Here is a 69763-nt window from a genome sequence, read left to right on the forward strand (position 1 = left end):
CTTTAGGCACGCCAACAGCCAGGATTCGTTTCTCCATACTGGGGCAGCAATCGTTTCGACTGTTTCGTACGCATCTCCCGATAGAGTAAGTTGCATATGCACTCAAACGTTGTGTGGGTGGCTAACGGTACTATTCCCATACAGGAAACAGAATCGCCAAGCCCGAAAAGGACCATCAGCTTTAGAAGCCTTTCCTTCGCCAAGCCAACGAGCCCCGCCACAGGGTAAGAAGATCTAAATATGGACCTTAAGTCGATTGCTAATCCTTAGATCACTACAGGGCTTTGTTGCACATCCCACAATTTGCGGTGGAGCAACCGACAGTCGGGCACGAGAATTGACCCGTGGACGTCGATCGAGCATCGAGTTTCGGCTTACGTGCTGGTGGAACCAACCGGCAAGAGTGAGCACCAGAAGAGCCTCGTGGGGATCCGCAGCACGGCAGGCAGACGGATCAGTTGTCGGCGAGGCTGAGGTCGATTGGCCAACGAGTTTGCGTTCACAAGGCACCATGGGAACGATGGTCTAACGCAACACGAGGGCGAGCAGCCAGGCATGTGGATCCGTGGTCGAAGCTCAATCCCACCACGGTCGGTGAGCGATACTCATTAGATTAAGTAAAAAATTGATCTATAATAAGAGAGATGAGTAGGGACAGTTAGGCTCTGCAATAATGAGCAATAAATGACAATATCACACTAAATTTGGGCTGCGCACATTATCGTATTTAATGCCATTCTCGAACCCTAGTGGGGGGCAGAGCTATTTCGAATAACACTTGTTTGGTTTTGTACTGGAGGGTACAAAAGTTCGTGATGGGACTGACTTGCGATTACTTTTCATTATGGGACAATCTGACTTGGTGTTGTTTTTCAATTTTACTGAACAAACTAGGGTATCTGATCGCGTCTCAAAAATCAAGTCAATCGGTTCAAAATTGACTGAGTTATATCAGCAAGTGCCCAAAATAGGTGCTGCTGCCCAAATGGTCCCAGACCCTTTTTATTTTTATTCACGTAGCTGAAAGATCATCCGAAGAAAGGTCGAAAACAGCCATTAATCCAATTTTGACCAAATTGCAGATGGGACTGACTTGCGATTCACGGCAGTGTATGCCGGTGAACCGGTACGAACCGGTGAGCAATGTGCATACCCGTCGAAGGACCCAAACAGATGCAAATGGGCTTCGGATCCAAAGAAGACGCATAGTCTGGTACAGACTGATTATTGCTTATACTAAATTAATTCTAATAAAATTTCTAAATCGATCCCTAATTACATTAAAATCAAAAACATCGACTTCGTTGAGTGCATTGAAGCACCGTTCAAGCGGATGGTTTTGTCCAAACACGGTGCGATGTCGAGCAGCCCTGAAGAGAGATCGCTGACGCGTTCGTCGTGCCGGTACGAAAAATTGAGCTTGCTGAAGCAGCTCAGGACAGTCAATTCGGTTGCTCAAAAGATCGAACGCAAACATCAGTTGAAGATACACTCGACGCTTGCGCAGTGACTCCAACCTTATCAGTTGGCATCGTTCGTTGTACGGAGGCAGCTGTAGCGGGTTAGACCATGGTAGTCGACGTAAGGCATAACGAACGAAGCACCGTTGAACCCGTTCGATACGTCCAATTTGAGTTTCGTGAAATGGAGCCCAGATCTGAACTGCATACTCGAGTATACTTCGGACAAGCGAGCAATATACAGTTTTAAGAGCGTACACGTCATGGAATTCTGAAGCATTTCGACGAATGAACCCGAGTACCGCAAAAGCCTTAGCGGTTGTGGATGCCACGTGCTCATTAAAACTTAATTTGCAATCCATTATTACTCCTAGGTCCTTGATAGAAGTCACACGGTCTAACGCAATACGGTTTGCTCTGTACGCAAAGTTCAACTGTGAATACGATTTGTTGAAGCTGATGACTTTACATTTGATTGCATTCAGTTCCATTCCGTTTGATACGCACCAAGAAGCTACAACGTCGATGTCCTGTTGCAGAGCGGCACAGTCTACTAGTGAACTTATGATCCGGTAGATCTTTAGGTCGTCAGCGTACATGAGCTGATGAGAACTGATTCGGTGGCTCAGATCATTGACGAATAATATAAATATCAACGGTCCGAGATGGCTACCTTGCGGAACGCCTGAAGGTGTCGAAAAACGAGTTGACTCTACGGATTTCAATTTAACATATGCAGATCTACCATGCAGGTATGAGCGTAGCCAAGAGATAAGCCAATCAGGAAAGCCTAGAACGTTGAGTTTTCTCAGTGCTAGATCATGAGGGACTTTATCAAATGCTTTGAAAAAATCCACGTACACACTGTCCACTTGGCAGCGCTTCCCGGATAAAAACTAACCATAGAGTGTATGGTGAAAACCATTCCTGCACCATACAGTGTACCAGCTACAATAAAGTGTATTGTAATGATATGGTTCGCCATACTATACATTTACATTGGATTTTTATGTAACAATATATTATACTGTTTCTCTTACGTTTGAACCATTCACCTTTCCGAAACATTATTTCTCCGTGAATTTTTAATTATTTCTGGTGTTCGATTTGAATAGGTCGTATGTTTGCTGTGATTCCTATATGCAGATTCGACCTATTCAAATCGAACACCAGATTTATTCAGTTTAAGATTTTTCCGTGCTTTGTTTTGTTGATGTTTGTGACTTTTTTGATGCAAAGGAAAGGAAAGAGAAAAAAGTGAATAAGTTGAAACATCAATTTAAAGTCAATAACATGTTTAAATCAGTGGTAAATCAGATGTCCTAAGAACTGCAGGTCCAAGCTGGGGTCCAAGAGATATGGCAGGCTAGGTGTGTAGAGTGTGACGAGAGAAATACGTATGTAGGCCAACCCGGAAAGATGCAGGTCAGATTACCGTAAATCAGTGGATGAGTTCAACACTATTCTTGCTGTATTTGCATTTAGGGGAGTTTTCTCCTCTTCTCTCATGTGAACTTGCCTTCGACCACAATCGAATCAAATGCGATTGACAAACTTTATCTTTGACGTAGAGCCATCTTTAACATATGGACTGGACTGAACACTGAAATGACTTTTAATATAGGTTCGCTGCGGGTTCGCTTTTTAACCTAACTTATATTTGAATCGAACTTGACAGTTATCTCATGAGTTGTTATGTATTTCAAACTTTAGTCAAACTTGGTCAAACTGGTGCCTCAATATTGCAATAACAGTTAAGCACGCTGTAATGATACTTATGTACCTCGTCACCCACTTCATGCAACTACATTAGTGGTCTAATGACACTTAGCGCGCTCGGCACAGTTCATGCCGCTCAAAGTGTTGCCACAAATAATGCTAAGTTTGCAAAATCCGGTTGTCTGGCTGGTGGGGCATGGGAGCCTAAGCTTCAACTGTTAATGCAATCAGAGACTACTCAGACTTAGACGTGGGCGATCCTATATATGAAGGGTTATCCAAAACGCTCTGGAGAATTCCCGCATTCTAATAAATCTAATAAGCCTAAGATGCCATTAACAGGAGGAAAATGACAAGATAATATAACAATATATGGTTTATGTAATGTAAAACAATACAACATAACAAAAGAAAACCATTCTAAAACCATTTGATTAAATGTATAACCAGTAGTGAAATTACAATTTAAAACAATTTATTTACGGTACATTTTATTGTTTGAAACCATTCATGTACCATACAATGTACGGTATATTTAAACCCACGTATCAGTATTTTGAACAATTCATTAACAATAAAATGTATGGTTTTGCATAAAAATATATATGGAGAAAAATATTTTTTTATATTGTTACGATACTTAACAACCTGTATAATATATTGTAAAAATCTTATTTACAATTCACGGTATGGTGTTTACATTACATCTAATTGTTTTTGTATTTTTTATTTTTACAGTGGTGTCTATTGTAAAAATATGGTTCTTAATAGTACTGTTACAATACAACGTTCGGTTTTTCTACTATATTTTTTATTCGGGTTTTCTAAACTGGAATTCAGCAAGCTAGTGTACGCCATTAGGTTAGTTGTGGTGGACCGGTTTTTCACGAAGCCATGCTGGTATTGCGAAATTATGGGCTTGGCAGCAAGGTACATTCTTTCGTGAACCAATAGCTCGAGTGTCTTCGCTATGCAGGAAAGAATCGAAATGGGTCGATAGTTTTCAACGCTATGAACATTACCTGCTTTATGTATAGGCGTAACTGCAGCTAGCTTCCACATATCCGGAAACTCTGCTTCTGACAGTGAGAGGTTGAACAGGCGGCAAACAGGTAATGCGAGTACATTAGCACAGCGTTTGATAAATAAGGGTGGAAGTTTATCCGATCCAGCACCCTTAGAGGGATCTACGTCATTTAACGCCCTGGTAACTTCAGCTATGGTAAACGTTGGACGTGGAAAATGAATATTGTAAGACGGTAAAGAATTCAGCAATTCCGTTGAGTCCACGGGAGAGTCAGGATTGTACACCGACTTGAAGAAGTGAGCAAAAAGTTCGGCAGAATCTTCGCTACAGTGAGCTGTTTTGTCACCGAGAGACACATCGGACGGTATTGCCTGCGCGTCTTTTCTGGTTTTGAAGAATCTCCAAAATGAGGAGGGATCGTTCTTAACCTCGTCTTCGATTCGGAGGATGTACTCACGGAATGATGAAGAAACACATTCTTCGTATTCAGCTTCAACTCTGCGAAGAATGGCTCTGTTGTCATCAGTTCGGCGACGCAGGTAACGGCGACGGGCTTTTCGAAGAGTGTTTCGACGATGACGCAGCTCAGCATTCCACCACGGTTTGTTGTTCAAATGACGAGGGTTGATTCTGCGGAGAGGAGTATGTCTACTTATGCTTCCGAAGGTTGAAACTGCTTCATTAACACCGACGCCGTGTAGTAGCTCATCCCAGTCCAGAAAACGTAACTCATCGGCAACGGCGGCAAAATTACATCGGTTGAAGTCAAAATCGAAATCTTCGGAAACACTTAGAGGATTCGCAGATTCACTTACGTTGGTTAAACGAAGAACGAGTGCTTTGTGATGTTGGTCAAGAGGTAAAATTGATAATGGAGCTTCGAGCAATTCAGCTTCCCTGCTGTTGCTGACAAAGACCAAGTCAAGCAGTCTGTCATTAGAATTTCGTACATCGGAGATCTGCTGCAAGCCACTGGCAATCATACTCTCGGTGAACTCTTGCTCTTGCTCAGAGGACGCATTTGTCGGAAGGAAAGAATCCAAATCGTTATCATACGACCACTGCAAGCGAGACAAATTGTAGTCACCTAAAACCATCACGGAGTCCCCACAAGCAGCCTTCCGTATTATCTGTTGAACGCAGTCAGAGTGTGCAGCATAACTTGCAGGATCGCTATTTGGTCTCAGATAAATAGCACAGACAAAAATAGACTTAGACGGGAAGCGGAGTTTTACTACGACTTGTTCGAGTGAGTCAGATCTCTGGAGACGGACAACGGCGCTGGGGATGGATCTTTTAACAGCGATCAACACGCCGCCTCCTCTACGGAAACGACTAGATGCGCTGTTACGATCACAACGGTAGATATTGTAGTTTGATGATATTTCTGAATTACTTACATCGGCCTGAAGCCACGTTTCGGAAAGGGCGATAACGTCATAATCACTGGAAGCTGTGGCCAGGAAAAACCGGTTCGTCTTCGTTCGCATACAACCAGCGTTTTGGTAGTAAACCGTTAACGGAGGGTTTGTACTTTCGGGCTGCTGAGAATCCTGGGTCAACGTCGGTGCGATGGGAGGAGAAGTAGTACAGGGAGCGAAAGGCGGGTGGTTGAAAGCTGCATCTCCCGGGACACTACTATTGTTTCGGGGGTACTCTTGCTCCGAAATTAACGATGGTGATTGTTCAGGACGGATGATGCTTTCGGTGTTTCTGTTAGAGCTGTTGGATCGGGCCCCTCCCAAGTAACCAAAAGTTCAGATAAAAGGGTACTTTATAAGCTAAGCAGCTTGTTCGAGGTTGCTCATTAGCCTTCTAAGCAGCTTCATTTTTAAGTAATTTTGGAACTTGAAAGTTCACATAAGCACGCTGGATAGCCTTCTAAGCAGCTTCTGACAGAACTTTGACAAAATTCATGCAGAAACAAAAATGTGTTTTCCAGAATCACAACTCGTTGGTGGGTTTGTAGATTCGTGTCTGGAAATTGCTTCTGATAATTATATTTTCACTCATGTCGCTGCTACTGAACTGGATCCTCCTGCGTGATAGCCTGCCGACTTACCGCTGCGCTGCTGAAGACACTTGACAAAGGCAAGCTAACTTCACTACTGTACAAATGTGCAAAACTAGCTGCCGACAGAAAATCGATTCAAGTCAGACTTTACCTGCTGCTCACTCAATCGCAACTGTAGTACTGCGGTAGAGCGCAGGGTTCTCACGCAGCGACTATCGGTTCGAATCCGATGGGCGGCAATTTTTTTTTTTGCTCAAGCCTAATATTCATTAATTTGATAAACTCATATTTGTCTTTTATTCATATATGCTTTAACAGTTGTTTTCTGTAAAAGAAATAAATTTAATCTTCATTGAAACACAATGCTACTGAACTGAACTTCTATGAACTTGAAAGTTCCGACAAAGTTCCGAGTAGCATCTTAAGCAGCTTTAAAGTTCCGCGAAGTTCAGATAAAGTTCCGAATGGAACTTTCTGGCTGCTTAAGAGGCTAACAATGAGCCTTGCCGGAACTTGTGACCGAAGTTCCAGCAAGGCTCATCGTTAGCCTTTTAAGCAGCCAGAAAGTTCCATTTGGAACTTTATCTGAACTTCGCGGAACTTGAAAGTGCATTTTGTCATGGGAAGCGGAACTTTTGGTTACTTGGGCTGTTCTGTCGGTCTCCAGAAAAACTGCTTCTGACTTCCCATGTTTTCAAACTCACGGAAGCGGATTCCACGAGGCCACGTTTCTGTTGATAGTGCGATTGGCTTCAATTCGGCAGGCATACCAATTTTGTAAGACACGAAAGTCAGTGATCTAGTGTCTCTTCCACGCGCGACAAGTTTGACCACCTTCAGATTGGTAGTTTTTAACTTGGATTCTGCTAGTTCCACTACTTTGCTCTCTGGAACCTCAGGTAAAATCCCAGACAAGTACAGCCAGAACTTGTTGGAATCATCCACAGCAGTTTCCGGGACGACTAGATTCGTGATTTCAGCATCAGTACCAATGCCGCACATGGCTTTGGCTGGACGGCGAACAGAAATGTCATCTACATCATCGTTTTCACGCGGACGCTTATGTTTTGATGAAGCTAGGAGTGGTGTGCGGTAATTAGATGCCGGTGTTCGTGGTACGGAATTTATCAACGTTTTGAAATTGGAGCGAATTTCGTGTTTGATCTCCGTCAACACACTCACGAATTTCAGCTTTCATCGACTCAATCACTGATTCGCTAGCCTTATCAACAGATACAAGTGCATTGGAGAAACGTGCTTTACTCAGCAGATTTTTGCAACAGGTACACAGCCATACTAGATGTAAATTTGCTCTGACGGAAGAGTACTCGCTGTCAGCAATTCCGGAGCATTTTAAGCAAACGATTGACGAACAGAAACCGCCGCACTTAACGCTATCCCCGACGATTTGGTTTGCACATTTTTCACAGACGTTCGCCATTTCCGTAGTATTGGCAACACTGGAGAAGTTCAGCTAGTACCAAATAGATGGCCGGTTTGAAAACAATCGATGAGACGGTGACGAGCGACAATGACGGACAACAGTGAGAATCTCAAAATGTTTCTCACCTCACTTCCTCTTGACAAACGATGCTTATTGCGTGAACGGAGCGATATCAATGATGATGTGTGTAGATGTATGGTCGACTACTCACACAATTGCCGATGGGTGCGACTTACGTTGATGAGTCCAAAGGGCTGAAGCTGACCGATGTTGAGATGCAATTATGAGACTGGTTGATGCGGATGGTTTTCGGATGTTGCGGAATAATAAAACGGGACAGCAAACGGGCGTATATTGCATGGAAATTGATACAAACGATGAGCAATCTGTTTGATCAACGAAACGCCGAAGTTTGATGCTGCGGTGTTGGTATTGGTGCGTGTTTGTTGTTGTTTGGTTGATGGTAGCGAGTGCAGCGAGGACAGGTGGAGAGCGGCGAGGTGGGAATCAATTGCTGGGCGAGGCAATGGCGGCGAGGGCTAAAACATCCACTCTCAAGCCGGCTCGAATTTATTAATTCAAATCACGATCCTACCTGTCCAAGACTGATGATGATATCGGTTGCGAGCGGTTGATTGAAGAGTTCGAAGCGAGAATGACGGTGGTTGGCGATTTGTTGTGGTGATTGCAGGTGATAAATCGAACAAGTAATGGGACGGTACAAAAACAACGCAAATTCCGAGAGCAGTGATGCCAGGATCATGGCAGATTGAAAGGTGGGTGGTAAAGACACTATATGCAAAGACACGAAATGTTCCAATTAGAATTCCAAATTTTCTGTCAATGTCATTCCAATCGAGCAGGAGACCTGTCAAACGTGCTTTAAAGCATTGCTCGTCGGCATCATCGTCATGATTGGATGATCATCATCGACAACAACAATCATCACACTTCGTATCTTTGCTTATAGTATCTTTAGTGGGTGGATTTGTAAAATGTTTGGAGTACCCGTACATAATCTGTGTGTAGTGGATCTGCGGGAAAGCAACATATAACACGAGACAAGAGGAATTTATCCTAAGCCTGCAGGGGGCACATGATTGTTGACTCTCCTTTGGCATTAGGGAATTTTTTAACACAAACCGTACACTACACCAGAGAGCTGTTTCCAACGATGAAAAAGGAATGTTAAATGACCGAATTTGGGAAACTAGCAACGTACTTTACTATCATCCACGCAATGTCATGCCAGAAGTGGACAGGTCGTATTACTTTTCAAATCAGTACCCTACTGAGATTGGTCATCATAGATTTACTTACTGTGTGTTCTGTTTGTTAAAACAGCATTATGATAATTAGCATTGAGTCAAAGGCAAATTAAGTCTTCAATTGAGTCTCAATGTATGAATCAAGTTTGCATGAATAAATATTGATTTGATTCAATGCACTCGCAGACGAATACGTTTAATTGTGCGATGTATATACAACATGCCAACCCATAAATGAAAGAAACTCAAAACAGCCAGAGTAAGGTTTAGTCCGAGAAAGATGATACGAGGGACTTAGATGAAAATGATTCACGTAACTTAAAATGAGCTTTATCGCATCATGAAATAGAAAATTCGAGATGCCAAGTGAGGGAAGCCCACAAAAATTTGTTGAACTAAATATACGGTTTCATAAATATTTGGACTTTTGTGATAATTTGAAAATGCACTGTATTATCATTTCCCAGCTACATTTTACACTAATAAACTTAAGTGTGCTTGTGTACGTTAGCCGATGCGAAGTCGTGTACGCTGGGCCGAGCACCAATTTAGCAGATGTCGTAATGAAATAAATACCCAACTAACAATCCCTTATTGATCCAGCACCATTATGACGAATGAGTTCAGTAGGTTGCTGAATAACATTTGGAATGATTCTCAAATTTGTTTTGTTTTGTTCACACAAATTTTGCGAAATTATAGAGTATGAACCATATTGCTTTATGTTAAGCGTAATATTTTGTAAAGTTTTTATTAAGCTACATTAAAATCAATGAAATGCAAAAGTTTTTACCAACGAATATCAATGCATTGCTGTGAACACCTTTTACGGAATAATAACTACATATTGAAGTAGCTACATCCAGATACAGGCTTGAGAACTGTTGATTGCTAGCCGCTTTGATGAGTTGATGAGTTGTATCACTCAAAACAAAATATAAACTTCCCATGACTTAATGATGATCACATTTTTCCTTGTCTTCTACTGAGAAGTGGTAAATCATAATAACACATGGTTGTTTTCATTAACTGTTCAGTAAACCTTGTTTATTTATTCAATTATTCGAGCAAAGTTTTGATATCGATGGAAAATTGTTAAGACAAGTGACATTATTTAGCTCTAATATTTTCGTCTGCAAACAGTGCTCAGTGAGCTGAAGTATGATAGTTCGATTTGTGAAAGCATATACTGGAACTATATTGGCTCAACATGTTACTTGCCAGCTCAGGGTTAATATGCTCAAGATCGCTTATTGACTATAGACACTATAGATTCCATAGACTCGCGAAGGCGAAGACAACTGTAGCCAAACGAACTGTCAGTTCGTGTAGCCAAACGAGCATGACGTCACGATTTCAATAGCGACAATGGATTACGTGACGTCATATTCGCTCGGTACACTCTGAATTCACGGTAAAACTAGTAATCCTACATTATAGAGATCTGCGGAGGCAGCCATTGTGAGCCAATCGTGCAGAGAGAACTGTCAAAGTGTAAGCCAAATGAACATGCTTATCGTTCGTAGGAAGGCGTCGTTTAAACGGTATTGCAATCGGAACTAAATAAATTAAAATTATTTATTTTTAATATCGAGAAATTGGTGGCATATGTAAGTTTAGTAAAAAGATAAAAAAATATTGATTCTGCTTTCAAAAGCTCATGCTTATGACGACACTTTTGTTGCTGCAGTTGTCGAAAAAACATCCATTGCTACTTCTTGCTTCACTTCTGCCGATATGATTAGGGTAACACTTTTGCAATAAATTTCGGATTTCTTCGATTGCTCCGCTATTTCAACAACATTTTGAAAGAAATTTCTACCATAATTAGAAAATGTAAACAAAACAACTTGAACCACAACGAAGTCACGCACAAAGTTTGAACATCTTGCTTTGTAGCAAGTGTTGGCAGCTGTTGTAAACAAAACAAACAGCGTTGCCGAATCGACATACGTAACTTCCGCTCATCTCTATGTAGAGGATTTCTAGGTAAAACACACTAAAATCGTATTGCTCAACCATGTCTCCGCGAGTCTATGGAATCTAGTGTCTATATTATTGACTTGTTCCCTCAACATCCACACAGAGGAAGGGCACTCACGAAGAACAAGCAACTGCTCGAATTACACTACTACCGTCTTACCCCTCTGGTTCGACACGTTTTAATACGACACTTTTTAATTCGTACCCCGCTTATACGACACATGTCGAATGAAAAAGTGTTCAAATGTCACAGCGATGTACACTGTAAATGCAAAACAGTTTGATATTGCGCTTATACTCGCATCCGCAGAAACTCCTCTTGCAGCCGCAAATTTCGGAAGCTCTGAGTTGGTGCTATTCAACACCCAAACCGCCTGGAGACCAACCGGAATGAACTGAGGATGGCAACAATCGTAGAAAGAATGAGCTTTTCATTCGCGCCACCGCAATATTTGATGAAATTATGTTTCATAACAAATCCGGAAATCAAAACAAAAACAAAAATAGAGTTGCCAAATTTCAATGAGCATGGTGGTGTAGGGTGACCAGTTTGTCGAATTAAAAGTTTACCCCGGTTATACGACAACAGTCGGTGTCGTATTAGCGGGGTAATACGGTACCCACTAGCTTTACCAAAATCGGAATTAACGGCAATTAATGTTGTATACAAGGTTGTACACCGAGAAAAATTCAATTTGAAAACCGGAAATCCAAAACCGGAAGCAAACTGGTTCCTTACTGAACCCGACGACGTGAAAATGCAAAAAGAAGTGGAACTATTAATGACCAGGGCTATGTTCCTTGAATGAATTAGCTACTGAGGCAAATTTGCATTACAATGATTACAATTTATTGACATCATGTCACAGGGGTACTTGCGTGTTTGGGCGGATCGCGATCCTGGCGGGCTTGGTGGTGGTTTCGGTGGCAGGCTGTTCTAGGTGTCGACGGCTTCTACGGTCGACCGGACCAGCTATCGGGATGGGGATACCGACGGCCGTAGTGATCAGCTGGGACTGACCGTTGACTGGTTGATTCGATCCAGCGACTTGAATGGTTGGTTGATGGCGGGTTTCCAAAATGGCGGAAATTACCACCCGTGTTGGATGACGATGGAGTACCGTATCCTAGACACGGAAACGGAAGCTTGGTGTACTGGTGACGTAGCGAGGGCGAGGCGATTGACAACGGTGGCTAGTGGCTTGGGAGGTGGCGGCGGTGGCTAACAAAACTCGGCCGGGTTTGGCGATGGCCGGACGGGTGTCTGGATTTTCTCCAGCAGCAATGGCGTCTTGGCTGTTTGGACCTGGATGCGTTTTCACACCTCTCCCTATCTCACCGTGTCCTGCTCGGTCCTCCGGTACGGTGTCTGCCGAAAAAAGCAAAGAAACAGAAAAAAGCCTGCTTCGTGGACCTGCCCACCAAATTAGTACCCTGTGACGTCATTTACATTTATTTTAGCCTCACAAAATTAACATATGTTCACTTAACATTTAACATTTACCTTTTTCTTTTGTTCTTCTTAATATAATCGTTATAGCTTCTCACTTTCTGCTAACTCTTGCATGAAATCTATAACAAAACGTTTTAATTACATAAATTTCCGATACAATTAACCACTATTTCTTTCTACTAACCGTACTATTTTTTACAAATGCACGCGTACTAACAATGTTAACAATTAACTATTGTTTCCTTACAATTACCACCTAAACACAAAGAGACAAAGCACTAATTATTAAAACTTCCACTTTTCTTTTACTTATAACCACCTTTTGAAAAAAAAACTAGATTAACGAATTTCGCGCACTTATCACTTTCAGGATTTCCAGGCAAAAAAGAGAGTTTCCTCGGTGATTTGCTCCTTTTTATCAAAATCGCAAATCACCGATGGAGCCGAAGTTGTTCATCAATCGTTCCCGTCGTACATTCGGGAACGATTTTTGACAGTTATGCTCTAAACATAGCCATAATTGATTTTGGTTCCACCTATGGGACAGTAGTGCAAATCCGGGCGGGATTTTTATGTTATCCTGTCACGGAGAGTAGCTTACATTGCTCAAAAGCACCCACCCATACCGATAGAGTGTTGTGAGTGGAGCAGCGATCACTACACACATCAAGCCACTGTGTGCAGCCACTGTCCCATTTAGTGTTAGTCGGATGTGTATTTATTAAAAGGGCGTGTTATTTTTAGGGATAGAGGGAATATGAAATTTCGGTGGAGCCAGCAAGTAATAATTGTAACCGCTGGTTACAAACAAGAAGCAGATGAAGGTTTTATCGCATTTTTATAAACACCTAATGGAATTAGAAGCTTACTAAAGTATCGAAAAATTCTTTAATCAATTATTATTACTTCGATGCGGCAGGTTAAACATCAATTAATATTTAAATTGAACAATCTTTTGTGCAGTCTGATTTTAATTCAGTTATCATTATTTCTATCAAACAACAATTCAGCATATATGCTTGTTTGTGGCTTGCAATTGCTAGTTAGATATGATGTTTCATAACATATAATGGACGAATGAATGAATAAAGTGGATTGAAAATCCAAGTCTATTCATGATAGTGGTATAAAAGAATAGAGTTAATAAACTATAGAGGACGAATTTCGCTGGTGTTCCCTTTGTTCTCGCTCGGAAATATACCGGGTATCTACCTGTCAAACTGCATATTTTTTTGCTTTGACATTTATATCCCTGCCTATCTCCGCCAGCAAGAGATGTTGCGGCGGTGACGCCAGCGTCATTCTTCCTCTATAATTTATTAGCTCTATTTATAAAAGACCCAAATAGGGGGATTAGGGGCATATTGGACACCCGGGGCGAAATGGACACCCCTGTTTTTTGCCGAAACCGTTGACTTTTATGTAAAACGTTTAATGCATAAGTGTAAAGGAACAAGTCATTGTTCTACTTTTCAAAAGTACCATTTATATTCCTTCAAAATAACCAAAATATCATTGAAATTGAAGTATGTTTTTCATATGGTGAATTTCTTATAATTTCGAAGCAGCAGCAAATAAGGCATTACGAGTGTTTGAGTGTGTCCACCATACAAACAAGTGAAATGTTAGCTTATCTACATGTATACGCAGATTTAGCAATGGATAAAGTATTATATTTTTGATCAGAAGTTACTAAAAATAGCAATTTCAATGTTGTAGTCGATTCGGGGCGAAATGAACGCTCACACTTAATTTAATTTGCCGAGGCCGGCAAAATAAATCGCCGAGAATCCAACAGCTGAGAGCTCGGTAAAAATCTCGGTGAAAGTTCAAATTGCCGACTAGTCTGCAAACTTTACAAAAATCAACTGTCAAACTTTGACGAGTGGTTCGGCAATACATTGCCGAAAACTTCGGCATACATGGTTACCGAAATTCAGTAAATGTTTGTTTTCTTTAAAGCTTTTTGATAAGAAGAAGTAAAATACAACGAAAATTATGATTAGGTTAACAATTTTATTCACCCTAGTCCTGAGTATGACATTTTGGCTTTTTTAACTGTACATCAAATGTAAAAACATAATTTCACACTTCCCCCGAGGTCACTTCCTCCTGCTCTTCCTCCACGGATGCGCCGGGACAGCTGGATGTCCGTTACATGATGGTGATGCGCTCGGCGTGGATCGCAGATGGTGTTTCCGAACAATCCGATCAGGCTTCCTGCAGGGCAGTAACGGCGGCTCTTTGCAAACACATATCAGTCATGAAAACATGCGCAATTTCACACTCCCACGCTGGAGCGGCAACTTGCGGAGTAAGCAGAAACTCGGTGGACTTTTGGTAACGACGGATTTCTCGCAGAGGTACCGTTCCCGGCCGGTAACGATGCAGCTTCTTCACTCCGCCGCCGCGGACCGCCGGTCGAGGGAGCACTTTTGTGGGCGGTCTTTGTGGCCAGCTGCTTACGGGGATCCTTTCCTCCAGTGCATTTTCGAGCGGTTTGTTTTAAATTTACGGACCATTTTTGCTTCTGCTGGTGAAGTCCGGCAGCAAACACCTTGGAGGCGAGGATCCGGCCGGTTCCGGCACTCCTCCTGCAGCGTTCCATCACCAAAATAACAAACTGAAAAGAAAATGAAAAAAGACATCCATTAATTGATCAAGTTAATGAATTCAATTGGTTTACTTACGAGAAAATCATTCGATCGACGCCAGTGATCCGCTTCAAAAACCAGTCTACCATGAGATGTAGGAAGCTCGGCTTCAGTCCATCTATGGTAAAGGGATATTCAAAAGAAACACATTGTTTCAGTCTGCAATAAAAGACCAAATGTAGGAGTCCGTCCCAGTCCATTTGGCAGTCCAGTCTATCATGAGATGTAGGAAGTGAAACTTCAGTCCATCTATGGTAAAGGGATATACGCAAAGGAAACGGAATGTTTCAGTCTGCAATAAATATACAAATGTAGGAGATCCATCTCAGTCCATTTGGCAGTTAAGTCTACCATGAGATATAGGAAGTAAGACTTTAGTCCATCTATGGTAAAGGGACATGAAAAGGAAACTTCACGTTTCAGTCTGCAATGGAAAAAGCAGCCTGAGATCATTTAGATTTCCGGTCTACCACGTGCTGTAAGAAGATTCTGTATTGTCAGTCCACATTAAGTGATAATAGGATGTTTAAAATTTAAATTACTTTATTTTGAGTCTCATTTCAGAAAAAAATTAACACATTGAGTAATGTACATTGTTACAGCGTGGCTGGATCGGAATCGACCGATAAAATCGCTCACCTGTAGACGGACAGAAGGGCCAAATGTTACAGCGTGGCTGGATCGGAATCGACCGACAAAATCGCTTACCTGTAGACGGACAGAAGGACCAAATGTTACAGCGTGGCTGGATCGGAATCGACCGACAAAATCGCTCACCTGTAGACGGACAGAAGGACCAAATGTTACAGCGTGGCTGGATCGGAATCGACCGACAAAATCGCTCACCTGTAGACGGACAGAAGGACCAAATGTTACAGCGTGGCTGGATCGGAATCGACCGACAAAATCGCTCACCTGTAGACGGACAGAAGGACCAAATGTTACAGCGTGGCTGGATCGGAATCGACCGACAAAATCGCTCACCTGTAGACGGACGTTTGGATTCTGGGCAGCGTGTTGGGGGTAGGGGAAGCACCAGGTTCGGCTTCGGCTCAGGTTCCAACTCACTTGCGCCACAGTCACGTCACCAAAACTACTTCTACTTCACAGGGGTTCGTTTCTCGCCGATTGATCACTTACACACTTTATTTGGAATTTAAAACTAATTTATTCAAACTTATTTCATACAAAAGCAATTTACAATTTAATTTTCAATTCAGAGTGTTCAGTTGCACGCGTGCTCGCAGGTGGAAAATTTTCACTACTCTCCTGCAAATTCAAATTTGAACCTCGCTTGCTGCGATGCGGTTCGTTAAATAGTTGCCAAGCAAAAATGTTTGTGTCGCGTCTAATGTTCGCAACATTCTCCGGGCCAGAAAGCGAGCTGATGGGTTGCAGCAATACTATTTTAGTGACCGGCCTCTTGTACGTGGATTTCGACGTTCGTTTTCGCACCGTCCTTATTTTGTCATCCGGACCACGGTAGACCTTCTCTACTATACCCTTTGGCCAGCTACCTCGATGCAAATTTTCGCCCACAATCATCACCAAGTCGCCTACTCTGTACTCATGGTACTTCCTGTTATCCGGCCATTTGCGACTCCGAATCAGCTCCGGACGATAAGCTGCTACCCACCTGCGCCAGAAACGATCCGCATAGACCTGCGAATGTTTGTAGGTGGCACGACAATCCAGGTCTCGTTCATCGAAATCGTGGTCGAATTGGATCACGTTGTTCCGTCCGAGCAACAGCATGTTGGGTGTTAACGATTCTGGATCCTGGGGATCATCTGCAACGTGCGTCAATGGTCGGTTGTTGACGGTGTTCATCGCCTCACACAACGCTGTCCGTAGCACCAAGTGCCGCTTTAACGGAACGGACCAATCGCTCCCAGCACCCTCCAAAGTGTGGAGCACCAGGTGGTATAAACTTCCACTGCACACCTCTTACGCTCAGCGTCTCCTCGATCTGCGGCTGGTCCAGTGACTTCACGAGTGATTTCAGTTCTTGATCGGCACCGGTAAAGTTCGTCCCATTGTCGGTCATGATGCACTGCGGCAGTCCACGTATAGCCATGAAACAGTGTATTGCCATTATGCAGATGTTTGTATCGAGCGATGGCACTACCTCCAGATGTATCGCTCTTGACGTCATGCAGGTGAACAAAACAACCCACCTTTTCTCAAAACGCCGGCCGACTTTCACAAATGGCGGGCCAAAGTAGTCGATGCCAGTACAGGTGAAAGAATGTACGAACGGGGTAGTTTGCTCCGGCGGCAGATTTCCCATCTGTGGAATGGTTGGCTTGGCTCGCAGTTCTCGGCACTTCACACATGACATCGTGTACTTCTTCACCTGCGAGCGGCTCTTCAAAATACGGTGACGTTCCTTTACGTTGTTGATTACGGTTTCCAGACCTTGATGTGCATTGGCTATGTGGTACATCCGGATCAGCAGTGTACAGAACGGGTGTCCATCTGGCAGAATCACTGGATTGTTCACTTCGAACGGCTTGCTATCGTTTTGGACGCGACCGCGCATCCGGATGATTCCCTCTTGGAGAAACGGCGAAAAAGTTTTTAGCCGACTGCTAATCTTCACGTAACCTGACGTCTTCAGGCTGCGCAGTTCGGATTGGAAGGCCTCTGACTGCACCTTCTTATACCACGTCTTCCTAGCTTCTTCCATGTCTCTTACAGTGATTGTTAATCGTTCAGGCTTCTTGTGTTTCGGCAATACTAACAGCTTCCTCATTTTCAGGTAGTATGCGGTCGACCTCAACAATCGGTTGAAATCAGAGAACCTGGCGATGTCGGGTAGATCAATCCTTTCTTCTCTGAATGCCGTGCAGCACAGCTGTTCGGCGGCTTCCTTGACGACCAGGTCGGAATGGCAATTTGCAATCTCTGCAGATGACATCTCCAACGGGATGCCGGGAGGCGGCGCATTCCAGACGTCGGGGGGCGACGCATTCCTTGCATCGCGATGTGGTAGGAACGGACGATCTATTCAGTGGGACGATTCATGCACGTTGGTTGGTCTGACCTTATCGGATTCGGTAAGCCAATCTGCAACGCGCTTCGAGACGTCGGTGTAGGTACTCGATCTGCTCGATGTACCCGATCGGTGACTTGAGTCAGATTGCAGCTCGATCTTCCTCAAATCGCGATCTCGCTGCCGCTTCAGGAACTCCGCTTTTCGCTGCTCGGTCTTCAGTGCCAGATCGTGTTGAATCTGCAGTTCAGCAAGCTGCTTCTCAGCCACGATCCTGTCCCGCTCGATGGAAGCTCGCAGTTCAGCCTCCTCATTCTGCTCTTCCAGGTCCAAGAGCTTGATTTGACTGCCAGTCCTGCTCCTTCGCGATGTTCGAGTTCTCGTTGACTTCGCAGGTTCTCTCGATGCACCAGAGGCGACAGATTTGTTCTCCGGAATCGCGTCCGGTTGAGTAGCAACGTTTTCCCCCACGTGGGGATTCACATTCGATACGTTGGGTGGAGTACGAAGCATGTTGCTTAGCTTAGGAATATTAACTATGTAATTATCTAGATACTTAGGAACTAAACCTTTATTTATTCTAGCAGACCGTCGTACCTGCTGTGCCATATAAACCGGTCATGGGCAATCGAAGGACCAAATGTTACAGCGTGGCTGGATCGGAATCGACCGATAAAATCGCTCACCTGTAGACGGACAGAAGGACTAAATGTTACAGCGTGGCTGAATCGGAATCGACCGACAAAATCGCTCACCTGTAGACGGACAGAAGGACCAAATGTTACAGCGTGGCTGGATCGGAATCGACCGACAAAATCGCTCACCTGTAGACGGACAGAAGGACCAAATGTTACAGCGTGGCTGGATCGGAATCGACCGACAAAATCGCTCACCTGTAGACGGACAGAAGGACCAAATGTTACAGCGTGGCTGGATCGGAATCGACCGACAAAATCGCTCACCTGTAGACGGACAGAAGGACCAAATGTTACAGCTTGGCTGGATCGGAATCGACCGACAAAATCGCTCACCTGTAGACGGACGTTTGGATTCTGGGCAGCGTGTTGGGGGTAAGGAAAGCACCAGGTTTGGCTTCGGCTCAGGTTCCAACTCACTTGCGCCACAGTCACGTCACCAAAACTACTTCTACTTCACAGGGGTTCGTTTCTCGCCGATTGATCACTTACACACTTTATTTGGAATTTAAAACTAATTTATTCAAACTTATTTCATACAAAAGCAATTTACAATTTAATTTTCAATTCAGAGTGTTCAGTTGCACGCGTGCTCGCAGGTGGAAAATTTTCACTACTCTCCTGCAAATTCAAATTTGAACCTCGCTTGCTGCGATGCGGTTCGTTGAATAGTTGCCAAGGCAACCAGTTCGCGTGGTCACGACGGTTGGGCCGACGACGGGCGTCGACAGTGCCCGAGCAAAAATGTTTGTGTCGCGTCTAATGTTCGCAACATACATCATAGCTGCTTGTAGTGAATACGCTGATGTATAAATTACCAGATAATCATCATAAAAAAATGAAGTTTTATAATGGTAGGTGAAACCTGGTTATACTATCTGATGAGAAGGGGGAGAGGAAGGTATTTGGAGCTAAGTATAGAAATGGCTTCATATTTATAAATAATTAATTGCATATATAATTCCAACCACATTTAGATGGAAGTAGACGACCACCCATATATGGAAGATTGAACGGTTGCAGATTGTGGATGATTGGACGAATCATTTCCTGTAGTCGATGTGAACACGATGGTCGAATTTCAAGAATAGTTTCTTGCTTGGCGGATTCTTCAATCTATTCCAAGATTCAAAGATTACTACCAAAGGGTAACGAACGGGAACGAGAAAATCGTCATAAAACAGTCTGAAATAGTATATTCTATGAATTTAAGTTTTACTTAAAACTAATGTCAACACTAAATGTATTTCACAAACAGAATATTTTACTAGCTATAAGGAACATAAGTTTGAATGATTTATGCTCACAATATTGTAAAATTTTAAATAAAGTTGAGGAGAGATGTAGTAGGTTGTGCGGAGGGTGACATTAGATAAACAGAAAAATAAACATCACTTCTGGTCCAGACCTCAAACTACTAACACTGTTTTCATCAATGTTAACACTGTACGAGCCTAACTCCATACAAAAATTGAAATCAATCCGTTTGAAATTGACTTAGTTATAGCGGCAAGTGCCCAAAATAGGTACACCTGCCCAAATGGTACAAGACCCTACTTAAATCTCCATTTTCTTTAAACTTCAAATCTATAAGACAAAAATCCTTCGAATTTTTTTATTTACCTATGTAGTTATTTGTGTTTACATCGATAGACTATCAGTAGCCCCAATGATATTAACCGTTATGTGGCCGGCAAACTTTTTGCTTTTTTCTACACCGTGTATTTTAAATGGGTGCTGGGTACCCGGGTACCCTGCCGGCCACATAAGGGTTAAAAACTTAAAACTATTGAAAAAATGTCACTATTTTTTTAACACATTTTTTACACATTTAGTAAACAATTATTTCATACATTAAATACAGAGTAGAGATACAAAAAATTGATTTACAGCTACGACATGAACAAAAACTTTAGAGTAACATAAGCACATAGCTTTATATTTATTTGGTTTAAGACATATTTTTGGAAAAATCCAGAAAAAACCAAGTACCGTGAGGTGCCCATATTTCGTGCACTTAAAAATTCTCTAAGTTTGATAAACTACTGAAATTTTACCATAAAGTGTTGAGGACAACCCTATAGCGCCGTACCAACCGGTACTGCGCACGCCGCTGGGCTCGCACTCGGCAACATAGCTGTCACTGTGTGATGCTGGAGATACTAGTAAAGAGATCTGCGGAGGCGGCCATTGTGAGCCAATCGTGCAGAGAGAACTGTCAAAGTGTGAGCCAAATGAACATGCTTATCGTTCGTAGGAAGGCGTCGTTCGAACGGTATTGCAATCGGAACTAAATAAATTAAAAATATTTATTTTTAATATCGAGATATTGGCGGCATATAGCCGAGGCGGTAAACGCACGGGTATTCAGCATGACCATGCTGAGGGTGACGGGTTCGATTCCCGGTCGGTCCAGGATCTTTTCGTAAAGGAAATTTCCTTGACTTCCTTGGGCATAGAGTATCTTCGTGCCTGCCACACGATATACACATGCAAAATGGTCATTGGCAGAGGAAGCTCTCAGTTAATAACTGTGGAAGTGCTCATAGAACACTAAGCTGAGAAGCAGGCTTTGTCACAGTGAGGACGTTACGCCAAGAAGAGGAGAGAGGATATTGGCGGCATATGTATGTTTAGTAAAAAGATAAAAATTTATTAATTCTGCTTTCAAAAGCTCATGCTTATGACACTTTTGTTGCTGCACTTGTCGAAAAAACTTCCATTGCTGCTTCTTGCTTCACTTCTGCCGATATGATTAGCGTAACACTTTTGCATTGAATTTCAGATTTCTTCGATTGCTCCGCTATTTCAACAAAATTTTGAAAAAAAAAAATTCTACCATAATTAGAAAATGTAAACAAAACAACTTGAACCACAACGAAGTCACGCACAAAGTTTGAACATCTAGTTTTGTAGCAAGTGTTGGCAGCTGTTGTAAACAAAACAAACAGCGTTGCCGAATCGATGTATGTAACTTCCGCTCATCTCTATAGCTGCTAGTACACAGGGTCAAATATTTGTCCAAAAAGAAACCAATGCTCAAACATCTTGTTTGACTCGATCGAATTTTCATTAGTGTCAAACTGATGTTGTTTCTTGAGTTCTTTCCTTGTCAAATTTTTGACCCTGTGTACTACTGGCCTATGTAGAGGATTTCTAGGAGATACGCATCAATGAATACTTTTAAGGCCCCTTAGCGTGTCAGCTCAAATTTTGCTCTTCTTATTTGATTCTTATTCCAAACAGTCATCAAGCACGATAGTAGTTGTGTAGCCCTAGGTGTAGCCTTTCTATACCCATTCCATAAACAAACAAACAAAAATAGCACCTCTTTGTCTCGGTACCTCCAATGTAAACATTTCGAGAATATGAATCATTTGAAAGAAACTCAAGCAGTAAACTACTCTGCTTCAATGAATAACAAGGAAACATATCCAAATGTCACGAAAAATGTTAAATGTTTTATGTAACAAGCTAGAAATGATCGAATTATTTTGGTACGCTCTCCCACCGTTTATGTTTGCTGCAACAGCAGTGCTGGCGGACCGCTTGGTGAAGATTTCGTAAATTATAATGCTTTGCTTATTTCGCTAACAATTGGGTTGTTTAGTGAATTAAATATTGCCATTTTCTTTAGCCTAATCGAAAGAGCTCATTTTTCTGAGTATTAGGTGATTTTATTGCGTTCCAATTTCTTCGTTTTGATGGTTAAATGAACAAAACAGTTTCAATTTCCGTGGCTAGAATGACAGTTCAATCGATAAAGTGACAGTTCACCCCGAACAAAAAATTTTCTCCATACAAACTTTAAATGCATTTTAAAAATAGTTCCCGGGCACCAAAAATGATGGAATTCTGGATTTCGTCTAATTTTTGGACGGAGATTCCGATTATGCAATAATCTGGATACCCCTAAAGAACCCAATTGTGGTAAAATGTTAAAAAATAATCACCCCACAAATTATTTTTGATTTTATGACGCATAACCAATGTGTTTGACTGGATTTTTTAATTGATTTCGATCAGTTTCATTGATGCTTTGGCCAGCAGGATCGACATCACTGCGTGCAATGATCGATGATTGTGCGCGCCAAAAGACATCACTGCGCTGCCGTCGTCGTCGTTGGTACTGCGGTGGGTAAACACCGCCAACCACATTTTAGTGCGGTCGAAACAAATCGTTAATCGTGAATACATTTTTATGCCGAATATCTCGCGTGAAATTGATTATTTTATAGAATAAGATAAGTATCGATTTTTTACAAATATGTATTGGTGCAATGTTGTGTAAAGTTGATTTCGGTCAATGATTTTGAAGAAGCCATTTTGCGATGACACGCTAAGGGGCCGTAATGTGGTTGTCGTTGTATTGTTTTTGTATAGAATGTATCAGTTTGTTTACGTCCCGCAATGTGATTCGTTTCGCACCTTTAACGTGTCGTATTAAATAAGTTGTTTTAATCGTTATCGTGCGCGTTTTAATCCCCAATGTAGGGACGATCCGAAAGTAATTATCGGGGGATTTCCGCGGTGCAAAAGTGGCGACAAGTATTCGCGAGTGAGGGTAGTTTTTCCGTCGACAAAAACTCACCCAACAATTCGTCACCCGCGCGGAAGAAGCGAAAGTGGAGTGCGATGGCCGACGGTGGTAGCGATCGTGACGGGCAAAATGGTGTTGACCCCGCGGGAGTGTTTAATCAACGGCAATTAAATCAGCCGATTATCCCCGCGACGTCGACGACGACGACGGTTCACCCTCAGCAGCAGCAGCAGCAGATTTTTGTGCCCGTTGTGACGACACACCAGCATCAGCAGCCGTTCATTCCAGTTTCTTCGGCTCAGCAGCAGTTCCCAACCTTCCCACCCCACCAAACGCAAGCGCCGCAGGTTAGTAATGATGTGCTCATCCAATTTATGCATATCATGCAGCAATCGATAACCCAGAGCCAGATGCAACAGCAACAAATCATGGCTCAGGTGATTAAGCTGCAGCAGCAGTCCGACGACGACAGAAAGCAGCTTTTTCGCAGCATCTCGTCGTCGATTAACGTGCAAGTATCACCTAACCCGGAACAGATCCTTGACTCCTTGGCCAGCAATATCAAGGAATTCCGGTATGAGGCCGAAAGCAACGCTACTTTCGCGGCCTGGTACTCTCGATACGACGACCTTTTCGAGAAGGATGCTGCAAGGTTGGACGACGAAGCGAAAGTTCGCCTGCCTATGCGAAAACTGGGTTTATCGGACCATGAACGGTACGTGAGCTATATTCTCCCGAAACTTCCAAATGAGTTTAGTTTCGCTCAGACAGTTGTCAAGCTCAAGAGCCTGTTTGGAGCGAAAGAGTCGGTTATCAGCCGTCGATACCGATGCCTGCAGATCGCGAAGAACCCCACTGAGGATCATGTGGCGTTCGCGTGCAGGGTGAACAAGGCTTGCGTGAAGTTTGAACTGGGGAAACTCACCGAGGAGCAGTTTAAGTGCTTAGTGTACGTGTGTGGCCTGAAATCGGAGAACGACGTCGAGATTCGCACTGGTATCCTCACGAAAATCGAGTACAACAACGACGTCACTTTGGAGCAGCTCTCCGAAGAGTGCCAGCGCTTATTCAATCTGAAGCACGACAGCGCGATGATTGAATCTCAGGCTCCGTACAGCGAAGTACAAGTGGTGAGGAAGTTTGGTGGGAAGCGGTTCGAAGCATGACCGGGAATCTCCAAGACGTTTTTCCAGTGACGCCGTCCAGAGACCAAGCTACGCGTGTTGGCTCTGCGGTGCATTACACTACGCCCGGGATTGCAGCTACAGGAAGCATAAGTGTTTCGACTGTGGCCAAGTTGACAACCGTGAAGGCTATTGTGAAAGTGCAAAGTACCGGAGACCCGGAAGCAAGAAGAAGAAAGAACCACGACCAAGGTGGTGGTTGTCGACGTGTGCAGCGTGCAGCAACGGCGCAGATTTGTCTCCGTTGGCCTATCCGGAACGGACATCCGGCTGCAACTCGACACCGCCTCGGACATCACCGTAATCAGCAGGGAAAGTTGGAAAAAGCTTGGCAGCCCTGCACTATCGGCCTCAACGGTGAAAGCGAAGACAGCGTCCGGCAACATCTTGTCACTCGATGGGGAATTCGAGTGCGACGTCACCATCGACGAAAACACACAGCGTGCGTTGATCCGTGTCACCGAGAACAAACTCCATCTACTCGATGCGGATCTGGTGGACGTCTTTAACCTCTGGTCCGTGCCCATGGACAGTTTCTGTTGCCACGTGTTGGGTTCTCCTACGACGACCGCTGCACTCAAGTCGTCTTTCCCCAACGTTTTCAGCGAGCAGCTCGGCTTGTACAGCAAAACGAAAGTGAAGTTGGAGCTGAAAGAAAGTGTTCGACCCGTATTCTACCCGAAGCGTCCGGTTGCGTAGGCGATGTACGACGCCGTGGACCAAGAGCTCGACCGGCTGGAGAAGCTGAATATCATCACTCCGGTCGAATATTCGGAGAGGGCAGCTCCGATCGTCGTCGTCCGCAAAGCCAATGGCACCATCCGAATTTGCGGAGACTATTCCACTGGGTTAAATGCTGCTCTCCAACCAAATCAGTACCCACTTCCACTGCCCGACGACATCTTCGCCAAGCTGGCTAACTGTAAGTACTTCAGCCAGATCGATTTGTCCGACGCCTTCTTGCAGGTGGAAGTTGACGAGCAGTGCCGTAAGTTGCTCACCATAAATACGCATCGTGGCCTCTATTCCTACAACCGCCTCCCGCCGGGTGTGGAAGTCCAACCTGGGGCATTCCAGCAGATCACCGATACCATGCTAGCCGGTCTGGAGTGCACTTCCGGATATCTTGACGATGTCATCATCGGCGGTCGGACTGAAGAGGAGCACGATCGCAATTTGCGGGCTGTCCTGAAGCGAATTCAGGATTTCAATTTTTCCAAAGATTCTTTTAGAAATTTCTCCAAGGATTCCTTCAAAAATTACTGCAACGCTTTTTTTTTTTGAAAAAAATCTGCAAGGGCTCTTCAAGGAGTTTCTCTAAAGTTTTATTAATAGATTCATCCTAGAAATCCTCCAATAAATTTCAAAAGAATCCATTGGATAATAGTTTTTAAAAAATCTACCAATGATCAATACAGAAGTTCCTCGAAGAAAATTCTGAGAGGAACTTCTGTTGGAATTCATTCCAAAAATCCTTCTGGATTTCTTCCAAAGAATTCTTTAGAATTCATCTACTCTACGAGTTTCCCCAAGGATTTTTTCAGGAATTTTTGCTAGCATTCCTCTAACAACTCTTCTAAAAATTTCTATTGTGTCTGTTGATCAGACTCCTTAGAAATTCTTTCGAAAAACTCTCATTCTCATTCCGAAAAAAAAAACATTCAAAGTTACCTTCAACATCTCAGTCAAGCATTTCTCCAGGATTTATTTGTGATTCCTGCAGAAGTTCCTCTGAAATTTCGTCAAAAAAAAAATCTTCGAGGATTCCTGGTAGGGTCAACGTGTCTTAGTAATCCTACAATCCCAAATTCATCCTATTCGAAAACAAAGCACCCGAATAGAAAATTATGGTTCATGGTATCGTGCATATTATAGGATGTTCATTTGTGGAATAGTAATGATAGATATAATAATATATTCATGATTGAATGATTCAAGTCTTTGAAATTAGATCAATAAATACTTTTCAATGATCGTACTATTAATGATAACGATTCCTTCTATGATTCATGAATAATTTTTAATAATTAGTTATTCATGAATTTGCTGACCGCAATCAATAGTTAAAGCCTTTTTACTGCACTCAGACCGTACAGTCAAAATCGAAATGCAAATATGATGAATTATAACAAACACACCTTGTAATCCTAGTCAAATCCGTGATCTAACTCGTCAGCAAGCCCGTCAGTGCTTGAAAAAAATATTCCTGGTAACCAATTCCTAATTACCAACACTAACACGCTCTTGATCACGCTACCACGGTTTTGTGAAGAACATGGGAAACTTTACATGCCGCAGGTGGTAGATATATTCCCGTGCACATCCTCCGTCCATCCGTCGTCACTGCACTGTAAGTATCGGCTCCGGCATCGGTTTCCACTGGGGTTCACTGCGATAGATCAAAGAATATTCCTGCCTAACATTTTTTTTGTCCTTCGCGCCTTTACAACATTACTGCATTTCGGTCAACCGCGAGCACAGATTCTGTTTGGTGTCGTGCGTAAACACCACAGGAGAAATTATCAAGACAGATTGATCAGGTTCGATTCCCGATCCTTCAAATAAAAAACGCCGTCGAAGTAAACAATGATTCACATAATCGTCGCCAAACTTGACAGTGTCCGACAAGTGCCCGCAGGGGTGTGCTTTTTTCCTGTCGGTAAAGTAGATTTGGTGAAATATTTCCGTTTTGTTTTTATTATTCGTCGTATCATAAAGTAGATGATAGAGCGATTATAACATGTATGATTCTGCAAAATTTTTGTTCGGGAAATTTGGCATTTTTGAATGGTAACGATACTTAACAACCCATTCGGCCTATCATCAAAACTCCCGGAATGATAAATGCTATCATCAAAACGACTAGTCTTATCATCGATTTATAATCCACTTTATGATAGCACGAATAATTACTAAAACATACGCTGTACAATTAATGTATCATACCGTTTTATTCGGGCAATTACCACGCCGATTGATTACGTACCGTAAAATGGGGTGTTAAGAACTCATGGGGTGTTAAGGGATTCAACTTCACATACTACTTTAAAAAATCGCCAGACCGTATAAAAATTGATTTACTAATTCCAAATTAGCTTCAAATGTGTGTTGGAGATAAAGGCATAATGTAAGGATTACCACTCATGAAAATACGGTTTTAACTGGACACTAGACATCAAAAATAGAACGGCATTGCTTTTTCTCAATTTTGCTACCATTGAAACATTTATTTGTAAGGTCAGAGATATTATGTATTAGGAAAAATATGTGAGTAATCGTAAGATGTCCTACAACTCATTTCAAACGAAACTAGGGTGAAATATTTAATATTATTTACTAAAGTGGTTTCGAACAACGACAATTTTTGTGAAAAACGACTAGTTTCATAAACTGGTGGGGTTTTAAGGGATGCAATTTCTCAAATAACTTTTTTATTTGTATCATGAAGTTTTGAGGTGATTGATTCATTGTATAACAGTAAGAGATCGCAGTAGGCTACGCGCGCGGGCGGTCGAGTTTTTGGTTTGCTGTCAAGTTTTTTCGCTCTCGTTCGGTTTTAGATTCGGCCGAAAAAATGGAGTTTTTCCATTCGAATTACACAGTGTTACGCAATCCGTGGATATAATTTGTTTTTAAAATTTTGCACCGTGAGTAGATTTAAACAGTGAGAATAATTTAAAATCGTGCGATTTAGAGCAACCATCGTGAGTATGACGATTTTGGATTCAAGGAACGCGAGCCGGTCACAATCAGCATGCAAATCGACGACGACGTAAAAAATCATAGAAACAAGCTGTTAAAACTCTATTTCAAGGTAGTGAACCAAATTTTTAGAAGTTGTGCGGCTTTGTGACGAAGAAGGGAAACACAGTGCGGGAAAAATGTGTTGGGCAAAGGAATTGTGATATTGTTATTTGAAGTGTGCATGTACCCTCTGGGAGAAATTCCGGAAGTTATGACTTTGCTGATTGGATCGAGCGCAAACTGCTTCAACTTCAGGACTTTTACCAGTAAAACCGGTGAGATCTTTCCTATTTGATTGCTTTCATCAGTTTGGAGATTCATAATCGTAAAATAAATTTACATTTTTATGGTAAGTTTCCAGTTCCCAAGTAGAGCGCTCAAGTAAAATTCCTCCTTTTTCCGTGAGTAATTTTGACATTTGTTTAACCGACAGCATTTTTACGAAACGATGCTGTAAGAAGGATGTGAAGAATAGGGCACTGCATACGGCGGTTGCTAGATAAATTGTTCGTTGTTCGTGTGGCGTTTCGTGGCCTTGTTGTTTACGATTTGGACTTAAAGAAATTTCGCTCGTTTCCTCAGGAAGTGTGATTGAAATTTAAATTTAATTTTTGCGCGCGTATGGGGAAATTCCAGATAGTGAGATTTCAACGGAGTTCCAAGGGAAATGCTAATGAGAGACATTGCGCTGGGAATCTGAGGGAACTTTTATAGGTATTACAGCGAGAACTATGGATGGATACTAATTATAAATTCTGCAATATTGGAGTTCAGACTACGGTGGGAGGAATTCTGCTGGAACTCTGACGGTTACCTTGTGGAGTTTGAGACGAAATTCGAGGTAGGACAAAGCTTCACGGGGAATTTAATGAAGATCCACGAAAGATTCTTTGTGATGAATCTTTTGGCATTCCGTACGAAGGTTTTTCTTTGGGGTTTCGCGGAAAATCCTCTTGAAAATCTTCCAGATGTTCCACCGAAAAATCCACCAGAAGTTCGCACGGGATTCTCCGTTCCTTCTAATTCAGGATTTATTTATTTGTTTTGTTTTTAATTTTGGGATCTTCTAGGAGTTCCTTCCGGGTTTCTCCAGAGGTGTTTTCTAAGATTCTACCAGGAGTTTTTTCAAACTTTTCTACAATAATTACATTCGGGATTTCTTAAGTATTTTTTATTCGGGGTTCACTCAGATATTTATTCGGAGATTTCCGCAGAAATTCAATTAGGGATCATTTCAAGACCCGAATAGAAAATTATGGTTCATGGTATCGTGCATATTATAGGATGTTCATTTGTGGAATAGTAATGATAGATATAATAATATATTCATGATTGAATGATTCAAGTCTTTGAAATTAGATCAATAAATACTTTTCAATGATCGTACTATTAATGATAACGATTCCTTCTATGATTCATGAATAATTTTTAATAATTAGTTATTCATGAATTTGCTGACCGCAATCAATAGTTAAAGCCTTTTTACTGCACTCAGACCGTACAGTCAAAATCGAAATGCAAATATGATGAATTATAACAAACACACCTTGTAATCCTAGTCAAATCCGTGATCTAACTCGTCAGCAAGCCCGTCAGTGCTTGAAAAAAATATTCCTGGTAACCAATTCCTAATTACCAACACTAACACGCTCTTGATCACGCTACCACGGTTTTGTGAAGAACATGGGAAACTTTACATGCCGCAGGTGGTAGATATATTCCCGTGCACATCCTCCGTCCATCCGTCGTCACTGCACTGTAAGTATCGGCTCCGGCATCGGTTTCCACTGGGGTTCACTGCGATAGATCAAAGAATATTCCTGCCTAACATTTTTTTTGTCCTTCGCGCCTTTACAACATTACTGCATTTCGGTCAACCGCGAGCACAGATTCTGTTTGGTGTCGTGCGTAAACACCACAGGAGAAATTATCAAGACAGATTGATCAGGTTCGATTCCCGATCCTTCAAATAAAAAACGCCGTCGAAGTAAACAATGATTCACATAATCGTCGCCAAACTTGACAGTGTCCGACAAGTGCCCGCAGGGGTGTGCTTTTTTCCTGTCGGTAAAGTAGATTTGGTGAAATATTTCCGTTTTGTTTTTATTATTCGTCGTATCATAAAGTAGATGATAGAGCGATTATAACATGTATGATTCTGCAAAATTTTTGTTCGGGAAATTTGGCATTTTTGAATGGTAACGATACTTAACAACCCATTCGGCCTATCATCAAAACTCCCGGAATGATAAATGCTATCATCAAAACGACTAGTCTTATCATCGATTTATAATCCACTTTATGATAGCACGAATAATTACTAAAACATACGCTGTACAATTAATGTATCATACCGTTTTATTCGGGGAGTACCTTCTAGGATTTCCACAGGAATTAATTCTTAGATTCGTCCTGGAGTTCTTTCAGTGATTCTTCCAGGAGTTCTTTCTAAGATACAACTTTTTGAGATTCCTCTAGGTTTTCTCTTGGCGTGTCTTATGTGAATCCTCAAAGAATTCTTTTTGTAATTTCTCTATCTTCTTCCGGGATTCCTCCAGGAACTCCTTCTAGATTTCCTCTAGGAGTAAATTTATGGGTTCCTCTCATAGTTTCTTCTGGTATTTCTCAAGGATTTTCTTCTAAGATTACACCAGGGGTGGCATCAGGGACCTCTCCAGAAATTTTACCCGGGGTATCTTCCGGGAATTTTTCAAAAGTTCTTTCCGGAATTTCTTCAGAACTTCCAGACTCCTGGAAAATAAGTCAAGGTTCTTCCAGGAGTTCCTTCTAAGATTTGTCCAATAATTCATCCAGGATATCCTTCCGGGATTCCTTCAAGAACTTCTACTGGGATTCCTTGCAGATTACATATTCTGGAATTCATTCTGGAAGTTTCTTAAACTTTGTTCATGGAAATACTCCAGAAGTTTTTTATTCTTTATGGAAGTACTCCAAGACTTGCTCTTGAGTTCCTTATAAAATTCCTCCAACAGCTTCTTAAGGAATATCTCCAGCAGCTTTGTAGGGAATATCTACACGAGCGATTTCAGAGATTCTTTCAATAGTTTCTTCCCAGATAAAAAATCTGAAGGTATTCCAAAAGGTTCTGGAGAAATCCTAAAAAAAAAATCGCGAAGGAATCCCTGAAAGAACTTCTAGAATAATTTCATAGGAATCTTCTGGAGGAATCTCGGAAGGAATTTCTAGAGAATTCCATGAAGGAATCTCAGGAATCCCGTATGGAGTTACAGGAGTAATCCTAGAGAGAACTCCTGGAAGTTCTGAACAAATCCTAAACACGAAGCTGGAAGAATCTCTAAGGGAACTCCCTTTGGTGTCCCAGAAAGAATTCCTGGAGCAATCCTGAATTAATTTCTAGAGAGATCTAGGAAGGAATTTCTGGAGGAATCCCAAGCAGAAATTCTGAGGGAATCTCAGAGCAATTCTCGTAGGGATCTCGGAACGAATTCCTGGAATTCAGAAAAAATTCCTAATAAAATGGTAAATGACTAATTTTTTACCAGGAATAGTGTATTACGTAAAGCTAATACCATACAAATTTCATCAAAATCGGTTGAATATTGGTGGAGATATCGTTGAAACAAGAAATTTGCCATTTGAGAAGTTTGAGCTAACGAACGTTTTTAAAAATATCACTTCTTCACCGTTATAGCTCTAGAACCAAAAATACTGAACCGATGTCAATCAAAACTGTTCTGTATGTAAAGTATACATGTAGAAATATTGTGTAAAAATTTCATTCAATTTGATCTAGCCGTAATAAAGTTTTAGCCGCATATGTGGCACAAAGTCACAATAAGCAAAAATGTTTTTTTTTGTATCATGACATTCAAACAGTTATAACTTGAAAAGTTTTCAAGCAATTTGGCTAAGAACAGTTTTATAATGGTTTTACAATTTCAAATGTTAATAAAAATCGGAACAGTCATGACAGTTGTACAAACAAAACAGTACACACGGAATGAAATGGTTAAAATGTACCTAAAATATCGCTTAAAGAGTTTTGAATACTAGAAAAACGTACTGAACCGATTTTGAGATTTTTTTTATCAGTTTATTGATACTCTGTTAAGAACTTCGAGTCAAATTTTCAGACGTCTTGACGAGTTACATCAAAATTATAACCTACACAATTTTTAAAACGGGTGAAAAAAATTGCTAAAATCTTATTTTATGATATTAACAATACCTGCGCCAATATCAAACTGAATTCCTAAGTGTAGAATTAGCTATAAGTTAAGATACCTATAAATATAAACAGAAAAAAAATCAAACTGAATTTGTTGCCATTGTTATGGTATTAGCTACACATTATATATTATTCCTGGTCAAAAAAATATTTGATTTTGTGAACGCAATCAAAAGCTATACATTATTTTCTGTGTCCAAATTTCATCTTTACTTCCCAGGTTCTAGTGCACCATAGAACATTCAACAAACGAAATGAAATGATTATGATGCAACAGTTTTTAGAATCATTGTCTCCTTATCAGCTAAACTCAAATGCCATTTAATTTTTTTTCAACACTCGAACTATTTATAAACAATTCAGTTTTGGGGTGTCTTTATAAATTTTTAAACTACGTAACGGCAAATTATTCAACCTCAAGAAATTCAATTTCGTGTTCAGATGCAGCCATGCTGAGGGACGACGGAGTACACATTTTAGTGCGACACGGCTAAATACTAATGCACACTGTGAACGCGCAGGCGCGAAAGAAGAAACACAAAGAAAGAGAAATGTCCCTTTTACTCACGGAATAATACATCGACATATTATTCCGTACGGAAAAACAACAACATGACTGACAGCATCGCATGACAGTGCCATCTGTTGGCAAATAGCTTTCTGGCTGCGAATTACTTATCAACTGCGAACGTTTAAGTAATTTTGATTGCAAAAGTTTTACGTGAGCATTACTTGTCCTATCCTTTTACACAGTACTTATCAGGTGGAAACTAGCCATTAGGATGGGCCAACATTGAGAGGTCATGGGATCATAACTTTTTAGCTTATTTTCAGAGAGCGAGTAAAGGCGCTTAAGCCTAGGCATAAGGGCCAGGACATGGATTAAATACCTGTGTTCCATCCCCGGAAGGACCAAGGACCAAGGGGTGACATTAACCTTCTTAGCATCGTCACCCCCACCGAATCTTACCATATTTTAATTTTGATTTTTCATAAACTGAGCGGTTGGTACGAGATGTCCCCAATCATTGTCATTATTGTTGTATTAAAAACGCTACACAGTAGGCCTGGCCGCTTTAATGCTTGTAATGCATCTCCAATGTACTGCAATCATTAATAAGAAGAATGATGGAACTAGTCGATTCCATCATTCTCCAGGATTCTTTCAATGAATGGCTGTGTATGTGTAGACTAGACTAGACTAGACTAGGCACTAAGACTGCAGATTTGTTTCGTGTTTTTTCACATATGTAGCTATTAAGCTACCGCTATGTCATCAGTGATTCGCTAGAGGGATTACAGAATCATCCCTCATTCATAATTTCCTGAGAGCTAAAGTGACGTGTGTTCAAATATGACTGACTGCAAGCGCAACGGTGGCAAGACGAAGAGGAAGCCTGAATGCACAATGAAGACGTTCCCATGGTGATGGCAGCGCTACCTTGGATTGGATAAGTTCCAGTGAGAATATTCTGATTACTTTTAATAGAGACGAACCAGCCAAGGGCTGAAAGTCTCTTAAATAAAGACAAATTAATCAATCAATCTGATTACTTTTACTACAATAAAATTAACTAGATACGCGCCAGTTTCAAAGATTGTCTTTGAATCAGGAAGTGTGTTTGCATTATCATTCTCCAAATGATAACGGTAATGTACACATGCGGAGCTTATTGTTAGTGAAAGTGACTTCTGAATGGACGTGCATCTCCAGCCATTCTGAAATGAGTCTCTGAATCTGCAATAGAGCTATCACCACAGAGAAACAGACGTAACACTTAGAACAAATTTCATTAAAAACATCGTCACGAAAACGTAATCGCCCAATGCTAAATGTACTGTGCTTGGCCGGGCCGCCACTAGATGGCGGTTAGTGAGCAAACGTCAAACAGGAGCAAAAACGATACCAGCACCGCGAGTGGCCAATCGACGTACTACCGAATCATAACTACTGAATTAACCGTTAAAAAGGTGATCGATAGGAAGCGATGAGAGTGTGACGTCTGTTTCTCTGTGCTATCACCTTCTAACTCCCGGACTAAAGTCTTTTGCAATAGCATCAAAATAATATTGCAGAAAACTTTCTTCCATAATACCACTGCCGGACCATAATACCACTGCCGGACATTGGGGGTTAGTTGGATCACACACACACACACATACACACACACACACACACACACACACACACACACACACACACACACACACACACACACACACACACACACACACACACACACACACACACACACACACACACACACACACACACACACACACACAAACACACACACACACACACACACACACACACACAGGGCAGCAGGGATGTCCTGGGGCCTGACGCACCCCCCCGCTTGCGAGTCAGCCGCGTAGTTGCCGGCTAAGAATAGGACTACTAACCCCAATTCAAGGTGTCAAGCGACCCGTGCCGAGGAATGAGTGATCGAGGGGGTGAAAAAGATGCTCGATCTTTAACGGAGCCTGTGGGGCACCTGGGCACCCCCCACAGTAAGCTGTCCCTTACCGCGTTAATGCAGAGCTCTGGCGTGGTGGACATTCTTTCTCGTGCGACTCGTGGGAATCAAATATGAGTAAAAATCTTAAGAATCAAAATACAGGTGGAAGTAGCGGTGCGATCAACCCCTTCGCAAGAAGTGGGTTGATGAGGTCTCCTACAAGGAGAAGCGAGGAGTCAGGTGCTGGAAGCTGCTTACGCAGCTCAAGCGTGGGAGCTCCTGTCCACTCCACGGCAAGCCAGCCGGCGGAGGTCATGGACGGAGCATGGTTGCTGAGGGCCATCAGCCAAGTTGCAGAAAAAGGATAGCTCTGGTTCAGCTACCTGTGGCGGACGTTAAAAAGTCCGTTAAAGTAGGGAGTATTAAGGTGGGCTGGTGTGTATGTCACCTGACATTCCACGAGCCACCTGAGGTTTGCTTCAGGTGTCTGGAACCAGGACACAAGTCGTGGGACTGCAAAGGCCCCGACAGGCGCAAACTGTGTAGGCGATGCGGCGCTGAAGGCCATAAGGCCCAAAGCTGCACGAGTCCGCCCATCTGCATGATCTGTACCGGGAAAACCTCGAAAAACAGACATGCGATGGGTGGTCCAGGGTGCCCGGCCTTTAAGAAAGCCGCAGTGAGCAACAAATCACAGTGCAGGTAACGCAGCTGAACCTGAACCACTGTGATGCGGCTCAGCAACTGCTTTGTCAGGCGGTTTCTGAGTGGGAGACGGATATCGCCATCATTTCGGACCCATACCGAGTACCCGCCGGCAACGGCATCTGGGCCTCGGATGGGACCAGGAAAATGGCGGCGATATGGACGACGGGTAAATACCCCGTGCAGGAGTTGGTGTCTACTACATATGAGGGCTTCGTGGTCGCCAAAGTAAACGGGGTCTTCTTCTGTAGCTGTTATGCGCCTCCGCGGTGGCCGATCGAGCGGTTCACGCAAATGCTGGACCGCTTAACGACCGTGCTAACAGGGCGAAGGCCGGTGGTAATAGCGGGTGACTTTAATGCCTGGGCTGTGGAATGGGGAAGCCGTTTCACGAACCAGCGGGGTCAGATCCTGCTAGAAACACTGGCCATCTTAGATGTCGACTTGGCTAACGTCGGTACCAAGAGTACCTATAGTCGAAATGGAGCGGAGTCAATTATTGACGTGACCTTTTGTAGTCCTGGCCTAACAAGTAGTCCGAACTGGAGAGTAGATGATGGCTACACTCACAGCGACCACCTGGCGGTTCGCTACAGTATCGACTACAACAACAGCAGACAGCGGATAGAAGAAGAGGCGGCTAGGCCAAGGCCAAGCCCTCGTAGGTGGAAGACATCATACTTCGACGAAGAGGTATTTAGGGAAGCGCTCCGCCGTGAGCGAAACTTAATCGGTTTAGACGGCGACGAGCTGGTAGCGGTGCTCTCACGTGCGTGTGATGCGACCATGCCTAGGCGAGTCCACCCTAGAAATGGGAGGCCACCGGCTTACTGGGGGACCGACGCGATTGCGGACCTGCGCCGCGCCTGCCTACGGGCTAGGCGGCGGATGCAGCTAGCACGATCAGAGGAAGAGCGAAACGAACGGCGGGTGGTGTTCGCCGCTGCAAAAGCCGCGCTCAAGACCGAGATAAGAGCAAGCAAAAAGGCCTGCTTTGAGGGTCTCTGTCAGAGTGCCAATACGAACCCGTGGGGTGACGCTTACAGGATCGTTATGGCCAAGACGAGAGGTGTGATGGCTCCTACAGAGCAATCTCCAGAGATGTTGGAGGGGATCATTGGAGGACTTTTTCCGCGTCATGATCCTAGTCCTTGGCCTCCTTTCGTAGGACAGCCGGGGACTGGGGCTGGCGATGAGGAAAGGGTCACCGATGTGGAACTTGCGGGGATAGCTAAGTCCCTTAGCGTAGGTAAGGCCCCAAGTCCGGACGGAGTTCCGAACCTGGCCTTAAAAGTAGCTATTGCAGAAGCTCCCGAGATGTTCAGGTCTGCTATGCAGAAATGCCTGGACGAGGGAGTTTTCCCAGAAGCTTGGAAGAGGCAGAGCCTGGTACTATTGCCAAAGGCGGGGAAACCACCCGGAGACCCGTCGGCATATAGACCAATATGCTTGATTGACACGGCGGGGAAGGTGCTCGAAAAGATCATCCTCAATAGAATGTTGAAGTTCACTGAGGGCGTAAATGGTCTCTCGAGCAACCAGTATGGCTTTCGGAAGGGGAGGTCCACCGTAGACGCTATCTTGTCGGTTACAAAAACCGCCGAGAAAGCACTCGAGCCTAAGAGGAGGGGAATTCGCTTCTGCGGGGTAGTGACTCTGGATGTAAGGAATGCATTTAATAGCGCCAGTTGGGCTGCTATTGCCGATGCGCTCTTGCGTCTGGGGATACCGGAGTACTTGTACAATATTCTCGGAAGCTACTTCCAGAATCGCGTACTAGTATACGACACGGAGGTGGGTCGGAAGTGCTTTCACATAACCTCAGGAGTCCCGCAAGGTTCCATCCTGGGTCCGGTGTTATGGAATGTCATGTACGACGAGGTGTTGAGGTTAGAGTACCCAGTGGGAGTGGTGATTGTCGGATTTGCCGACGATATTACGCTCGAAGTCTACGGTGAAACGATCGAGGAGGTGAAGTTGACTACCGACCACTCGATCAAGGTTGTGGAGGCGTGGATGCGGTCCAGAAAACTGGAGCTGGCTCACCACAAGACAGAGGTGACGGTTGTTAACAACATGCAGTCGGCGCAGCAGACGGAGATCAGTGTAGGAGAATGCACTATCCTGTCGAAGCGCTCTGTCAAGCACTTGGGCGTGATGATCGACGATAAGCTTACCTTCGGTAGCCACGTCGATTATGCCTGTAAAAGAGCCTCCACAGCTATTGCGGCACTGTCCCGGATGATGTCCAATAGCTCAGCGGTGTACGCCAGTAAGCGCAAGCTTCTGGCTAGTGTTGCTACGTCCATACTTAGGTATGGCGGCCCGGCGTGGGGTACCGCGCTAAGTACTGAATGCTACCGACGGAAGCTGGAAAGTACTTACAGGCTTATGTGTCTGAGGGTTGCAAGCGCGTACCGTACCGTGTCACACGACGCTCTCTGTGTCATTACTGGTATGGTGCCTATCAGCATTCTTATCAGTGAGGACATGGAGTGCTTCGAAATGCGCGGCACAAGAGGCATACGCAAGACTGTCAGGATGGCCTCTATTGTCAAATGGCAGCGCGCGTGGGACAGTTCCACCAAAGGAAGGTAGACCCATAGGTTGATACCGAGGGTAGATAGTTGGATTAATAGGCGCCATGGGGAAGTTTCATTCCACCTGACACAGGTCCTTACAGGTCATGGTTGCTTCCGACAGTATCTACACCGTTTCGGGCATGCGGATTCTCCCGAATGCCCAGTGTGCAATGGTTTAGAGGAAACGGCGGAACACGTGTTGTTCGTGTGCCCGCGTTTTCGCACAATGCGTGACCGCATGCTTGCCACATGCGGGGAGGACACAACTCCGGACAACTTGGTCCAGAGAATGTGTAGGGATGAGATTAGCTGGAATGCCGTTTCAACGGCTATCACCCATATCGTCTGGGAGCTACAGAGGAGGTGGCGCGTGGACTCGGAGAATGGCTAGTCCAGATGCAGTACAAGAGGTGGTCCAGGGGTTCGAAGTCGGCTTCGTAGGTCATACCGGTGCCCTGCGGTCGAGATCGACCCTTACAGCGATTATGTAGCCGCGGAGAGGAAGTCCCGGTAGCGGTGCTGTCGTGGCGTCGGTCTACTGGGTTGGATCTGAGCCCGCGGTTGGAAAGGGGTCCCCGGCAAGGGTCGGGGTAGGTGAGATCCTGCTGTCTGCAACCTACGGGTGCATCTGATAGGGCCTGAAGGGTAGTGATACCCTTCCTTTGCGGGCAGGTCAGATCGGGTTGCACGTGGGCATCAGTTCTTGATGTCCGCTCAGCAGTAGGGCGCGGGCGGGGTTGACCCTGCCCGCCTTCCGAGGACAAAGGGAGTGGCGAGGACCACTCGGGAAACTGGCTAAGCGCCAGCATGCTATCGTGATGGACTCTCCAGAGCGAGTCATCGATGTTCGTTGCTGCTAGGCTACGGCAGCTAACCTTGAGGGTGCGATATGCACTAGCCCCTCTCTGAAGCAATACCTTCTTGGTGGTTCCGGAGAGACGTAGGGTTTGGCGACCATAGGAATGTGTTTTAGTGGGTCGAGGAGAGAGTAGTCCTGGCTTCTACCGGCATTGTAGAAGACGGCCTCATCCCCACACTACCCTAACCTTCCTGTTAGGGTGTCTGATGAGCAGATTTATCCCCTTATGGTTTAGAAGGAAAAAAAAAACACACACACACACACACACACACAGCTGGTGGCAGCTTGGGAATTCATCCTAAGCGAAAATCGTTCACACATCCGTGTGGATTACCACCTTTGGCTCTTTTTTCGGGGAGTGACCGAGCTTCTGGTTTCCAGATAGCTCAAGCAGAGGATGCCTAGGATGTGGCGGGGTTTCAACAGTGGGCTCTGTTGGATCTCCATAAAAAGCCACACATCCGCAAGCAACTCTGTACAAGCGACCTGGTACCGCTTCCAAAGTGCCTTAGCCCAAATACTCGGAGTGCCAATCGGCACATCAGGATCGATGCCAGTAACATCCTGATTATGGCATACTGGTCAACGCAAACGACAACGGACTACGGATTACGGATAGGATGACGACGATGGGCTGACATTCGTGCCATTCTGCTTCCTGAGTAAGGAAGGGTGACACCTACTTGAAACGGCGAGCGGGCTAATGGTGCGTCTGCCTCCGTCCCGGTAAAACCTTGGCAGGCCTCCGGATACGTTCTTCATCTGTCCATCATTTTTGATGGGTACTAGGCTCGGATGTAACACTCCCGACTTGCGCTGATCTGGCTCTGGACACGGACCCCATGAAGATACGTGTTCAACCCTCGCTTGGCCTCCCTGATTCATAGACAACCAAGAGATCACGAACGATTGCGGTAAGTAGGCCTTGACCAGGTTACAGGTCTTTTTTCTCGCGCTTGTCATTTTTTTCCATTTTCAGGTGAATTTCATCCCGTGGTACTGGATTGAAGAGAAGTTTGTAGCTGATTAGGATTTTCGTTTCGTTGGATCCTGAGTTGTTTTCCCGAGGTGTATTCCCCCCCCACAAGTTTGTTCAAGTTTTCCAGTTAACGTTGGCAATTTTGGCGTTTCAAGTTCAAATTGACTGGTGTTGGTGTTGGCTGTGTCCCTTAGACGTTCTGTTTATCAAGTTAAGTACTTTTCTTATTATTTATTTATTTATTCATCGTAGTTTTATTTAGTATATATAGTTTTACATGGATATTGATGTTTCGAAAGAAGGGGATCCTCCTCCAGGACCATCTGATATGAATTCATTTCGTGTTAAAGTTTATCCTCCCTCATTTGATGGACCATTTGTGGTTTATTTCAGGAAAAAAGAAAAACCTATCAATGTTTTGCTTATTTCATCTGAAATTTATAAAAAATATTCCTCAGTCAAGGAAATCAAAAAAATTTCCTTAGACAAATTGAGAGTTATTTTTAGTTCACGAGAGGATGCAAATTCTCTCCTTGAATCTAAACTTTTTATTAATTCATACCGTGTATATGCTCCATGTGATTTTTGCGAAATCAATGGAGTTATATACGATGAAACATTAGATTGTGATGATGTTAGAAAATTTGGCATGGGTATTTTCAAAAATAATTCGATTGCACCTGTCCAAGTTTTGGAATGCAATAGATTATCAAAATTAGTTTTGAATGACAAAGATTCAAAGTATGTTCATTCAAACTGTTTTAAAATAACGTTCGCTGGATCAGTTCTTCCTGACTTTGTCATGGTTGACAATGTAACTTTTGATGTGCGTCTTTATTTCCCAAAGCTAATGCACTGCGAACGTTGCCTTCAATTTGGACATACTTTGAAGTTTTGCTCAAACAAACCAAAATGTGGTAAATGTGGTGAACCTCATTTATCTACAAATTGTAGCAAAATTTCTGATATTTGCATATATTGTAAACAGAAGCATACTTCTTTGAAGGAATGTTCTGTTTATATTAGTAATCAAAAACAACTTAATCAAAGATTGAAAAATAAAAATCAATTTTCGTATTCACAAATTCTAAAATCATCAGGAAATTTTTGTGATCCAAATATTTTTGACAATTTAGCCGTTGATGAGCAGGACGATTCCTTTAACTCAAATGAATTCATTTACAAACCTCCTATAAAAAGAAAGAAAATTTTAAATGCAAATAAAACATCTTCAGCTAATTTTTCATCTCAACCTACACAGTCTTTTGACAAAAATTTTCCTCGTTTGAATTCTTCTCCTCGAATCATTCCTGGATTTCAAAAGGTTGATTGCTCTTCATCAAACAATAATAATAATCCAAACGACAATTTTAATGAATCATCTAATGGGGAGAATAAATCTTCAATTTTGTCAATTTTAGAAGAGTTAGTTGAATTCCTGGGTTTTAGTGATTTTTGGAAATCATTAATAAAGAAAATTTTACCATTCCTTGCTACACTTTTTGAAAAATTGAATTCATTCGGTCCTCTCATTGCCTCATTTTTTGCATCGTAATGGCTTACAATAATGCTGGAAAATTGAACATTTTGCAATGGAATTGCCGTAGTATAATTCCAAAAATAGATAGATTAAAATCATTGATTTCGATTCATAATTTGGATATATTTTGTTTGAATGAAACTTGGTTAGTAGAAACAAAATTCTTACGAATTCCGTCCTTTAATATAATTCGAAAAGATAGGAACGATTCATTTGGGGGAGTTTTGGTTGGTATTCGAGAAGGGATTCAATTCAAATATTTGAATTTTTCGTTTCATACACAGATAGAATATTTGGTAGTTTCTGTTCAAGAGAATGGGATGAATTTTCATATAGTTTGTTTATACATTCCTCCCAATGCATCATTCTCAATATTCGAATTAAGGACCATTTTGGATAAGGTTCCTTCTCCTTTTTTCGTTTTGGGTGATTTAAATGCACATAGTTTTGCTTGGGGTTGTGATAAAAATGATGGTAGAGGTAGTTTGATACTTGATTTGATTGACGAGTTAAATCTAAACATTTTAAATGATGGGTCATTCACTAGAATTGCTGTTCCTCCTTTAAATAATTCATGTGTGGATTTATCTCTTTGCTCAAGTAGTTTGTCGTTTTGTTCATCTTGGAAGACAATTGATGACCCCAATGGTAGTGATCATCTTCCTTTATTGTTTGTAATTAATAACCCTGATCGTAATAAATTTGTATCTAAAATAGTAGTTCCCGATTTATCAAAAAATGTGGATTGGGTAAAATTTGCCGATTTAATTTCCTTATCATTAATAAACTTAAATGATTCAATTTCTCCAATTGTTAATTATAAACAATTTAAAAATGTCCTCATACAATGTTTAACTAAATCTCAAAAATATATTTCCAATTGTAATGTTAAAAAGAAAAGACGTCCAACGTTTTGGTGGGATAGTGAATGTTATTTGGCATTGAAAACCAAGTCTGACGCTTTCAAAACATTCCGTCGTACAGGTGCTAGAGAGGATTATTTTTCGTATTGTAAAGCTGAAGCATTATTTACTAGGATTACCAAATTTAAAAAACGAAATTATTGGAAAAATTTCATAGAAAGCCTTGATAGAGAGACTTCTTTATCTACATTATGGTCTGTTGCAAAAAATTTAAGAAATTATGATTCTTCTTCTCTTGATACTCTTGAATATTCTGATAATTGGATTGATCAATTTGCATCAAAAATTTGTCCTGCGTTTGTTCAGCATTCAGTAAAATTTAAAAATTCACAATCCATTAATTATTTTCCTGAATTATCTAATGCTTTTTCGATAGAAGAATTTGATTTGGCTTTATCAATTACAAATAATACTGCTCCTGGTATGGATGACATAAAATTTATTGTGCTTAAAAATTTACCTATTGAAGGTAAAATGTATTTACTTTCTATTTATAATTCCTTTCTATGTCAAAATATTCTGCCATTGGAATGGCGATCTATAAAAGTAGTTAGCATATTGAAACCAGGAAAAGATCCTTCTATGGCTGAAAGTCGTAGACCAATTAGTTTATTATCATGTCTCCGAAAATTAATGGAAAGGATGATTTTGAACCGTTTGGAGGTATGGGCAGAAAAAAATAATATATTTTCATCGTCTCAATTTGGATTTAGAAAAGGTCGTGGCACTCGTGATTGTACTGCTCTTTTAGCATCTCAAAATCAGTTAGCTTTTAATAAAAAACAAGATGTCATTTCCACCTTTCTTGATGTTTCCGGAGCTTATGATTCTGTCCTAATTGATTTGCTTTTCCATAAAATGAATCATTTCAAAATTCCAGTATTGATATCCAACTTTATTTACAATTTATTTTCTTTCAAAATTATGAATTTCGTTCACAATGGATCTACGAAAATGATTCGTTATAGTTATTTCGGTCTTCCTCAAGGCTCTTGTTTGAGTCCTTTCTTATATAATTTATTCACTTGCGATTTATATTCTGTAATTCCTAATGGTAGTTATTTTATTCAATTTGCTGATTATAAAGTAATATCGATCAGCGGTAAAAATAGAGAAGTTATTCGACATTATATGCAATGTTCATTAGATAATATTAGTATATGGGCTCATGACAATGGGTTTAGTTTTTCAGTTCAAAAAACCAAATTCATTATATTTTCGCGTAAACATTCCACCATCAGTGTGAATTTGTATCTTAGTGGACATGAAATTGAACAAGTTTTTGTTTATAAATATCTTGGAATTTGGTACGATTCTTAATTAATTTGGAGTTATCATATTAAATACATCCAAAAAATTTGTGCCACGCGAATCAATTTTCTACGCACTATTACTGGTACTTGGTGGGGTGCTCATCCTTCGGATATGATAACTCTTTACATAACTACAATACGTTCTGTATTGGAATATGGATGTTTTACTTTCGGATCTGTATCTCAAACCCATTTTTCGAAGCTTGAAAAAATTCAATTTCGTAGTCTTAGAATTTGTTTGAAATTAATGAATTCTACTCACACTCAATCTATAGAAGTTTTAGCCGGGGCTGCTCCGCTAAAAATTCGGTTTCAAGAACTTAATAATAAATTTTTAGTACAATGTTTTTCTAATAATCATTCAATTATTCATTTATTAAAAGATTTATATGAAATCAATCCTTCATGTAGAATTTTAAATTCTTTCATTTATTGCTCTGCATTAAATATTGTTCCCATTGAAACAAACTATTTTAAAAACTGCAATATTCAAGTTCATTCATTTATTCCTTTAATTGATATTTCCCTTCAATTAGAATTAAAACAAATTCCAAAATATGAACACTCTCGGTATGCTAAATTATTATTTGAACGAAAATTCATTGGAATTGATCCCAAATACTTCTATTACACTGATGGCTCTTTTATTGCAAATAATGCAGGTTTCGGAGTTTATAATGTATGTACAGCTCATTTTTTTAAACTAGAATCTCCTTGTTCTATATTTGTAGCAGAATTAATTGCATTATATTTCACATGTCAATTGATACAGAAATTATCACCGGGTTTATTTATTATTTGTTCAGATAGTTTGAGTTCCATAAATTCAATCAAATCCAGTCAGTTCAATTGTAAAACACATTATATTATATTATTGATAAAAGAATTATTATATAATTTACACTCCAGGGGATTCATAATAAAATTTGTTTGGGTTCCAGCTCATTGTCTAATTTATGGAAATGAGCAAGCTGATTCCTTAGCTAAATTAGGTGCTACTCGTGGAATAATTTACAATCGTAAATTGTTTAGTTCGGAATATTTCTCTAAAATAAAAACTCACTCCATTGAAACTTGGCAAGCTGATTGGAATTCGAGTGAAAAAGGTCGTTGGTGTCATTCAATATATCCAACAGTTAAAAATGATGCATGGTTCAAACATCTGATTGTTGGGCGAAATTTCATTTGTACATTCTCAAGATTAATTTCAAATCATTACATATGCAATAGTCATTTATATCGCATCAATATTGAAGAATCTAATTTATGTGATTGTGGTGAATCATATCAGGACATTGACCATATTGTTTTTAATTGTAAACGTTACATTTTACCTCGAAGAAAATTTATTGAAAATATTCAAAATTCGAATAATTCTTTACCTCAATCCGTACGTGATATTCTTGGCAGTAAAAATTTATCAATAATGAAACTCCTCTTTTCATATTTACAGGATATTTCTTATAATGTTTGATGCTGTTTTTGTTTTTTTTATTTTTCTTTATTTTCAGCCTTCAAAATTCCATTCCAGACAGAGTACCTTGGTTTTTGACCATTCCTTGTCGATTCCCTTTCAAGATCGCGGCTCGGTTATGGATTGTTTTCCGGAGGAGCCTTTAGATATAGTTTATATTGTAACGTTTTTTTTTGAAAAGATGAAGAGGTTTTGTGCCTTTTTGAGAAAGATTTCAAAATTGTGGAAATCACTCAAAGGGGTTTTTCCCTCTTTCAAAATTTTTGGTTAAAAAATAAATAATAATAATAATAACAAGAGATCACGAAAGCGACTACGTACAGCAGGTGGAGATAGCGGCTCGGAGGGGGGACCCAATAGAATGGAGACATCAAATTATACCGAAGTAGTTGGAGAGAACGCGGACGCGTTCAGAAGAAGTGGAATGATGCAGCGATCACCAGTGACGCCGCTGGAAACTGCTGCCAGAACGAGTAGTAGCGCAATACGGAGCGAGTTTCAAGGAAGCCAACGGGAGCTAGCATTCCTGAATCAGCGAGTGCTTACACCGAACTCGAACAGCGGCACAGCTCAAGAGTCGAGCTTGTTCGAAGTGAGGAGAAGGGTGAACGAGTTGTACGAGTTTGTCAAAGACAAGAACAACGTTCACCTAAAGATCAAGCAACTAGTGACGAGCATCAAGTCCGCCGTTACAGTTGCGGAACGCGATCAGAAGGCACTCAAGCTGAGAGTGGAAACAGCCGAGAAGTCTCTGGCGGAAGCCACGGATAGACCTACGGCTGAAAACATGGAGACGCCGAGGAGCCACCGGAGTACTCGCTCAGAGAAACGAGGCAGGGACACGCCAGGAGAAGAGGAAGTCCCGAAGAAACAGAGAAGCGAACGGGAGCGTGCCAGCAATCGGAGTGATGATGGATGGCACACTGTGGAGAACCAGCAGGCGAAGAAGAAGAAAAAGCGAAAGGAGAAAGAAGATAAGAAGAAGGAAGAAAAGAAGAAGGAACAGAAGAAGAAAGAAACCCACCGGCCTCCTAGGGAGAGGAAGAAGGGCGATGCACTGATCGTCGAGGCGAAGGACAAGACGACGTACGCCGCTCTGCATAGGAAACTGCAGGAGGACCCGGAGTTGAAGATGTTGAGCGAAAACGTAGTGAAGACCAGACGCACCCAAAAAGGAGAGATGCTGTTCGAGCTCAAGAAGGATCCGACGGTTAAGAGCTCGGCGTTCAAGGAGCTCGTTGCCAAATCCCTGGAGAACGAGGCCAATGTGAGAGCCTTATCACAGGAGGCGGTGGTTGAAGTCAAGGATCTGGACGAGATCACGACAGAAGATGATCTGAAACGCGCATTGAAGGAGCAGTGCAACGTTGAAGGACCGATGGTGATTCGGATAAGGAAGTCGTATGGAGGCACTCAGACGGCGGCAATCCGATTGCCTGTGGATATTGCCAATAAGCTGGTAGCAACTGGCAAGGTAAAAATTCGATGGGCGGAGTGCTCGTTGCGACTGGCTCCCCGAGCCACCAAACAAATGGAGCGATGCTTTAAATGCATGGAGTTTGGTCATCAGGCGAGAAATTGCAAGGGCCCCGACAGGTCCGGACGATGCTGGAGTTGCGGTGGAAACGGCCACGTTGCTCGGGACTGCACGAGCCAACCCAAGTGCATGCTGTGTAAGCCGGAGGACGGAAACGACCATAAGACGGGAGGCTTTAAGTGCCCGGCCTATAAAAAGGCGATGGCAGGTCAACAATGATTGAGATAATCCAAATCAACCTCAATCACTGCGACGTCGCACAGTAACTGTTGTGGCAGTCGACAACAGAGACTAAGTGCGATGTTGCAATCATCGCAGAGCCGTATCGGGTGCCGCCTGAGAACAGCAATTGGGTGACGGACAGATCCCAGATAGCGGCCATACAGCCCAAGTAACCATGACGCTTTATATAGAGCATTATTTTCGCTTTATAGTGTATTATATGACATGCGATATAAAGTTGTTTTGTCATATAGGCACCATTAAAGTAGGTTTAAAGTCGAAAGTGGCGCTACTATTGTTGATTTACAGCAAGCTTTACTGTGGTGATTGCTAAAGCATATAAAATGCTTGTACCTTATAGCTAATGCAATCAAATCGCATGGAATGCACACTTAATCTGACAAAACGAATGGTAGAATGAAGTGCACGTAAATCGGCCGTCTTGATGTAAACCGCGAAAACATCTGTTATATTCCGTGTTAAATCACCAGATTATATTCAGAGTGAAGCCCTTAGTGCTTTGAATCTGTGGACACAACTTCTAAAGTGAAAAACGTCATCAGCCGCTACTAATTAGTGTTTTAGTTTAGTTCGCTATTCAATTTTGTCGGCAGTGAACAAAGCACCTGATTTCGAGCAGATATCTGTGTGTGCTCTAATTTGAATCCCGCCATGACCGACAAACAACATCAAACACGAAGCAACTCTCTCGTTAGATCAGGTACGAAGGGTGCTGATGGTGAAATGACCGTTGCTGATCTCGCAAATCTGATGCAATCGCAGCTTGCTACTTACCAGAAAACCGTGAAGGATGACTTTAAAAAGCTGGGAGAGTCTCTGTCGTCCATGACTTCGGAGATGAGCAAATTACGAGCAGACATAGCATTGGATATCGAGAGACTACGGGAGGAAAACAGTCGAACATTCGCCACACTGTCTGGTTCTATCGTCAAGGCTAAAGAAGAAACATCTATGGCACTAGATAGATCTGCTCGTGTCAACGATCTTGTGGTGAGCGGGATCCCATTTGTGACCGGAGAAAATCTTCTTTCCTACTTTCACACATGGTGCAGAGCATTTGGCTACGCTGAGAGTAATTTTCCCCTAGTGGACATTCGACGACTCTCCAAAGGAACAACAATTGCTGGGAATGTCTACATGATCCTCATCCAGTTTGCACTCACCGTTCAACGAAATGACTTCTACTCTCGTTATCTCCGATCCAGAACGTTGTCGCTCTCTGGAATTGGTTTCACGGTGGATAAGCGCATATACATAAATGAGAACCTGGGACCAAACATGCGTGATCTGCGAACGAAGGCACTAAAGCTTAAGAAGGATGGAAAGCTGCGAGGGGTGGTGACTAGAAACGGTTTGCTGTATGTTAGGAGAGTTGGAGATGAGAAGGACACTGCTGTTACATCGGAGAGAGATCTCTATTTACTTTCGTCAACCCTTTCCTAAAAAGTTTCTGTTTATCCTTCCTTTCCCTCCCATGCATCCCATGATTCCATTCCTAAAAGTCTGTTCGAGTTGTTGTTGCTGCTGTTGCTGTTATGCTGTTGCGATTGATGCTGTTGCTGTTTGGTGCTGAATGGCGCCGATTCTTCTCGGGCAATTTCTTTCTGGGCGCATGGCGACACTCTGAACTTTGAGGGATGCTGGTTGCCGTAGAGTTATGTATCTTTCTGGTGTAGCTGTTATATTACATTTTTTGTTTTTGTTGTTTGCATTGATGAAGTATTGAAGTGAATTGTATGCTTTATTTTGGTTATGAAGATTGTCATTCTTGAAAAAATGCTCACATATTATCCTCTTTTACTTGCTATGTGTTTTTATTTCTCTAATGGATAATGATTCCTTGAGCACCTCGACGAACTGGTGTATTCCCGGCACAGTGATGAAATCCGCGTTCATAAAAGACAAACTATCTATGTGTTGTATGAATAGTCAAAGCATATGTGCTCGTAACTTTTGTAAAATTGAGGAATTACGTAAAATTGTTGAAGTGAGTAGTGTCGATGTTGCTTGTGTCAGTGAGACATGGCTAAATGACAAAACTAATAATGCAATGGTTTCGCTTAATGGATATGCAATGGTAAGGCATGATAGACTAGGACGTCTGGGGGGTGGTGTGATGTTATACATAAAAAATGAAATTAAATACAGGGTGATTGCGATGTCGCCCAACGAAATAGGTTCTGTTAGTACGGAATACATCGCCATAGAAATTATGTTACAGAACGAAAAAATATTGCTAATAGCACTTTATAATCCCCCAGAAGTAGAATGCACGATAGCTCTGGAATATTTACTTTCATCTTACGGTTTTTCTTATGAACATATCTTTATGTTGGGCGATTTCAATACAAATTTATTGGCTAACTTGCCTAAAACTGAGAGACTTCGAAATTTAATGTCCATTCATTCATTAGAATGTTTGGGCAGTGAACCAACTTTCTTCCATAGCTATGGCTCGTCCCAACTGGATTTAATACTAACTAATGATACGTCAAAGGTGTTGAGGTTCAATCAAATCGAAGTTCCAGTTTTATCAAATCATGATTTATTGTTTGCTTGCCTTGATTTCAATTGTGCCCATTCACCGAATTTGATTGAGTTTCGTGACTACAACGCCATTGAAGTAGATCTATTGGTCGATGCTTTTAATACAGTGGACTGGCGATCGTATTACCAGATGAGTGATTCGAACGTGCAGTTAGAATTTTTGAACTCCGTATTGCAAAATTTACATGATTCATTTGTTCCTATCCGCACTATAACTAGAAATAAAAAAGTTAACCCATGGTTTGATTCCACTATATGTAAGTCAATTGTTGATCGTGATTTATTGTTTAAAAAATGGAAAATGAGCAAGGACGAAACCGACCATTCCATGTTTAAAAGAGCACGGAATCGAGTTAATACATTGATAAGACATGCTAAAGAACGCTACTATGCCTCTCGACTTGATACAAAATTACCATCCAAACAGTTATGGAATAACATTAAAAACCTTGGTATCAACAGAAAAGAATCTCATGTAATAAATGATTTTAGTGCTGATGAGATAAATAACGCATTTTGCCAGAATTTTACAACTAGCGATACTCCCATTAATGATTCCTTTCAACATAATGTGCACAATAGTGATTGTTTTTATTTTGATCATATTGATCAAGATGATGTTGTTCATGCAATGTATTCTATTAAATCAAATGCAATTGGGCTTGATAGGATACCGATAAAGTTTTTGAAAAGCATTTGCCCTGTTATAATTAAGCCTATTACACATCTATTCAATTCTATAATTACTACTAGTGTTTTCCCTGATGCTTGGAAAAGTGCTAAGGTTATTCCTATAAAAAAGAAGACGAATATAACCTCGGTGGATAACTTGCGACCAATCAGCATTTTATGTGCATTGTCGAAAATTTTTGAAAAAATCGTTAAGAAAGATATTTGTAATTATATTAGAACAAATGATATGCTATGTCAATATCAATCTGGTTATCGCTCGAAGCATAGTACCAAAACAGCTATGCTCAAAGTGTTGGATGACATAGGTTTGATTCTCGATAAGGGTCGTCCAGTTGTACTTATTCTTTTAGATTTTTCGAAAGCATTTGATACAGTTTCATATAATATTTTATGTAGAAAGTTAGCTACCCAGTTTAACTTTGCCAATCACTCTGTGAATTTAATCAAATCATACTTAAAATCAAGGTTTCAGACGGTTTTCAACAACGGAACTTATTCCGAGTTCGCGTCTATTAAATCAGGAGTACCACAGGGATCCATTTTAGGACCCCTCCTGTTCTCTCTATATATTAATGACTTGGCTGATGTAGTGACCAACTGCAAAATTCACTTATTTGCTGATGATGTTCAATTGTATTACGATTGTTCCAAAAATTCTGCTGCAGAAATATCATTGAGCATCAATTCAGATTTGAGAAAAATCCAGGAATGGGCTTATCATAACATGTTAAAGTTAAATTCAAGAAAAACAAATGCACTTTTTATTTCTTGCAGTTCTTTCCATGAAACCTTAAAACCAACTTTGATATTAAATCAGGAAACAGTTAAATATGTTGAAAGTGCAGCAAGTTTAGGTATTCGAGTTCAATCCAATTTCGAATGGGACAAATATGCGATGTCTCAATGTGGAAAAATTTATGCTTGTTTACGCTCACTCTACAGCACATCACAATTTCTTAAATGTGAAACAAAAGTTAAACTCTTCAAAAGTCTAATTCTACCGCACTTTATGGCTTGCGATTTTCTGCTGGATGAACTTTCTGCATTCACTTTCAATAGGCTGAGAGTTGCATTGAATGCATGCTCGCGTTATTGCTTCAACCTCAATAGATACTCTAATATTTCTCATTTACAGTACCTGCTAATTGGATGTCGATTTGAAAACTTCAGTAAACTACGTTCTTGTTTATTTTTACATGGTCTATTGAGCTCAAAGCAACCAGATTATTTATACAATAAATTACACATTGCGAGGAGTAACCGGTTCAGACATTTTATATTGCCACGACATCACACATCCAAGTACGGGAATTCATTTTTCGTCCGAGGTGTTGCTCATTGGAATTCATTGCCAAGTAGCCTGTCTAATGAATCATCTTTCATAGCATTTAAGAGAGGATGTATTGAGCATTTTAGATAACTGAATAATTAGTAATGTAAGATAGTTAACAGAACAACTGAATTGTTATTAATTATTGTAGTAAATATGGCACTCGTTCTACTAAATATTACCAGTGTAACAAGAAAAAAGACAATTGTCTTAAGTTACTGAATAAATGCAATAAATAAATAAATAAAATAAATAATGCATCATGTCAAAAAAGAAAAAAAGTATGTTTATCATTTTTCTATCTATTTTTATCTTCCGATACTCTCGCTTTGATGTTTTTTATTGTATTTCGGGAATTGAACCTAGACTGCTGAAACTGACCACGATGAAACTCGGACGCGCTAATGCTGTATTGCTGTGTGCTACGATACCATGTATTTTGCACCTGGAAAAATGTGCAACATAAAGTAAAGTATACTTAGATAGTGCCTTATTGGGTTTTTAAATTTTGTAAAATATATTGATTTTTTGATTTTATACGAAAGAGCACCTTTTTGTGAGCCACTATGATTTTTTTTTCAGATTTTTAGAACTTTATTTTGCTACCTAAAATCAATTTCAAAGAGATTTTTTTAAATCACCTTTTGACAGCTGGGCAACTGCTTGACAGCTGCGCCTAGTAGAAAATGCGACGAGGGGTGATTCGACAAATCGCTCCCATACAAACTTCAAATTGATTTTTAAATAGGTTCCCGGACGCCGAAAATCATGAAAATTTGGATTTCGGCTCAGTTTGGAATGCAGATTCAGAATATGCAATTATCTCAACACCGTTTAAGAAGCCAATTGAGTTGTGTTTTCAGCAACTCTAAAAAATGTGCCGGGGTCTGAATGCCATCAGTTATGTTACTCTCGAATATAAATTCGTCTGTGTTGATTCTGTTTTTTTGTTTTCATATGTGCTCACTTCTACCTAAAATACAATAAATAAGAAACAATACAAACAGCGCTTCAATTCTTCCTTTTAAGAAATCGGGTTAAACAAGGAAACCGATACCCCACATAATTTTTGTTCCCTCAGCATCTGATTATTTTCATGTCCCAACCAGAAACCCAAAAAACCATACATAATATAAATTTTCACACAGCAACATCAGAGCATGATAATCTAAGTGCTCCGCAGCAATCCATGAAAATTTTGGTTTGTTTTGAATGGTTCTGTTTCCAAAAGTGTTTTACAGTTTTTTTTCGAACTGAGCGATATTTTTCTGTTTACAACGATGGAAGCTTTAGTAAAGGCACATATAAAGTAATAAATGCTTGCATTATTGATTGCTATAAAGCTTTTAACATGGTAATGCAATGAAGCATTTAACAACGGCTTTATAGAACTATACAGAACTGTCAAAATCTCGTAATGTTTCAATGCTTTCATAATGTAGATTAAACGCTTCTTTTACTTGACAGATGTAAAATGAAAGTTATGTTGCATTAGCTAAACTATAATACGATGGAATTAATGTTATGATATAATGCTTGTGGTTACTTGGGAGGTGATGGGTAGATTCCCCATTCAAGAAGTGATCGAGTGTTCATACGAAGGCTTTGTGGTTGCCAAAATTAATGGAGTCTTCGTTTGCAGTTGCTATGCACCTCCAAGGTGGTCAGATGAAGAGTACAACAGGATGTTGGATGCACTCACGGACACGCTGGTCGGGCGGAAGCCGGTAGTCATCGGAGGAGATTTCAACGCCTGGGCCGTGGAATGGGGTAGTAGGCTCACCAATGCTAGGGGGTACAGCCTACTGGAAGCCCTGGCAAAGCTGGATGTGAGGCTTTGCAACGATGGTATGGTCAGCACATTCCGCAGAGACGGCCGTGAATCCATCATCGATGTTACGTTCTGTAGTCCGTCGCTTACGGAAGACATGAATTGGAGAGTCAGCGAGGAATATTCCAACAGTGATCACCAGGCGATCCTCTACAGCATTGGCCGGCGAGCCTCTACTTCGACGAGGAGAACGCGAACATGCGAACGAAGGTGGAAGACAAAAGACTTCGACAAGGAAGTCTTTGTCGAGGCGCTGCGGCCATACGGCGGTGCAACCCTTGATGCAGGTGAACTAACGGAAGCGATTGTTACGGCATGCGACATAGCAATGCCGAGGAAGATAGAGCCCAGAAACAGAAGACGGCCAGCGTATTGGTGGAACGCGACGATCAGTACCCTCCGTGCTGCTTGCTAGGAGACGCTTCCAGAGGGCCAGAAATGAATCTGAGAGAGAAGCAAGGCGAACCGTTTTTCGGGGAGCTCGAGCCGCTCTTAAACGCGAGATAAGGCTGAGTAAGTCGAACTGCTACAAAGAGTTGTGTCGAGAAGCCGACGCCAACCCCTGGGGCAACGCGTACCGAATCGTGGTATCGAAGCTCAAAGGTCCAGCAGTAACCGTGGAAATGTGCCCGGACAAACTAAGGAGGATCGTGGAAGGTCTTTTTCCGCACCATGGCCCAACGTTTTGGCCGCCCACACCATTCGCAGAGAATGCAGAGGAACCCAACGAAGGTGCTCGGATATCCAATGCAGAGCTGCTGGTAATTGCGAAGGGGCTCAAGATCGGGAAAGCTCCCGGTCTGGATGGGATCCCGAACGTAGCAGTTAGAACGGCGATATTGGCGTTTCCGGACATGATCAGGATGGTGCTCCAAAAATGCCTGGATGAAGGCTACTTCCCAGACGGTTGAAAGGTTCAAAAGTTGGTGCTTCTACCGAAACCAGGAAAGCCGCCGGGGGACCCAGGATCGTATAGACCGATCTGCCTGCTGGATACCCTAGGAAAACTGCTAGAGAAGGTCATCCTTAACAGGTTGACAGAATATGCCGAAAGTGAGAGGGGACTGTCAGCGATGCAATTCGGATTTCGTAAGGGAAAATCGACGGTGGATGCGATTCAGGTAGTCATCGAGAATGCCCAGAAGGCGTCCAAGAAAAAACGGAGAGGTGACCGATTCTGCGCTGCGTTTAACAGTGCCAGCTGGGAGGCTATCGCCGTAGCGCTACACAGTATGCGGGTTCCCGATTATCTGTGCCAGATTTTACGGAGCTACTTCCAGAACAGGGTAATGGTGTACGAGACCAACGAAGGGCAGAGGTCTATAGAAGTCAGTGAATCAAAATTCAACCATCGCGCAACAATAATGACAATGTCGCAACCTGTATTTGTTGCGACAAAACAACCCATGCGACATAAGTTTGTCCCAACTTGAAAATAATGGGATTAACATCGTACACCACGAGTTTAGAGATTTTTAAGCCTTGCATTGCGATTTTCGAACGGTAACTTCGAGTCGGTAAACACTGCAACTCTGGTGAAGCTCTATCAGTTAACAGTTTCGACTTTGGGTTAGTAATAATTGATTATTCACGAGTTGAAAAGTACGCAACAAATTCAGCTTCCGTTTTGTCTGCAACAAAAAAATTCGAGATCATATCATTATCTGTCACCAGTAGGGATAAAGACTAATCGTCGCGCCTTCTTTGTTGCTTGTTTTGTGCCTCTTTTGTCTGACAATTCTCTTCACTGATAGAAGTAACGGCAGGTGTTCCACAAGGGTCCATACTAGGCCCAACGCTCTGGAATGCCATGTACAACGGCGTACTGTCGTTAAAACTTCCCAAAGGAGTCGTCATTGTGGGCTTCGCAGACGACGTCGTGTTGACGGTAATGGGAGAGACTCTTGAAGAAGTTGAGATGCTGGCGACGGAATCAATGTCCACTGTTGAAAGATGGATGACTGGGGTCAAGCTACAGATTGCCCATCACAAAACGGAGGTGCTTCTGGTCAGCAACTGTAAAGCAGCCCAAACGATGGAGATCGTAGTCGGAGAGCACGTAATCACATCGAAACGAGCTTTGAAGCATCTAGGAGTGATGGTCGATGATCGACTTAACTTCAAGGAGCACGTCGACTACGCCTGCGGAAAGGCGGCGAAGGCTGTCAATGCTATAGCGACGATAATTCCGAACGTCGGGGGACCACGAAGTAGTAAGAGGCGTCTTCTGGCGAGCGTAGCAGACTCAATACTCAGGTATGGTGCCCCAGCATGGGCTGAAGCACTGAGTACGAAGCGGAATAGAAGAGCACTAGACAGCGCATTCCGACTCATGGCCACTCGGGTCGCCAGCGCGTACAGAACCATTTCGACGGAGGCAGTATGTGTTATCGCGGGAATGATGCCCATTTGCATCACCATCGCCGAAGACGTGGAATGCTACCATCGCAGAAGTACCAGGAGCGTAAGAGATATCGTCAGAGCGAACTCGTTGGCTAAGTGGCAGCAAGAGTGGGACAATTCGGCGAATGGCAGGTGGACTCACCGACTTATCCCTAGCGTGTCAGCGTGGGTGAATAGGAAGCATGGGGAGGTGAACTTCCATCTGACGCAGTTCCTGTCCGGCCATGGCTGCTTCAGGAAGAACCTGCACCGGTTTGGGCACGCTCTTTCGCCCGTTTGCCCGGAGTGTGTTAACGCGGAGGAGACACCGGAACATGTCGTTTTCGAATGCCCCAGGTTCGAAGAAATTCGCGTCTTGCTGCGCGGAGTGACAGTCGACAACATTGTCGGAGAGATGTGTCGCGATGAAAACACGTGGAACGCTGTCGACAGAGCAGTAACGAGGGTGCTGTCCGCGCTGCAGAGGAAGTGGCGCGAAGACCAGAGAGCGGCGGAACGCGATCCGGGTAGGCATGATCCACCGCCGGGGACATGACTGAGTCGTCCGTAACGTGGCACCGGTTTTTGGTCGTCGGAGCGCCGGTGAACCGGAAGTCCACCACCAACCGGAATTGCCGGACCGACTTCGGCACCTCACTGGTCGGGATGGAAACATCGGTATCGGGAGAACTTCCACCGCCGGGGTTTTTCTCCGTCGGAGTAGGCTAGGTCCACCGCCGGGGACTAGACCGAGTCTATCGCGAAGAAAGCACCGGAATTTGGTCGTCGGGGCGCCTGTGAACCGGAAGCCAGTCTCCAACCGGAATCGCAGGAGAGACCTCGGCACCTGTCTGGGAAGAAACGGTTTCGGAAGATGTTCCACTGCCGGGGAACTCTTTGTCGGCGTTGGGTAGATCCACCGTCGGGGACTACACGAGTCGTGCGCGAAAAGCTGGAGTGCTAAATGGCACAACGGCGGCACGGGGAGGACACCGTTCGGAGCAAGTTAGTAGGATCCGAATGCCTTGCGTGGTATTAGAATAACAAATTGTGTGTATGTTGTACCTATGTGTCACTGAATGGCGATATGTTAAGTACTAACATTAGAACGTGTAGAATAACAAATTTGAAACTAAGCATGTTGTCCGCTTATGGCTGGTTTCCACCTGATAAGTACTGTGTAAAAGGATAGGACAAGTAACGCTCACGTAAAACTTTTGCAATCAAAATTACTTAGGCGTTCGCAGTTGATAAGTAATTCACAGCCAGAAAGATTTGCCAACAGATGGCACTGTCATGCGATGCTGTCAGTCATGTTGTTGATTTTCCGTACGGAATAATATGTCGATGTATTATTCCGTGAGTAAAAGGGACATTTCTCTTTCTTTGTGTTTCTTCTTTCGCGCCTGCGCGTTCAAAGTGTGCATTAGTATTTAGTAGTAATCCTACATTATAGAGATCTGCGGAGGCGGCCATTGTAAGCCAATCGTGCAGAAAGAACTGTCAAAGTGTGAGCCAAATGAACAGGCTGATCGTTTGTAAGAAGGCGTCGATTGAACGGTATTGCAATCCGAACTAAATAAATTAAAATTATTTATTTTTAGTATCGAGAAATTGACGGTATATGTAAGTTTAGAAAAAAGATAGAATTTAATTAATTCTGCTTTCAAAAGCTCAAGCTTATGACGAAACTTTTGTTGCTGCACTTCTCGAAAAAACTTTCATTGCTGCTTCTTGCTTCATTTCTGCCGATATTTCATCGATTGCTCCGCTATTTTTTTTTCAAAATTTTGAAAAAAAAATCTACCATAATTAGAAAATGTAAACAAAACAACTTGAACCACTACGAAGTCACGCACAAAGTTTGAACATCTAGCTTTGAATCAAGTGTTGGCAGCTGATGTAAACAAAATGAACAGCGTTGCCGAATCGACATATGTAACTTCCGCTTATCTCTATGTAGAGGATTTCTAGTATTTAGCCGTGTCGCTCTATAATGTGTGCTCCGTCGTCCCTCAGCATGGCTGCATCTGAACATGAGATTGAATTTCTTGAGGTTGAATAATTTGCCGTTACGTAGTTTAAAAATTTATAAAGACACCACAAAACTGAATTGTTTATAAATAGTTCGATTATTGAAAAAAGTAAATAGCATTTGAGTTTAGCTGATGAGGAGATAATGATTCTAAAAACTGTTGCATCATAATCATTTCATTCCGTTTGTTGAATAAAATGTTCTATGGTGCACTAGAACCATGAGAAGTAAAGACTGTATTCGATGACATTTGGACACAGAAAATAATGTATAGCTTTTGATTGCGTTCACAAAATCAAATATTTTTTTGATCAGGAATAATATATAATGTGTAGCTAATACCATAACAATAACAACAAATTCAGTTTGGTATTGGCGCAGATATTGTTAATATCATAAAATTAGATTTTAGCAAATTTTTTCATCCGTTTTAAAAATTGTAAAGGCTATAATTTTGATGTAACTCCCCGAATAAAAAATACAGTAGAAAAACCGAACGATATATTGTAACAGTACTATTTAGAACCATATTTTTACAATAGACACCACTGTAAAAATAAAAATACAAAAACAATAAGATGTAATGTAGGATACCATACCATTAATTGTAAATAAGATTTTTACAATATATTATACAGGTTGTTAAGTATCGTAACAATATAAAAAAATATTTTTCTCCATATATATTTTTTTGCAAAACCATACATTTTATTGTTAATGAATTGTTCAAAATACTGATACGTGGGTTTAAATATACCGTACATTGTATGGTACATGAATGGTTTCAAACAATAAAATGTACCGTAAATAAATTGTTTTTAATTGTAATTTCACTACTGGTTATACATTTAATCAAATGGTTTTGGAATGGTTCTCTTTTGTTATGTTGAATTGTTTTACATTTCTTACATTTCTTTACATCTTAGGCTTATTAGATTTATTAGAATGCGCTTTGGGAATTCCCAGAGCGTTTTGGATAACCCTTCATATATAGGATCGCCCACGTCTAAGTCTGAGTAGTCTCTGAATGCATTAACAGTTGAAGCTTAGGCTCCCATTCCCCACCAGCCAGATAACCGGGTTTCGCAAACTAAGCATTATTTGTGGCAACACTTTGAGCGGCATGATGGAACTATGCCGAGCGCGCTAAGTGTTATTAGACCACTAATGTAGTTGCATGAAGTGGGTGACGAGGTACATAAGTATCATTACAGCGTGCTTAACCGTTATTGCAATATTGAGGCACCAGTTTGACTAAAGTTTGAAATACATAACAACTCATGAGATAACTGTCAAGTTCGATTCAAATATAAGTTAGGTTAAAAAGCGAACCCGCAGACGAACCGATATTAAAAGTCATTTCAGTGTTCAGTCCAGTCCATATGTTAAAGATGGCTCTACGTCAAAGATAAAGTTTGTCAACCGCATTTGATTCGATTGTGGTCGAAGGCAAGTTCACATGAGAGAAGAGGAGAAAACTCCCCTAAATGCAAATACAGAAAGAATAGTGTTGAAGTGTTGAACTCATCTACTGATTTACGGTAATCTGACCTGCATCTTTCCGGGTTGGCCTACATTGCATTCGTATTTCTCTCATCGCACTCTACACACCTAGCCCGCCCTCGAGCCCGCCATATCTCTTGGACCCCTGCTTGGACCTGCAGTTTACCACTGATTTAAACATGTTATTGGCATTAACCCTTTGGAGCCGGAGGGGTCATATATGACCCCGACGATGAAACCGAGCATAACAAATGTGTTCGACACCAGCGACGTTGCGTCAACAGCGGCGAAAAAAATCGATTCCAAAAGGTTAAATTGATGTTTCAACTTATTCACTTTTTTTTCTTTCCTTTCCTTTGCATCAAAAAAGTCACAAACATCAACAAAACAAAGCACGGATAAAATCTTAAACTGAATAAATCTGGTGTTCGATTTGAATAGGTCGAATCTGCATAGGAATCACAGCAAACATACGATCTATTCAAATCGAACACCAGAAATAATTGAAAATTCACGGAAAAATAATGTTTCGGAAAAGTGAATGGTTCAAACGTAAGAAAAACAGTAGGGGGACTCACTAAACAGATTAAATTGCTGCGTTAGCCATGATTTTCTGCTTATTTGAAATGTTTCATGATTTTGCGAATAAAATAATCAAAGATTGCCTTGGTGATCGCAACGTTTAATCAGTTTAATCAGTTTACGCTGTTAAGTGAATCCCCCTAGTATAATATATTGTTACATAAAAATCCAATGTAAATGTATAGTATAGCGAACCATTTCATTACAATACACTTTATTGTAGCTGGTACACTGTATGGTGCAGGAATGGTTTTCACCATACACCCTATGGTTAGTTTTTATCCGGGTCGTCAAGACGTCTGAAAATTTGACTCGAAGTTCTTAACAGAGTATCAATAAACTGGTAAAAAAAATCTTAAAATCGGTTCAATACGTTTTTCTAGTATTCAAAACTCAAATCGTTTCAAGGCATATTTTAGGTACATTTTAAACATTTTATTCCGTGTGTACTATTTTGTTTGTACAACTGTCATGACTGTTCCGATTTTTATTAGCATTTGAAACTGTAAAACCATTGTAAAAAACTGTTCTTAGCCAAATTGCTTGAAAACTTTTCAAGTTATAACTGTGTGAAATCACGATACAAAAAAAAAAACATTTTTGATTATTGTGACTTTGTGCCACATATACGGCTATAACTTTATTACGGCTAGATCAAATTGAATGAAATTTTTACACAATATTTCTACATGTATACTTTACGTACAGAACAGTTTTGATTGAAATCGGTTCAGTATTTTTGAATCTAGAGCTATAACGGTGAAGAAACTTCTCAAATGGCAAAATTCTTGTTTCAACGATATCTCCACCAATATTCATCCGATTTTGATGAAATTTGTATAGTATTAGCTTTACGTAATACACTATTCCTGGTAAAAAATTAGTCATTTACCATTTTATTATGAAATCTTTCTGAATTCCAATAATTCGTTCCGAGATCCCCACAAGAATTGCTCTGGGATTCCCTCAGAATTTCTGCTTGGGATTCCTCCAGAAATTCCATCCTAGATCTCTCTCGAAATTAATTCAGGATTGCTCCAGGAGTTCTTTCTGGGATACCTAAGGGAGTTCCCTCAGATATGATTCCAGCAATTTGATTAGGATTTGTTCAGAACTTCCAGGAGTTCTCTCCAGGATTACTCCTGTAACTCCATACGGGATTCCTTCAGAGGTTCCTTCATGGAGTTCTCTAGAAATTCCTTCCGAGATTCCTCCAGAAGATTCATATGAAATTATTCTAGAAGTTCTTTCAGGGATTCTTTCACGAGTTTTTTTTTATGATTTCTCCAGAACCTTTTGGAATGTCTTCAGATTTTTATCTGGGAAGAAACTATTGAAAGAATCTCTGAAATCGCTCGTGTAGATATTCCCTGCAAAACTGCTGGAGATATTCCTTAAAAAGCTGTTGGAGGACTTTTATAAGGAACTCAAGAGCAAGTCTTGGAGTACTTCCATAAAGAATAAAAAAAAACTTCTGGAGTATTTCCATGAGCAAAATTTAAGAAACTTCCAGAATGAATTCCAAATTATGTAATCTGCAAGGAATCCCAGTAGAATTTCTTGGAGGAATCCCGGAAGGATATCCTGAATAAATTATTGGACAAATCTTAGAAGAAACTCCTGGAAGAACCTTGACTTATTTTCCAGGAGTCTGGAAGTTCTGAAGAAATTCCGGAAAGAACTTTTGAAAATTCCCGGAAGATACCCCGGGTAAAATTTCTGGAGAGGTCTCTGATGCCATTCCTGGTGTAATCTTAGAAGAAAATCCTGGAAAAATACCAGAAGAAACTATGAGAGGAACCCATAAATTTACTCCTAGAGGAAACCTAGAAGGAGTTCCTGGAGGAATCCCGGAAGAAGCTAGAGGAATTACAAAAGGAATTCTTTGAGAATTCACATGAGAAACGTCCAGAGAAAACCTAGATGAATCTCAAAAAGTTGTATCTTAGAAAGAAATCCTGGAAGAATCACTGAAAGAACTCCAGGACGAATCTAAGAATGAATTCCTATAGAAATCCTAGAAGGAATTCCTGAAATGATCCCGGAAGTAATTCCTGCTTCAATCTCCGAATAAATATCTGAGTGAACCCCGGATAAAAAATACTTAAGAAATCCCGGATGAAATTATTGTAGAATAGTTCGAAAAAACTCCTGGTAGAATCTTAGAAAACACCGCTGGAGAAAATCCTGAAGGAACTCCTAGAAGATCCCAAAATAAAAACAAAATAAATAAATCCTGAATTAGAAGAAACTCGCGGAGGGATTTTTTGTAGAACTTCTAATGAAAATCTCAGAGACATTTTCTAAGAATCCCCTGCGAACTTCAGGTGGATTTTTCGGTGGAACATCTGGAAGAAATTCAAGAGGACTTTCTGTGAAACCCCAAAGAAAAACCTTCGTACGGAATGCCAAAAGATTCATCACAAAGAATCTTTCGTGGTTCTTCATTAAATTCCCCGTGAAGCTTTGTCCTACCTCGTATTTCATCTAAAACTCCACAAGGTAACCGTCAGAGTCCCAGCCGAATTCCTCCCACCGTAGTCCGAACTCCAATATTGCAGAATTTATAATTAGTATCCAACCATAGTTGTCGCTGTAATACCATTGAAAGTTTTTTTTTTTAATTTCTTTTTATTTGTGAATTTTAACTTAGGCTAATTCTCCACACACCCATTAAAAGTTCCCTCAGAATCCCAGCGTCTCTCATTAGCATTTCCCTTGGAACTCCGTTGCACGGTGTCAAAATTTCGGTTATTATCGAACTTCCATGTACCTCGGATCTTTCTTCACAGAAAGTCAGCATTTTGGCTATACTTTATAATTGGAAAGTTTTAAAATATTCCATCGGGGAAATTTTGATTTATCTAAGTTTTTGGCTATTTTCCATACTAAAATTAATTAAATACTGATTTTAACCAAAAAACGTCCCATACAAAATGTATGGGAAAATTTTCACCGATAAAATATTTTCTCGTCTTCCAATTATGAATATATAGCCCAAATACTAACAATTTCCGAAGAAAAATCCGAGGTACATGAAAGTTTGATAAAAATCGAGATTTTGACACCGTGGCGTTGAAATCTCACTATCTGGATTTTCCCCATACGCGCGCAAAAATTAAATTTAAATTTCAATCACACTTCCTGAGGAAACGAACAAAATTTCTCTAAGTCCAAATCGTAAACAACAAGGTCACGAAACGCCACACGAACAAAGAAAAATTTACCTAGCAACCGCCGTATGCAGTGCCCTTTTCTTCACATCCTTCTTACAGCATCGTTTCGTAAAAATGCTGTCGGTTAAACAAATGTCAAAATTACTTACGGAAAAGGAGGAATTTTTCTTGAGCGCTTTACTTGGGAACTGGAAACTTACCATGGCGAGCCAACACCAACCGGAGTAAGCAAAATACGAGACGTGTATGAGTACAGATTAGGAGCGACAAAAAGTGCATGAGCACAGTAGCAGAAGAGCGCATGAGCGCATTGACCCCCCTGAAGCAGTCGCATATCAGTGGTACCAGGGGGATCGAGGCATCAAGGTGTAGCAGAGTTTTTCCAATCGGTTTTCTCTGCTGGGGAGGTTGGGAGGAAAAAAAACACACACACACACACACACACACACATCACCACTCGAGGAACTGCAAGGGTCCGGACAGGTCCGAACGGTGCTGGAGATGCGGTGGAAACGGACACGTTGCTCGGGACGAAGCAACCCAGGTGCATGCTGTGCAAGCCGGAGGACGTCAATGATCATCCGACTGGAGGCTTTAAGTGCCCGGCCTACAAAAAGGCGAGGACAGGCCAACAATGATGCAGATAACTCAAATAAATCTGAATCATTGCGACACCGCACAGCTACTGTTGTGGCAGTCGACAACAGAGTCAAAGTGTGATGTTGCGATTATTGCGGAGCCGTATCGGGTTCCCCCCGAGAACGGCAACTGGGTGGCCGATAGAGCTAAGATAGCGGCAATTCAAGTCATGGGTAGATTCCCTATCCAAGAAGTGATCGAATGCTCACATGACGGTTTCGTAATTTCTAAAATCAACGGAACCTTCGTGTGCAGTTGTTATGCACCTCCAAGGTGGACGGACGAAGAGTACAACAGGATGTTGGATGCACTCACCGACGCGCTGGTTGGACGAAAGCCGGTTATCATCGGAGGTGACTTCAACGCCTGGGCCGTGGAGTGGGGTAGCAGACTTACCAATTTAAGAGGATACAGCTTACTGGAAGCCCTGGCGAAGCTGGACGTAAAGCTTCGTAATGACGGTACGGTCAGCACATTCCGCAGAGACGGACGTGAATCAATAATCGATGTTACGTTCTACAGTCCTTCGCTTACGGAGGACATGAACTGGAGAGTCAGCGAGAAGTACTCCCACAGCGATCACCAAGCGATAACTTACACCGTCGGCTGGCGAGCCTATTCGGCAACGAGACGAACGAGGACCCGAGAGCGGAAGTGGAAGATACAGGACTTCGACAAGGGTCTCTTCATCGAGGCGCTTCGGACACATAGCGGTGCAAATCTCGACGCAGAGGAGCTGACAGAAGCGGTAGCAACAGCCTGTGACGCATCAATGCCAAGTTGGAGCCCAGATTCCGACGGCGCCCAGCTTACTGGTGGAATGGATCACTCAGTATCCTACAAGCTACATGTCTCAGAGCCAGAAAAAGTGTTCAGAGGGCAAGAACTGATGTCGAGAGAGAAGAACGGAGACTCGTGTTTCGCTAAGCTCGCGCGGCTTTTAAACGGGAGATTAGGCTGAGCAAGTTGAACTGCTTCAAAGAACTGTGCCGAGAAGCTGATGCCAACCCATGGGGTAACGCCTATCGAATCGTGGAGGCAAAGTTGAAGGGCCCGGCGACCCCCGCTGAAATGTGCCCGGAAAAGTTGAAGACGATCGTGGGAGGCCTTTTTCCGCACCATGATCCAACGCTGTGGCCGCCTACGCCATATGAGGACGAAGAAGATGAATCCAGAGGTTCACGGATCTCCAACGAAGAGCTAGTAATAGTTGCGAATGGTCTGAAGGTGAAGAAAGCTCCTGGCCCGGATGGAATACCCAATGTAGTGCTGAAAACGGCGATACAGGCGTTCCCTGACATGTTCAGGATAGTATTACAAAAATGCTTTGATGAAGGCTATTTTCCAGATAGATGGGAGATCCAGAATTTGGTTTTACTGCCGAAACCGGGGAAGCAGCCAGGGGACCCAGCATCGTACAGACCCATATGTTTGTTGGATACCCTCAGGAAGCTATTGGAAAGGATAATCCTTAACAGGCTCACACATTGCACGGAGAGCGAGAATGGTCTATCGAGGAAGCAATTCGGGTTCCGAAAGGGAATCTCAACGGTGGATGCAATCCGGACAGTCGTGCATGATGCAGAGAAGGCAGCCACGCAAAAGAGGAGAGGAAATCGGTTTTGCGCGGTAGTAACAATCGACGTGAAAAACGCTTTCAATAGTGCTAGCTGGGAGGCTATCGCCGTACCCTACACAGGATGCGTGATCCTAGTTACTTGTGCAGAATACTGAAAAGTTACTTCCAGAACAGAGTGCTGGTGTACGAAACGGAGTTGGGCCAAAAATCAACCACGATTACGGCAGGGGTGCCACAAGGTTCCATTCTAGGTCCTACACTCTGGAACGCGATGTACGATGGAGTACTAACGTTGCAGCGGACGATGTCGTTCTTACGGTAACCGGCGAGACGCTAGAAGAGGTCGAGATGTTGACGGCGGAGGCGTTGGACACCGTTGAAGCGTGGATGATGGGAGCTAAACTACAGTTGGCTCATCATAAAACGGAAGTAGTGCTAGTGAGCAACCGGAAAGCCGTTCAATCGGTAAACATCAACGTCGGAGAATACGAAATTGCGTCGAAGCGTGCGCTGAAGCACCCGGGGGTGGTGGTCGATGACCGTTTAAATTTTAACGCACACGTCGATTACGCCTGCGAAAGGGCGTTGAAGGCTGTCAACGCGATTGCTACGATTATGCCAAACGTCGGCGGACTGAGAAGCAGCAAGAGACGCCTTCTGGCTAGCGTTGCAACCTCAACCCTGAGATATGCAGTTCCGGCCTGGGCCGCAGCGCTGAAAACACAGTGTAACCGAGGGAAGCTGAACAGAGTGTTCCGACTAATGGCCATGCGGGTCGCAAGCGCCTATCGAACGATTTCATCGGAGGCAGTATGCGTTATCGCTGGGATGATGCCCATTTGCATTACGCTGGCCGAGGACGTGGAATGCTATCAGCGAAGGAATACAAGGAACGTGCGGAGCATCGTTAGAACGGACTTGTTGTCTAAGTGGCAGCAAGAGTGGGACAATGCGGGAAATGGAAGGTGGGCCCATCGGCTCATTCCGAATGTATCTGAGTGGGTGAACAGGAAGCATGGAGAGGTGAACTTTCATCTGATGCAGTTCCTGTCCGGGCACGGCTGCTTCCGCAAATATCTGCATCGGTTTGGTGACGCACCTTCGCCTCTCTGTCCAGAGTGCGGAAACGAAGAAGAGACACCAGAGCACGTCGTCTTCGAATGTCCCAGATTCGACGAAGCGCGCAGGGATTTGCCTGGTATGACAGCTGACAATGTCGTCCGAAAAATGTGCCGCGAAGAAGAGAAATGGAACGCTGTCGACCGCGTAGTAAGGCGAATACTGTCCGAGCTGCAAAGAAAATGGCGTGAAGACCAGAGGATCTCTGACCGCGATCGGAGTAGGCTTGATCCACCGTCGGGGACAAGACCGAGTAGACCGTGACGTAGTACTGGTTTGTGGTCGTCGGGGCGCCAGTGAACCGGAAGCCAACCTCTAACCGGAATCGCTGGGTCGACCTCCCAACTAACAGAACTAACTGAACAACAGTTTCTTAAACCAAAGTTTGCTTAACCCACGAGCGATCGCGCTGTTGTATTTTGTACAACACGTTGAAAAAATCTCGCATTTTGTACTCAGCATTAGCGTGGTGCTGACGCAGGTAGTCAACCGCGCGAGTTACGGAAGGTTAAGAGTAGTTTATTCCACTCTTGTACAGCAAAAATGTTTGTTGGGCTCTGCACCTGGCCGGTCGTGATTAAACTGCGCGTTCGGGAGAACTTCCGTCGCCGGGGAGTAGGCTAGGTCCACCGCCGGGGACTAGACAGAGTAGGCCGTGAAAAGCACCGGAGAACGGTCGTTGGGGCGCCTTTGAACCGGAAGTCAGTCTCCAACCGGAATCTCAGGACTGACCTTGACGCCGACCCGGGAACATCGGTTCGGAAGAACTTCCATCGCTGCCCGGATAAAAACTAACCATAGGGTGTATGGTGAAAACCATTCCTGCACCATACAGTGTACCAGCTACAATAAAGTGTATTGTAATGAAATGGTTCGCTATACTATACATTTACATTGGATTTTTATGTAACAATATATTATACTAGGGGGATTCACTTAACAGCGTAAACTGATTAAACTGATTAAACGTTGCGATCACCAAGGCAATCTTTGATTATTTTATTCGCAAAATCATGAAACATTTCAAATAAGCAGAAAATCATGGCTAACGCAGCAATTTAATCTGTTTAGTGAGTCCCCCTACTGTTTTTCTTACGTTTGAACCATTCACTTTTCCGAAACATTATTTTTCCGTGAATTTTCAATTATTTCTGGTGTTCGATTTGAATAGATCGTATGTTTGCTGTGATTCCTATGCAGATTCGACCTATTCAAATCGAACACCAGATTTATTCAGTTTAAGATTTTATCCGTGCTTTGTTTTGTTGATGTTTGTGACTTTTTTGATGCAAAGGAAAGGAAAGAAAAAAAAGTGAATAAGTTGAAACATCAATTTAACCTTTTGGAATCGATTTTTTTCGCCGCTGTTGACGCAACGTCGCTGGTGTCGAACACATTTGTTATGCTCGGTTTCATCGTCGGGGTCATATATGACCCCTCCGGCTCCAAAGGGTTAATGCCAATAACATGTTTAAATCAGTGGTAAACTGCAGGTCCAAGCAGGGGTCCAAGAGATATGGCGGGCTCGAGGGCGGGCTAGGTGTGTAGAGTGCGATGAGAGAAATACGAATGCAATGTAGGCCAACCCGGAAAGATGCAGGTCAGATTACCGTAAATCAGTAGATGAGTTCAACACTTCAACACTATTCTTTCTGTATTTGCATTTAGGGGAGTTTTCTCCTCTTCTCTCATGTGAACTTGCCTTCGACCACAATCGAATCAAATGCGGTTGACAAACTTTATCTTTGACGTAGAGCCATCTTTAACATATGGACTGGACTGAACACTGAAATGACTTTTAATATCGGTTCGTCTGCGGGTTCGCTTTTTAACCTAACTTATATTTGAATCGAACTTGACAGTTATCTCATGAGTTGTTATGTATTTCAAACTTTAGTCAAACTGGTGCCTCAATATTGCAATAACGGTTAAGCACGCTGTAATGATACTTATGTACCTCGTCACCCACTTCATGCAACTACATTAGTGGTCTAATAACACTTAGCGCGCTCGGCATAGTTCCATCATGCCGCTCAAAGTGTTGCCACAAATAATGCTTAGTTTGCGGAACCCGGTTATCTGGCTGGTGGGGAATGGGAGCCTAAGCTTCAACTGTTAATGCATTCAGAGACTACTCAGACTTAGACGTGGGCGATCCTATATATGAAGGGTTATCCAAAACGCTCTGGGAATTCCCAAAGCGCATTCTAATAAATCTAATAAGCCTAAGATGTAAAGAAATGTAAGAAATGTAAAACAATTCAACATAACAAAAGAGAACCATTCCAAAACCATTTGATTAAATGTATAACCAGTAGTGAAATTACAATTAAAAACAATTTATTTACGGTACATTTTATTGTTTGAAACCATTCATGTACCATACAATGTACGGTATATTTAAACCCACGTATCAGTATTTTGAACAATTCATTAACAATAAAATGTATGGTTTTGCAAAAAAATATATATGGAGAAAAATATTTTTTTATATTGTTACGATACTTAACAACCTGTATAATATATTGTAAAAATCTTATTTACAATTAATGGTATGGTATCCTACATTACATCTTATTGTTTTTGTATTTTTATTTTTACAGTGGTGTCTATTGTAAAAATATGGTTCTAAATAGTACTGTTACAATATATCGTTCGGTTTTTCTACTGTATTTTTTATTCGGGTGGGGAACTCTTCGTCGGAGTAGGATGGGTCTAAAGACACTATATGCAAAGACACGAAATGTTCCAATTGGAATTCCAAATTTTCTGTCAATGTCATTCCAATCGAGCAGGAGACCTGTCAAACGTGCTTTAAAGCATTGCTCGTCGGCATCATCGTCATGATTGGATGATCATCATCGACAACAACAATCATCACACTTCGTATCTTTGCTTATAGTATCTTTAGATGGGTCCACCGCCGGGGGCTATCCGAGTAGCGAGCGACCGTGGTGAACTGATAGTTTTGGACTAACAGGAGCCAAAGTAAGTCGCTTAATGGCGAAAAAACGTAGAAGATTAACAAATTGCAAATTAACAAATTAACAAATTGTAATGTGCACTGACTGGAGTTGAAGTGTCGCTGAATGGCGACAAAAATAGGAAAATAACAAATTCACTAACAGGAGCTAAATGGCTCAGCACGACGCATGTTGCACGCTGATCGGTGAAACGCTAGAAATTAAACAAATTAATAGCAGGAGCTAAATGGCTCAGCATGAAGGTAGCGAAAGAGCTTAGGAAACTATAACAATAAAAGCGTAGAATAACAAATTGGTGATGGTGCACAAGGCACAAAACGCCTCCCCTCCGAAGAAATACTGCATGGTGGTACCGG

The 69763-nt window shown here is 42.0% G+C and overlaps 3 protein-coding genes across 3 annotated transcripts; 2 read left to right on the top strand and 1 right to left on the bottom strand.

Moving 5' to 3' along the window:
* Positions 1-16856: 16856 nt before the first annotated feature.
* LOC134289818 (uncharacterized) lies at positions 16857-17942 on the bottom strand. Its single transcript, XM_062856398.1, has one exon. It carries the CDS (start codon positions 17940-17942, stop codon positions 16857-16859), a length of 1086 nt encoding a protein of 361 aa, XP_062712382.1.
* Positions 17943-23347: 5405 nt separating this feature from the next.
* LOC134289822 (uncharacterized protein K02A2.6-like) lies at positions 23348-25135 on the top strand. The gene is made up of 4 exons (XM_062856403.1): positions 23348-23401; positions 23474-23599; positions 23642-24382; positions 24578-25135. Exons 1-4 carry the CDS (start codon positions 23348-23350, stop codon positions 25133-25135), a joined length of 1479 nt encoding a protein of 492 aa, XP_062712387.1.
* Positions 25136-25138: 3 nt separating this feature from the next.
* On the top strand, positions 25139-40028 carry LOC134289828 (uncharacterized protein K02A2.6-like). Its single transcript, XM_062856411.1, has 2 exons — positions 25139-25621; positions 39978-40028. Exons 1-2 carry the CDS (start codon positions 25139-25141, stop codon positions 40026-40028), a joined length of 534 nt encoding a protein of 177 aa, XP_062712395.1.
* The last annotated feature ends 29735 nt before the right edge of the window (positions 40029-69763 follow it).

This window comes from Aedes albopictus, chromosome 1 (assembly GCF_035046485.1).
Source record: "Aedes albopictus strain Foshan chromosome 1, AalbF5, whole genome shotgun sequence".
In the NCBI taxonomy this organism is placed as follows: Eukaryota; Metazoa; Arthropoda; class Insecta; order Diptera; family Culicidae; genus Aedes; species Aedes albopictus.

Excerpts from the sequence above, each read along its gene's own strand:
- LOC134289818 (XM_062856398.1), bottom strand. The coding sequence starts at position 17,942 with ATGTCATCTGCAGAGATTGCAAATTGCCATTCCGACCTGGTCGTCAAG.
- LOC134289822 (XM_062856403.1), top strand. The coding sequence starts at position 23,348 with ATGGCCGACGGTGGTAGCGATCGTGACGGGCAAAATGGTGTTGACCCC. Across the intron at positions 23,600-23,641 it reads ACCAAACGCAAGCGCCGCAG|CAATCGATAACCCAGAGCCA; the intron begins GTTAGTAATGAT and ends CATATCATGCAG. Across the intron at positions 24,383-24,577 it reads CGTACAGCGAAGTACAAGTG|TGCAAAGTACCGGAGACCCG; the intron begins GTGAGGAAGTTT and ends CTATTGTGAAAG.
- LOC134289828 (XM_062856411.1), top strand. The coding sequence starts at position 25,139 with ATGTACGACGCCGTGGACCAAGAGCTCGACCGGCTGGAGAAGCTGAAT. Across the intron at positions 25,622-39,977 it reads ACGATCGCAATTTGCGGGCT|GTGAATTTCATCCCGTGGTA; the intron begins GTCCTGAAGCGA and ends TTCCATTTTCAG.